The sequence below is a fragment of the Poromitra crassiceps genome (assembly GCF_964638095.1).
Source record: "Poromitra crassiceps genome assembly, chromosome: 6".
Taxonomy (NCBI): Eukaryota; Metazoa; Chordata; class Actinopteri; order Beryciformes; family Melamphaidae; genus Poromitra; species Poromitra crassiceps.
Window position 1 is genome coordinate 31,627,019 of NC_139627.1, and position 72,089 is coordinate 31,699,107.

The 72,089-nt window shown below is 44.5% G+C and overlaps 2 protein-coding genes across 2 annotated transcripts in view; both read right to left on the minus strand.

The window, feature by feature from the left end:
• Nucleotides 1-14,195: 14,195 nt before the first annotated feature.
• Nucleotides 14,196-37,412, minus strand: LOC310778420 (high-affinity choline transporter 1-like; the record flags this gene model as incomplete). Its single annotated transcript, XM_083638842.1, has 8 exons — nucleotides 14,196-14,849; nucleotides 16,453-16,670; nucleotides 20,995-21,148; nucleotides 23,697-23,840; nucleotides 25,449-25,597; nucleotides 30,979-31,134; nucleotides 36,448-36,561; nucleotides 37,229-37,412. The coding sequence occupies 8 exons, from the start codon at nucleotides 37,410-37,412 to the stop codon at nucleotides 14,196-14,198; spliced, it is 1,773 nt and encodes a 590-aa protein (XP_083494968.1).
• A 24,085-nt stretch (nucleotides 37,413-61,497) lies between these two features.
• LOC310777843 (ephrin type-A receptor 6-like) overlaps nucleotides 61,498-72,089 on the minus strand; it is a gene marked incomplete at both ends in the record, with an annotated part of 350,777 nt that continues 340,185 nt past the window's right edge. Inside the window, 6 exons of the mRNA XM_083638194.1 lie at nucleotides 61,498-61,612; nucleotides 61,979-62,128; nucleotides 63,573-63,766; nucleotides 63,915-64,064; nucleotides 70,535-70,744; nucleotides 72,044-72,089. The exon at nucleotides 72,044-72,089 is cut by the window's right edge and continues 16 nt beyond it. Coding sequence (XP_083494320.1) covers nucleotides 61,498-61,612; nucleotides 61,979-62,128; nucleotides 63,573-63,766; nucleotides 63,915-64,064; nucleotides 70,535-70,744; nucleotides 72,044-72,089 — 865 coding nt within the window. The remainder of the gene's footprint in view (nucleotides 61,613-61,978; nucleotides 62,129-63,572; nucleotides 63,767-63,914; nucleotides 64,065-70,534; nucleotides 70,745-72,043) is intronic.

Consider the following 72,089-nt stretch of genomic DNA (forward strand, 5'->3'; position numbering starts at 1 on the left):
GCGAAGGAGGAGCGAGGCGCCCTGCACTGGTGGAGGAGTGAAGGGAGCGGTGAGAGGTTTGGAACCTGACCATAGATTGCAGGTACAGGGGAGCTGACTGGTGTACTGCCCTGTAGGCCAGTACCAGTGTCTTGAATTTGATGCGAGCTGAGATGGGAAGCCAGTGGAGGTCCCGGAAGAGGGGAGTGACATGAGAGAATTTGGGTTGGTTGAATACCAGACGGGCAGCAGCGTTCTGAATGAGCTGAAGCGGTCGGATGTCGGTGGCAGGTAGGCCAGCCAGGAGCACGTTGCAGTAGTCCAGGCGAGGGATGATAAGTGACTGGACCAGGAGTTGAGTCGCTTCTCTTGTGAGGAAGGGACGGATTTTGCGGATGTTGTAGAGGGAGAACCTACAGGAGCGTGCTGTCGCAGCTATGTTGGCTGAGCAAGACAGCATGCCGAGATGGGAAGCCAGTGAAGGTCCCGGAAGAGGGGAGTGACATGAGAATTTGGGCTGGTTGAATACCAGATGAGCTGCAGCGTTCTGAATGAGCTGAAGCTGTTGGATGTCAGTGGCAGGTAGGCCGGCCAGGAGCATGTTGCAGTAGTCCAGGCGAGAGATAAGTGACTGGACCAGGAGTTGCGTGACACAGGGTGGGCGGAGCTAACACAATACTCACTCTGTAGTAGTGATGCGCGGGCTGCAGTTATAACCGTACTGACCGAGGATATCCCGGGCGGGCCGGATCATAAAAATAAACATTCTGATTAATAGCGGATGGGTTGCGGGCGGTTGAAACGATGTATCATTAATGAGGAAAAATAATATGAATTACGTTCTCTAGTCTATGAACGTATTTTAAGCTACATTTTTTGTCAGGCACATTCTTAGTCGCCTATTGTAGATCCCCCAAAGGACCCACGGCCGTAAACCAAACAATAGGCATGTGCCAGGTCGGTAGGCTCCACTTTTCGTCCATATATGGTCAATGATGTCACCCTCAAAAAGGAGTCTATGCTGAAGACGTGTTTGAAGAGAAGACGCGTTTGTATTTTCCGATACAATGAGGCAATCAAGTAAACTAAACTTAAAGCTATAGCGTTAGCCGAGTAAGCTACATGAGGGCAAGTGGTGGACTGGACATAATACAGCATGGACGTTTATTTGGAGTCTTGGACTGCAGCGATCGCACCAACGGCAGCAGAAACTGTAAGTTCGCTCCTTTTATAGCATTTATAGCATCGGGTGCATGACGGGCGCGGATCTATAAATAGTATGAAATAATTTGCGCGGATTTATGGCGGGCAGACGGTTCATGCATACACGCGGATTAGGATGGCATAAAAGCTCATCCGCGCATCTCTACTCACTGTAGGTTCCTGACAATTCTTGTGTGAAGTAGGACAAGCTATTTTTTCTTGGTCTCTACTAGCATTACGGATGGTTACTATGGCCGAACAAACTGACTAATGTCACATAACAGTTTGAATCTCACCTGCAATTAGCACTCATCGCCATATGTGTCACCCAAGAGGAAAAAAATTAAATCTTATTGATTATAACTTAAACATTAGAAAATTACATTCTATGTACATACTATCAAGTCATCCAGAGGCCCTATTAAATTGAATTCCTTTTTTCTTTTTGTTGACATTTATGTTCTCCTGATGGCCATGATTGATCAGAGTAAATTGGGGATAAATCAGAAGAGGTTGATGTAAAATAAATTTCAGCCATCATCTCGCTCTCTCTCTCCCCCTCATCCTTTGATTACTAATGAGGTCTGTTGCGAATGGTTTTATTCTAAAGCAGGGACCAATAAAAACATTTGAAGGGCGTCCAAGAGTGTAATTGGCTGTTTTCTCATCAGCACTTCCAACTAATTCTTGGTCATTTACAGAGAATAAGTCATGAGCTGCGCTGCAGGGCTGTGTGTGTGTGTGTGTGTGTGTGTGTGTGTGTGTGTGTGTGTGTGTGTGTGTGTGTGTGTGTGTGTGTGTGTGTGTGTGTGTGTGTGTGTGTGTGTGTGTGTGTGTGTGTGTGTGTGTGTGTGTGTGTGTGGGGTACATGCAACTGATGACGTTCAGGGAATTCTCCGTCACTTCAAACGCAGAGGAAACTTCAGTGAGGACAAATTGGGAGTCGTGAGGCCTCTGGCTTGGCTTAGGGTTACCGGAGAGAGAGAGAGAGAAAATGTTAACGTGAGCTGGGAGTTCAATCAGAGGATTGTGGTGCCGAGCACAAACACAGCAGGAGTGGTGTGTTTGTCTACGGGCCAGTGATGCATTAAACATTAAAAGCCTCTCTCTGGACCAATCAGAGCTTGTGCTATGTGACTCTACATCTGAGAAAATAAGATGAATTGATTACTTTGCCGATTGTCAACCCACTTTGTATCATTATAATCTCGGTAATATAAGCAGATGGGCAGTGTTTATCTTCTCTATATGTTTTCCACACAGAGAAATATCCTCCGTTTCTCCCGCTTGCAGAAACTCCGCCCCCGGCAGCCTGCAAGTCATTAAGGCTCATTAAAGCCCCAATCAGTAACTTAGAGCCATATAGAGTGGGTGGCCTCCTGCCCGGCCCAGCGCTTTCCATGTTTGCACACAACCAACCAAATGCTTTAAAGAACCAGACAGACTGGGCGGCCTCCGGCCCGGCCCTGCGCTTTCCATGTTTGCACACAACCAACCAAACGCTTTAAAGAGCCAGCTAGACCGTGCCGCCTAGGACAACAATGTGACAGTGTATGTGAAGGGCAGTTAAGGCAACAGTTAAATAGGAGAGGTAACAAAGTAGAAGTGATAAGGTATTAAATAGAATAAGATGAAAGTGTTCAGTGTCCACGAGTGTCCAAGAGTGTGCAAATGACAATAACACAGGTTTATTGCACTGTTGTGTGTGTGTGTGTGTGTGTGTGTGTGTGTGTGTGTGTGTGTGTGTGTGTGTGTGTGTGTGTGTGTGTGTGTGTGTGTGCCAAATTTCTTTAATCATCTGAGTCCGTGCAGTCGCTGTTGGGCCATTTTTTTTGTGATCAACTTTTTTATTGACATCAATAGTTCAGCATAGTTACACGACATTATGACAGACATTAGCCAGGATGCATGAGCCCTCATCCCACCTGCCCACTCATATCACCCCCCCAACACCCATCAGAACATGTGCTGAGTGACATCAATTTTGTATTTACCACAAAACAAAAAGTGTCACATCTCTCCAACATTCAAGAGTTGAGGACTTCGCTCTATTAACCCTCGCAGTGGAGAGTTCAAGCATTACTATATCACGAAAGTATGCCAGCCATTTGTGAATGTTAAGTGAGTGAGGGGGAAGCCATCTTTGGGCTATCATTTTCTTGACTGCGGTTAGGCCAGCAAGCCAAATTTTCCTCTGCTTCCCCGATAAATTAAGCTTAGAGTCATCATTAATTAATAGAAGTATTGGGTCCAGAGGAAGTGGGTGTTCAATTAAGTCTGATATTATTGAAGTTGTTTTATCCCAGACTTCTTGAACTAGTTCACATTCCCAAACCATGTGTAAGAAAGTTCCGACTTGTTCCGGTTGACAGAAGGAACAGAAAGGATTGGGAATGGCTTTGATCATGTGTTTTCTCTGAGGATATATGTCCTATGACAAAAGTTGAAGTGGATCAACTGGTGATTTGGGTTCTTGGAGCAGCTGAAGATATTTTCCCAGACTGTGTCCCACTCAATCATGTTTCCCTCTGAGGTCAAATCCTCCTCCCACTTTCTAATTATCGGCAGTTGTCCTATGAATACATCTGTTAAATTGGCATACAACCTCGACACCAATCCTTTAAAGGGGGAACCAGAAATCCAGTTAATGACTGGGTGTGCCTCAAGAAAGACCTCTCCCCCATGGAGCTCCGTAACCTTTCAGGGCAGAACGTAAACGTAAATAAACAAAAAAGGTATTTCTTGGAACATCAAAGTGAGTTCTTAGATCCTCAAAGCATAATAAACCATTCACTTATAATGGTGTGAGACAGATTGGTGGGTGGGAATGGCTTGAGGAGAAAATCCTAGAAGAACACAACAAGGTCTTAACCCTATCAATGTTATGGTACAATCCAAAGATCACTCTGAGAATGAATAACCCACTGTTTGAATTCTCATGTGAAATGGTGAAAATATTGCAGAAACGTTTGACTTTTAGTGGAAATTCTCTACCATCATGTCCATTATGGAATAACCCTTTATTCACTGCTGGTGGTGAAACCCTTAAAAACAGTGTATGGCAGCAGCACAACATTAAACATGTGGGGCAAGTGGTGAGTAATGGAAAAGTGGTCTCTTTTAGTCAATTGAAAACTGAATTTGGGCTGAAAGACTCTGAATTTTTATCATATTTGCAAATTAAATCTCTCACAAAGTCACTACTCTCTAAGAGTATGGACATTGGAAACAAGAGAGACCTGGAAGCTAAATTAATGAGAGCTGCTGTCGGGAAGGGCACAGTCTCAGCAGTATATAGGCTGCTGTGCTGCGCCATCCCTGACCGCAATCTTCTAAGTAAAACTCATTGGGAGCGTGACATGGGCTTCCCCATAACTACATCACAATGGGATGCAGCACTCAAAAATAGTACAAAAATATCTAACTGTGTTAGATATAAGATCATACAAATAAAGATAATACACAGGGCTTATATTACACCCTGTACATTAAAGAAAATCGATCATACATTATCTAAACTGTGCTGGCATGGATGTGGAGTAGAGGGGACGCTCATGCACTTGTTGTGGAACTGCCCTCTTGTCAAACAGTATTGGTCCGACATTACTGTAATCTTGTCTGGTCTCCTTGGCTTTGATATCAAACCTTGTCCTGTAACCTGCATATTGGGGGTGAAACTGTCTATTGAGCAACCAAAAATTGTCCATGATGTTACAACATCGGCCTTCCTTGCAGCTAAACGGATTATTCTAATGAATTGGAAACAACGGAAGCCAAACTGTTTCAATATGGAGACCTGGCGTAAAGACTTCATGGACTTGTTGTCAATGGAACAGGCAGCTCTACTCCTCCAAGAAGACAGGACTCAGGATCTTTATGGACCCTGGAGCTTTGTCAGAATCCTCACTGGAATTTCTTGAATAGACTTTGAATCGCTGAATCTTTGTTTATATTCTGTACACCCCCCCTCCCCCCTTCCTAACGTCTTTGTCATGTCCTGTTTGTATTATGGAAAATAAAAAATTATAAATTCAATAATAAACCATTCACATCATAAATGTGATTAAGATGATAGATGCCTTTCTCACTCCACTGCTTACAAACAAAAGGTTTATTCCCAGATAGTATATGCATATTGTTCCAAATTGGAGTTTGGAAATGCCATTTGTTAGTGTAACGTAAATGTTCCTCCACTCGTTTAAGATTGGCTATGGTATTGGCTATGATGGGACCAAAAGTTGACCTACACTTCTTTAACTTAACACCTGAGAAAGCCACATCCTGCAATCGTTGTGCTCCAATCACTTGTTGCTCTAAATCTCTCCATGGAACTGTAGACAAGGGGTCAATCCACACTTTAATGCATCGTAATTGATAAGCCATGTAATACGTTTTAAAATCAGGCAGAGCTAAACCACCATTGTGTTTTGTGCGTTGCAGGGTAGAATAGCTGTTGGGCCATTTTGATGACAGTGGTGGTGTGGCTGGCCCATGTCAGGTCCTGGTGGATGTTGACTCCCAGGTACTTGAAGCTGTCCACCCTTTCCACCACTGTGCCGTTGATGGTGACTGGGGGGTGAGTCTCCCTCCCCTTCCTGTAATCTACAATGACCTCTTTAGAGACGTTCAGAGAGAGGTGGTTGTCCTGCACCACTGTTCCAGGGCATCCACCTCTTTCCTGTAGGCCGTCTCATCGCCATTGGAGATCAGCCCCACAACCGCTGTGTCATCCACAAACTTCACAATGGTGTTTGAAGTCTGTGTCACCACGCAGTCGTGGGTGTAAAGGTTGTACCCTGAAGGGGCTGGAGACACAGCCCTGTGGCGCTCCTACTGTATGCTGATGGTCAGTGGGGAGGAGGTGCGGTTGTCCACTTTCACCACCTGGTGGCGGTCTGTCAAAATGTCCTGGATCGAGTCACACAGTGCTGTGTTCAGGCCCAGATCCTTGAGCTTGCTGACCAACCAGCTGACCATCAGTGATGATGTCACCAGATGATGTCATCATTGCGTGAGTGAGGTCACATCATTAAGTAATCAATTAATTACCTAATTAAAAGATCTGCCTCCGTTAGGGTCACCCACAGGGGTGCTCTTTACATTTCCTGAAAGATTTAGCCCGATCACACGTAAAAAGCTGTGGCTGCATGGGGGTCATCCCTATGTTCCCCGGGTCCTATGTTCCCCGGGTCCTATGTTCCCCGTTTTTAACACTCTCCGTAACATTTGGGGTGTCTATCCGCTATGCCGACCACCCGCAATGCCGACCTTAGGTTTAGGCGTGAGGGGTGGGAGAGGTTAGGTTTTGGGTTAGGGTCTGGGGGAGGTTAGGAAGGGTTCTATGTTCCCCGGTCCCACAAAAACGGGGAACATAGGACCCGGGGAATATAGGACCCGGGGAACATAGGTACGCTCCCGCTGCATGAACACAATTCTGCTCAGACACACACGCACACACGCACACACGCACGTACACACACACACACACACACACACACACACACACACACACACACACACACACACACACACACACACACACACACAGCTTTCTTATTATATGATTTGAAGACAGATTGCCTTTACAGTCTTCTTGTTGCCAGCTGTCTGACCACCTCTGCTTTGGATTATATCGTAGTGAGTGTGTTTTGGCCAGTTTATCACACAGCACTTTAATGTCATGCTTTATGATCTTGGTGACATCAAACTAATCTCACATCTGTGGCCTGCAGACAAATCCTCCTCACTGTGTGACAGTTGTTTGACACATACACTAATAACTCCATCTCCTTCCTCGTATAGGCCTATTTCAATCTCTCTTAATGCCAGGCTCAGACTGCAGGATATTTTTTTGTCTTTCACAATGTCACCATGTCAGAATAGAAAATCATACTGCCATCAATTTGTGACGTGTCTTGGCCGGGAGACACAAATCCATTTCCTCATGCAGTGAAAAACAAAATCCTAATTGATAACCTTACGGAGCGAAAAGACAGACAGTGCATGTGCAGGCAAAACAGACAGACAGCGCAACAGCACCGTATAGCAGCAGAAATCTATTATCTACAAAATTAATAGCCGGTATAATGTAGCCTACAATATAATAGATTGTGTAACCTATATTTCTATATACGGTATTAGGTGGGAGACAAAGCTACACAACAGCAGCAGACAAGAGTTCTGGGTAGCGATAGCATTGTTGCTAGAGCTAGCTGCTAGTGCTAGCCATTAGCTAAAGATTGCTGGCTGACTGGATTCTCCACACACACACACACACACACACACACACACACACACACACTTCACAGACAGAAATATTACACAGGATGGTGAAACGTGACAGTAAAACGATGTGGCTTTAGCTTTTTTGGGTTGCAGAGCAACATAAATGATTAGAGAAGTATAATAGTATAAAATAATAATATAAACACTTTGCACATCGTCTAGCTATAGGTTATACTGTACTAGGTTCCACCTAGTCTTGTTTGTTATTTTATTATTTCAGGGAGGTAGAATTAGTTTTGGGGTGGAAAAACAGGAAGGCTTCTTCCATCAGTCTGGGGTCACAGTTATATTGTGTGTGTGTGTGTGTGTGGGTGTGTGTGGGTGTGGGTGTGGGGGTGTGTGTGTGTGTGTGTGTGTGTGTGTGTGTGTGTGTGTGTGTGTGTGTGTGTGTGTGTGTGTGTGTGTGTGCGCGTGTGCTTTGAGTTGATTGACCAGCAGAGGATTTCCGCCTGCTTGGAGACATCAATCAAAAGACCTCAGAATCTTATGACTGCCGAGACTGTCAAGGCTGTCAATCACGCATGTGTGCGTGCGCGCGCGCGCGCGCACACACACACACACACACACTGAGATCGAAAGGCTGTTGTTGTCTCTGCCAAATGAGAAACCGGCCGGTATAGACCATTTAGATGGCAAACTGTTACGAATTGCTTCTACACATGTATCTGTTCCAATTTGTCACATCTTTAATCAATGCCTCATGTATGGGGTTTGCCCAAAGGTTTGGAAAGAGGCAAAGGTGATTCCAATACCAAAGGATAATAAATCAGCCTTCACAGGTACTAACAGTCGAGTCGTCCAATAAGCATACTTCCTGTCCTGAGCAAATTGTTGGAGAAAATAGTTTTCAAGCAAATTCAAGATTATTTTACCAGGAATAAATTGATCACTAATTCCCAGCACGCATACAGAGAAAATCACTCTACAGCCACTGCCCTAGCCCAGCTAACTGATGATTGGCTAAAGCAAATGGATAACAAGAAAATGGTAGGCACAGTGCTGCTTGACTTCAGCGCTGCATTTGATGTAATAGACCATGATATAATGATTGCTAAACTAAAGAAATATGGATTTAGTAGAACAGCACTCTCTTGGATGGTCAGCTATCTTTCTGAGAGATCTCAAGAGAGTCTTTTTTAATGGTAGTCTATCAGAGTGTATATACAACAGCTGTGGAGTTCCACAAGGAAGCTGCTTGGGCCCCTTACTCTTTTCTATTTTCACAAATGATCTGCCTCTTGCAATTGAGAATTCCAACATGGTAATGTATGCAGATGACACAACACTGTATAGCACTGCTTCAACTAAAAATGAACTTGTAACCATCCTGAATCAGGACCTAGAGAGCGTGGCTATTTGGGTGAAAAATAACAAGCTAGTCCTGAACATTGCTAAAACTAAAAGTATTGTTTCTGGCTCCAGAAGTATGCTTATTGGTGACCCAAAGCTGTATCTGTCTATGTCGGGGATGGCGATAGAACAGGTCAAGAAGACAAAACTACTAGGTGTTATGTTGGATGAACTATTGTCATGGTCTGATCATATTGACGGCATTGTAACCAAAATGGGGAGAGGCATAGCAATGATTAGAAAGTGCTCTGCTTACAACTCTATTATCTGTCAAGTAATACAGTCCTTGGTCTTTTGTCATCTGCAATACTGTCCAGTCATATGGTCAGCAGCAGCTAAGAAAGACATAAACAAATTACAATTAGTTCAAAATCGAGCTGCCAGATTGGCTTCATTGCTCAACACGCACAAATATAGCATATATGCACGATCGCCTGTCTTGGTTCCCCGTTGAAATTAAACTTTACTATAGCCTCATCATGTTTTTTAGAAATGTATTATTTAATCAGACACCTGAATATTTCTTCCATCAGATAGTCAACATAAGCAGCAGACACAACCATTACACCAGGAATGCCAGCTCAGGACACTTAATACCCCCAACCCCAAGAACAAACCTTCTCAAACGCACAGTTATCTACCGTTCAATAACATCCTGGAACTCACTACCTCCTCATATAACTCAGACACAAAATAAATCGTCATTTAAAAATCAACTCAAGACACACCTAATGCAGCTGACCATGTGACTGAACCAAATGTAGTTGATACTTTTCCTATTCTGTTCTAACTTCTATTGTATTGTTTGCACTGATACTGTGCACCTAAGAATTTGATTGCACAGTATCATTTTAATGTATGTTCTATGTTATGTATTGTATTGCATGTACTTTGTATGTCTTGTCGGTTTTTTTGTGGACCCCAGGAAGATTAGCTGTCGCCATGGCATCAGCTAATGGGGATCCTTTCAATAAACGATAAACACACACACACACACACACACACACACACACACACACACACACACACACACACACACACACACACCCTGTCAGTCCACTCCACTATCAATGTGGAGATAACATTGAGAGATTTGTCTGTCTTTCACAGCTCACTAAAATTAACCACCTCACGGTTGTATGCCTCTGCCAACAAGTCAAGTTTCAGTCTACATCCATGTCCAGACTCATAAAATATATGCAGTAAAGACTTCGAATGAATTTAATCAAAGGTATTACAGTAAGTTTTGTTCTAAATCACTATATTAAGGTGTATGATTCCAGTGGATTTCCAGTAAGAAACATGCCACCTTCACTCAGAGGACTGATAGACATAAACCAAGCTGGCTGCTATTTACATTATATACAATACAATAAGTATGATGTAAGGTGACCATTTTAAATATGTACAGTATATAGGAGAAATAATACCTACGTACAAACTAAGAAGTATATACAACACTGGATTGTAAACAGGCTATATAGGTTAGATATTGCATAGTTCATTGCATTTGTATTTTTGTTTCAAGGATGTTGGTTGTTAATACAAATGCAATGAAACATGTTTGAAGAGTGCGTATGGCGATTCCTTTGTTCTGCGTCATGGCTTTCTGACAGAAAGGCTTCAAGGTGCACATCGGCTTGAGCTGAGACAGAGACCGTGGGGAGCAAAACGCAGGTGCAAAGCACAAGGAAGCTGCAGAAGCACAACATGGCAGCCAGTGCAGCCACTTCAAATGTGGAAATAAAGGAGAATTTGGTTGTTTCCCTTTAAAAAAAAACATTCTCCAGGTGTCCTCTACAAGAACAGAAAAGGATAAATGAACACAATTTTGGAGCTGGCTTTCTACTCTCTTGGCTTTATTATTTTTGTTTCAAGTGCCCTGAACTGATGTGCCTACATTACTTTTGTACCAGTAAGGTTAATTCTAGGGTTTGTTTTCCCTTATATCCTCATGCTAAAATTGACTGTAAATCTACATTTTAAAGCTGATATTCAAAAAAATATCTTCCCAGGGGAGGATGCCTGCCAAAGGACCCCTTTGACCCCACTTTGAGAGCCACTGGCCTAGGGGTCTGAGGTCCCTCTAACCTGCCCCCCTCCCCCCAATTTTGGATCACCAGCTGCCACTGATGCCAACCGCCATAAAACACCAAAGAAGAAGAAGAATTTGCTTTTCTGCCAGGTTTTGTGCTTTTTGAGCTATATCCTGCTGACAGACAGACAGACAGACAGATAGACAGACAGACAGACAGACAGACAGACAGACAGATAGACAGACAGGGGTGAAACATGCAGATGGAAAGAGAATAACAAATCATCAATCTGCCAAATAATACAATTTATTCAACTGACCTCACATGTTTATTACTATACTCTTAATGTATGCACACTGCATAAATAAATAAATAGCTGTCATTTCACTGTCATCAAACAGATTATCATCTTCAATGTTGCATTTAAAAGTAGTCTAATTTGTTCCTATGCTATTTGGTCTATACATTTAACACACAAAAATACAGTATCATTTCAATTTACGACATAGCCACAAATATGTATCAGTCCAACAGCTGACATGGATTTTTCTGTATGTTTATAGTTGGTAAATGAACCTTAAGCTACGACACAGCCATGTCCGCCTTTACGGGGCTTAACTGATGAGGAAGGTTTATTTACATTCAAGTCCAATGAGTGGCTGATGCATTTTCTCCATATTGACCCGACACGGACACGTTGCATAGCATCAGACCAGCGGACGACCTAACTCAGCTTGAAAGGTCAACTTGTTGCCGTGTCGTCAGACCCACAACTGAGACACACTTACTTCAAGAGAGATAGTCACCTCACCTACTGTATAGAATAATTCAACGTCAGCTGCTGGTAATCAGGGTAAATCCCATAGGCCAGGGGTTCCCAACCTTTTTTGGCTTGTGACCCCACTTTGACTTTCCAAAAATCGTTTCAAATCTTGGTACATCGGTAATATAATCAGTGACCTCATCAATGACATCATAAATGATGTCACATGTAACACGGCATTCCTGAGATATCGCGTTAACAAGCTTGAAAATGGCGTTCGAGAGGTCACAATGACCTTGGCCTTTGACCTTTGTCCACCAAAATCTAATCAGTTCATGCTTGAGTCCAAGGTGATGTTTGAGGCAAATTTGATTAAATTCCGCCAAGGCGTTCCTCAGATATCGCCTTAACAAACATCGGACGGACGGATGGACGGACGGACGGACAACCCGGATCCATAATGCCTCCGGCCTGGCTATCACTGGCAGAGGCATAAAAAGGGGGGGGGGGGGGATTTCAGGTGACCCCACTTGGGGTCCAAGGCTGGGAACCACTGTGGCCTACTACATTGGAAATGTAGGGGGGAGAGATCGTCTTGACACAAAAGAGAACAGGTTTTTTAGTCAGTAGCAGCACTGTTGCTGTTGCTGTTATATCACTAGTTGGCTCTGCCCATCATCACAGCACAACACACTGTCAAACAAGCAGGTCGTGCTGCTAGCCTCTTTACAGAGCTAATCAAATGTCCTGCGGCCCATCGGCTCCATGATGACCAGCGAGATTGATACCGTCCCCGAGGAACAATCCTTTCACGTCTCCGCTAACCTGCTGTGGCTGGCCAGTCAATAAAGGTTTAGGATGAGGAAACGACCCATCACACACACACACACACACACACTTTAAAAATAGAAGAAGAACTTAGAAGAAGAAGAAGAAGAAGAAGAGGAACTTAAAATAAAATAAAAAATAGCTTCTGCGAGAACATTTTAACCTCATGATGGTAGTCCCATTTCTGCACAGTGGTTCCAAATAACTAAAGAGTGTTTATAACTAATTGAATCCTAAACATAGCTGATTTTTTAAAGTACCATGCTTCTGACTATGATAGATTTATGGTGATATTAAAAGTTTCCATGGAAAGCATCGCTTCTTTTCCTTACCATCAGAGGAGGTTTTTGGCACATGTTCAAAAGGTAATGTGATTTACATTTGGATATTTGACCCTGATTAGATCAGGTGGTACACAGTCCTTACTGTCCTGTGTCTAGCATCAGAGAGTATGAGAGTAACATAAGAACACACAAGATAAATATGGCAAGAAAATCGATTGGTCCTCAAGTTTAAAACAATGATTGAGAAGAACTGTCAATTCAGTATAATGTGTATATGTATATGAAAAAATATATTGCTCTATTGATAAATGTATTCTAAGCAAATGAAGATCAACTCAGGTTTCAGGACCATCCACTCAATGGCACTTTGTCAGTAGGCAGGCAGACACACACACACACACACACACATGCACACTGCTGTTTAGATGTTGGCGCTTTTCGACTCCACGGTATTGACTCAACTCTCCTAATCTATACTCTTTTGGTAGTACCTGTTCCACCCCCACAACTGGTCATCATAGTGATGCCACATGAAACTGTCACGCCTTGAAACTGTGTAAATAGTCACATCAAGGAGTTAGACTCAGAGGCTCCCTTTTATAACGAGCCTACTTGTCCATACAAGTGTAGCGTCAGGCCGGCTATCAACTTGGACCTCTGGCTTTCTCTCCTGACAATCGAATTCTGAAATTTATTTCAGAAGAGGCTGAAGGCAGCGAGACAAAATATTGATGACAAAACATGGAGAGCTTGGGAAATCCTACAAACAGGAGGGTAGCTAACGTTAATGTGTGCAATGATGACGATTCTCTCTGAATATCAATAGTTTTCACGTCACCTTTTGGTATGGCCTCAGCTCGCTTTGAACCTCGATGGTGGTGGTATTGCCTCAGCTCGGTACTTGCCCAATGGAAAACCAAAAAAGGCGAGTCAAGTCAAGTCGTGTTGAGTCTAGTTGAACCGGTTCCATGCAGTCAAAAAGCACAGATAATTCCTTGGTTTGATAATATTGCACTATTCTCATCTGACTCAGAGCAGTCCCTTGTCGACCTCGTGGTAGTGAGATAGATGTCCGCTGGCCTCTTTTAATCACTTTGCCTGTAAAATCCCTCCATTCACTGTAGCAGCACTTAAAACAATTTAAAATGGCGGAGGTGGGACTTTTTTCTTCGCAAAGAGAAAGAGTCTTCAGTATGATTAAAAACACAGAAGTGGGATCGGTATGCTCCGCCTCCGACTGACGCTCAACGTCCTGCTTCTAGGCAAGGAATGTCAAAAAAGAAGGAAGCACCACGTCATCAGCATAAAACACACTTGTGGAGCCACTTGGGAGCCAAAGCAGATTTGGTGTATTTTGGCTGCCAGTGCGGTAGTACACTCGCTAGTTTCCTGAAGGATGTTGATGTCTCTGGCTATTCCCTCTTCTTTTAAATTCCTGGGTTCTAGTTTGCTTTATGTCTTTGTACCCTAGTCTTCATTGTGAAAAGCCTCTGGACTGGACTCTCCGTCATCGCTGAGGACCTCAGTGTTGATGAAGGTCCCGGCCAATGAGGCGCCCATCGCCTGCTTGACTGGCGCCATCTCTGACAGGATGATGTTGTCATGGTTCCCCACCAGCGTGGTCTTGTCCATGATCTCCTTGCTGTGCTTGGATACCACGGCGTCCAGGAAGTCGTACTTGTGCGACAGCATCCCGCTCTCAAACAGGTACTTTGTCAGGTAGGAGAAGGTAACGTTTGCTAAGAAGGACACCACCATGGACACAGACTTGAATGGGAACCTCTGCTGGACAAAGTACTCCACATCCCCGGTGAGGTGGTGGACCTTCTCCTGGATCACCCAGCCGGGGTAGTAGATAAAGGGGGGAAGTTTGAGGTAGGGCTCCCCTCCACCGACACGGAGGAGCAAGCCAAAGACGTAAGCGGCCACCGAGCCATAGGTGTTGGTGCCTTTGACGAAGAGTACACTGAGGAGCTGGGGGAAGATGATGACGTAGACCAGGTCGGAGCTCAGATACCACAAGCCATACACGGTTCCCGTCAGCAGCGCCATAGCGGTGGCCAGAGCTCCGAATACAAAGATGGTGATGCGCATCACCCACACAATCTCACGGTCTGAAGCCTGGAGGAGAGGAGGGAGGGAGATGAGAGTGAAAAGGGGGGCAGGGAATGGATTGGGGGAGGGGTATGGTGAGAAAAGCCAAATTAATAAATAAACCCTGCCTATAATTATTATGAAATGGAAACTTTATATTTAGATGGTTTGTTTTGAGAAGGTTTTCTTAAACTTATAAGTCTCCCCTTGCATCTAGTCTTCAGACACTCAAGCACACACATCAAACCGACATCAAGGAACTAGCGGCATGCAATGAAGGCCGATCGTTGCGTAGTCACACTTCACCTTTGTCAGGGCCAAGAAGTTACACTTCAACACACCGTAAAGATTACAGCCAATGGTCAACTAGCACGTACGTTCTGCGTGCTTCTGTAAAAGCTGATGGTGAACTAGCACGTACGTTCTGCGTGCTTCTGGAAAAGACTACAGCCGATGGTCAACTAGTTGTGGGCGGGTTCAAGGTGTGCCAAGGAGGCGCTGAGGAAAAGAGAAGGCTTCTTGTGTGAACGGTTAAGCGTCAGCCTGCCTCAAACTTCAGTTCTGCCTATGCTCTGCCTATTGTGTGACCGTGCACTGACTCTGTAAAGCAGAACTGCTTCAGTCACTGACTCTGTAAAGCAGCACTGCTTCAGTCACTGACTCTCAGTCACTGACTGTAAAGCAGCACTGCTTCAGTCACTGACTCTAAAGCAGCACTGCTTCAGTCACTGACTCTAAAGCAGTACTGCTTCAGTCACTGACTCTAAAGCAGCACTGCTTCAGTCACTGACTCTAAAACAGCACTACTTCAGTCACTGACTGTAAAGCAGCACTGCTTCAGTCACTGACTCTAAAGCAGCACTGCTTCAGTCACTGACTCTAAAGCAGCACTGCTTCAGTCACTGACTGTAAAGCAGTACTGCTTCAGTCACTGACTCTGTAAAGCAGCACTGCTTCAGTCACTGACTCTCAGTCACTGACTGTAAAGCAGCACTGCTTCAGTCACTGACTGTAAAGCAGCACTGCTTCAGTCACTGACTGTAAAGCAGCACTGCTTCAGTCACTGACTGTAAAGCAGCACTGCTTCAGTCACTGACTCTGTAAAGCAGCACTGCTTCAGTCACTGACTGTAAAGCAGCACTGCTTCAGTCACTGACTCTGTAAAGCAGCACTGCTTCAGTCACTGACTCTGTAAAGCAGCACTGCTTCAGTCACTGACTCTCAGTCACTGACTCTGTAAAGCAGCACTGCTTCAGTCACTGACTCTGTAAAGCAGCACTGCTTCAGTCACTGACCGAAACACAAATTTCAATCCATTTCGCATGGATGTAACACGTGGCGGACGCTATGCAATACCCTCACTTGAGGCATTTGGAATAACAATATAGAAATCGCAGATCTCCGATGCTCTCATTTGCTGATGTAAGATGTGTGGCATCAGTATTACATTTAGACTGTTTCATAACCAATAGCTGCTTTAAGCAGATAAGTGCAGTCAGTTCTGTTTCCATTCTTCTTTGAGGAAAACGTCTGACACATTTCCACAGAGATGGCCCCCAATAGATTTCCTGCCTGGTTGACTGATGCTTGGCTGGAGCTGTGCTGACGTCTGTTAGTGTTGCTGTCTCACCGACTGCCTGAATGCCAGCTGATAGATGTTCCTGGCAAACATGGAGCTGGCTGAGAGAATGGAGGAGTCAGCCGATGACATCACAGCAGCAGACACCGCCCCCAGACCAAAGAAGGAGATGTAGGGCGGGCACAGGTGCTGCAGCACGATGGGAAGGATCATGTCAGATTGGTCCTTCTCTTTGGGAGGGAGGGACCCGTATGAGGTCTGGTTCCAGTCTGGTGAGGGACAAGGGGAAATACAATCAAAAATTAACTGGGTTGTCGTACTGTAATACATGGGAAATTTATTCTATTTATTGATTTAGTTAATTATCATTCCTCATGCACCAAATCCTCCTATAGACATTCGATTGACGCCACTCATGTACGGGCACGCCCACCGCTGCCATATTCTTGACATTCCGCAGCGCGCTGTTTAAAAGTGACTGACACCTGTCAAAGCTTAGGACGCTAGCCAACGTTACTTACTAGCCTATTTAATGCCGTTTTCACTGCGTCACTGTATAAAAATACACGGCTGGAGTAATAGCAGCAATAAAAGCCCGGGAGTTAGCAACTGTCCACAAACGTGAAGGGAAAGAGACTAGAGGCTAACGTTGGTAGCAAACATTGGGCTCATGCAAGCAAGCGTCAGATCATATCAAACAAGCATTTAACGTTAAGCTTATTTACCTTTGCTGAAATGACAATGTTTGATGATGATGATGTTGTTGATGATGGCACAAAAGTAAAAATGTCAGACCAATTCCCACAGATGAAATAGTTAATGCTAGGACTCAAGGGATTTGAAAGCCTTCAGCTCCTGAGATGTGTAGCCTATGCCAATACTGTATTCACAATGTCCGGTACGTTATACCTGGCAATATAATGAGTTATATTTACTCTAAGTCAGTTTTTTATAGGGGTCCACACCTCCGACCAAACTTACCGTATTTTTTCATCACTTCTCTTTGACGAAGCCATAACTGTTGCTATATGCTCAGCCAGACTACGTTACGGCTGCAGTTTGTCAACAATATGGCGCCGTCCAGGGTTATCGAATAAGGTCTATTGGTGTTGGAAGACCAAATAATTGACATTTAGTATAGAAATAGGCTATACAATATTCATAGGTCCTGTAGACAAGACTTGCTTCATAAGAAAAATAAGAATTTGAATAAGAAGAATGATAAATGATTAAGTATATTTTTAACAAGGTTTTAACAAAGTTCATGAACAAATGAATTAGAAAATACAGCATGCATGTAATGAGAACTTGCAGAATTTTGTGCAATTCGGCATAACGCCACCTACTGGCAACACAAAAAGTGGTTATCTCGAGAACCGTTCGTCCAATCGACTTCAAATTTGGGGGTGCAGTGCCGCATTTCGAACTTGGTGGGTGCGCTGCTTGGGACCCAAGAAAGTGCAGTGTTGAATTGTGTGCGATTCGACCAATCCGGGGGGGAAGGGAGGGGGGAGGGTGCACCACTGCACTAGTATACGGTACTCTAATAGTATAACGTTGTGACGTTAAATTTTGTCAGAGGAGGAAATGGGAGCTCTCTGTGAGCAAAACAGAGAGAGAGGGTAAACACTGCCCATGTGCTTATGTTACCAAGATTATAATGATACAAAGTGGGTTGATTATTGGTAAAGCCATCCTTTAAGTAAAGGATCTGAGTACTTCTTCCACCACTGCATTGTGACATGATTCATCTCCCCCCCCTCTCTCTCTCTCCTCTCGCTTCCTTCTTGTCATCCTCCAGAGGTAAATAATCTCTTTCTTTCTGTCTCTTACTCCTCTGGACGTTAACTCGCAGTGGTTAATTCATACCGACTCGCATGAAACACCTTCAAATTAATGAGTTTTCTTCAGATGTAATATTGACTGGTGGGCATGGTCTGATGGCTCTGTGCTCTGCACGCTGTGACAGCTGTTGCTGCTGTTGTTTATCCTCTGGATACTGTCTGCCTCTGACGGCAGCTGCTGTGTGTGCTGTAAACAAGCTCATACGCAGAGATGGGAAACTAAGTACAAACACCTCATTACTAGCCTGGTAAACCAGCCCGTCACGTGAACTCACATTTCATTTGGCTCTCCGTGACGGTCTGGCCCCGACGCCATGGGGAGGGTTTAGCAGAAGCTGCAGAGCGGAACAGCCAATCAGCGACTCCGCTGTGATTGACAGCGCAAGTTGGCCAATCAGGAACGCCACTAGCACTGCACTAACAAAACAGTAATGGCCGCCTCCTTGCCTGGTCGTCTCGAGGAGTCATGTCAGCGTTTGTCTAGTTTAAACAGCCATAAAGTGCAGTTATTGCAGAAATAGACTCAATAACAACAATTAAACAAGTACAGGAGTATCGCCGCAACCGCAGAGTTTCTCGGCGGAAATTATGTTTTTGCCATTCTCCCGAGTGGATTTGGGTTTGATTGGATCTGACGCTGATTGGCTGAAGGAGTTGTCTGTCAAGGCAACTACGCCCGCCCATGCTCCCGCCCCTTCTAAACCCCCCCCATGGCGCCGGGGCCAGACCGTCACGCAGAACCAAATGAAATGTGAGTTCACGTGACGGGCTGGTTTACCAGACTACCTCATTACTGTACTTAAGTAGGATTTTAAGTGATCTATCTACATATGAACTACATATGAACACCTAATTACATTGGTGTTCACGTCTAATTACAAATAGTTCATGTAGTTACATATGAACTATTTGTAATTACCGGTAGACATGAACACAATGTAATTACAGTCATTTTCCAAACACATTTTCAAACCAGGCATGGCAGACAAAAACAATGTGATGTTGTTAAGTCTCTTGTCTCGTGCTCTCCCAGCTTTCACGCATTAAGTGCACCTTTTTTGTGTGGAAAAACCATATCACACAAATTATTCATCAAAGTATAGTCTTTATACATCGTAAAATATATTTGTATGGGATTGTTTAAGTTATAGTTTTCAAATTATATTAGTATGACATGAGTCTCAGTTATCTTTGCAGAGAAACAGCCGGTGGAAATACCTTTTGCCTTTATACTTTATTATTAGGCTACATTTCAGAGCCTGTACTTTTTTAAACTTTGACTTGAGTAAAGCAAGTTAATCAGTACTTCTACTGTACTTTACCAGTCTCTCTCTTTTTTTTTTTTACACAAGTAACTGTAGCCTACTTATAATTAAGTAAAGACTTTCCCATCTCTGCTAAGGAGCCATGTTCCCTTTGATCAAACTTCCTCCTGTTTGAATAAAGGATCAGAATCCTGAAGGACCTGTGATGTTTCATTAGCTACTTCATCTGTGTGTGTGTGTGTGTGTGTGTGTGTGTGTGTGTGTGTGTGTGTGTGTGTGTGTGTGTGTGTGTGTGTGTGTGTGTGTGTGTGTGTATTAAGTCTTAGATCAGGGGTCCTCAGGGGGGTCAGGGGTCCCACAGGGATAAATAACACACTTTTGGCGAGGGAAAAAACATTTTCAAAAGGGTCCTTTTTTTCACAGCCTAATGTTGGCAGGTGTCAAGTCAACAGTCACTTTCCTGTCCCACAGGTTGGTATTTGCCTTGGGCTTATACCCATGCTGCGGCCATAAAAAGATTCACGTGTGTGTGTGTGTGTGTGTGTGTGTGTGTGTGTGTGTGTGTGTGTGTGTGTGTGTGTGTGTGTGTGTGTGTGTGAGTGTGTGTGTGTGTCCCATCAACACTGCAAAACAAGGGATTTGGGAAAATGATGAACGTGCTTGACAAGCGCTACTCAATGCCCTCTCGCAACTACTTTTCAAATGTTGCATTACTATACAATTATCAGCGAACAAAAGTTGAGACAGAATTGCAGCCAGGATAGATAATTCTGCGACGACGACAGATGGTCCAACCGAACTATGGAACCCTATATGAGCCTGACGGTCCATTTGATCGATAGTGACTTCAACATGAAAGCTCTGTGTCTACGGACTGCGTTTCTCCCTGAGGATCACACAGGCCAGCTACTGAAGGAGGCTTTTACCTCCTGCAGTTTGGAGGAGGAGAAAAAGCAGTCTCCCTCAAAAACTGGCCAAGGCTTCAATGTTTTGGGTACAAGCTATCTGGCTATCGGTGAGCTGTGTGTTATCGATCAATCAATTTTATATTTATATAGAGCCAAATCATAACAAGTTATCTCAATTTATAATTTTTATTTTTGTTAACCATGCCATTTAGCAAATTAGTATGATAATCTTAAAAACAACAATAACCGCAATAGTAATAACAGCAGTATCAATCATATTAATAATAATAACAATGTATATTTACATCAATATGTTTTTATTATGATGATGACAATAATTGAAAAAAAATCTTATCAGGTTTTCAGTGTTTACTGTACTCATTTAATGAGTACAGTAAACACTGAAAAAAATCGTGAGAGAGAATCGTGATGTCAATTCATAGAAACAAAATCGTGATTCTCATTTTATCCTGAATCATGCAGCCCTTGTGTGTGTGTGTGTGTGTGTGTGTGTGTGTGTGTGTGTGTGTGTGTGTGTGCGCGCGTCCGTGCATGTGTGTGTGTGTGTGTGTTTACCGGTGGAGGCCCCTATCGCTCCTATGAGGACCGAGGGCACGGCCATGACCAAGCAGCCGAAGGCGGCGAGGAAGGAGAGCACCTGGGCGTAGGTAGCTGAAGAGGCAGAAAGAACCCTTTGAAAATAGACCTGCCAGGGAATCCCCCCCAACATCTAGAAACAGAAACAGCATGGTAAATACAGAGGGAATCCCCCCAACATCTAGAGACAGAAAAAGCATGTTAAATACAGAGGGAATCCCCCCAACATCTAGAAACAGAAACAGCATGGTGAATACAGAGGGAATCCCCCCAGCATCTAGAAACAGAAACAGCATGGTGAATACAGATGGAATTGTAGAGGAAAAATCCAACTGAGTGTGACTGGAGAGCGGAGAGGAGGACAAAGACTTGAGACATGACTTGGACTTGTAAAATAGACTAGATTGACCATTTGCATCAAAATTGGGTCGTGAGCGCTGGGCTACATTCCTCCGCATGTCGACTCCTGCTCTCTTAGCATTAATCGAGCTTTCAGGTCCAACTTTGACAGGAGGTTATCAAATGTTTTTTTCTTCTTTTTTCGGGTTTCTTACTACAATTGTTGACGATTTCCAAACCTCTGGCAGACATAGGCTACACACCAAGTGCACTTTGGCATGCAGCCCACTCAGAGGCTGGGAAATTGAACCCACGACCCAATTTTTGAGACAATCAGATTGGACAATCACCATGGGACGATCTCCAATGCCAGATGCTGAGATCCAGCCCCCCCCATATCCTTCACCAGTGCAATATAAATTTCACAGCTACTCAATTTGACATAAAACCGATCAATCAACATTGCATTCAGTGTGTATTTGCCTCACCAGGTTCCGCAGATCACAGCGCTGGGCTACATTCCTCCGCAAAAATTTCCCTATGTGTTCACAATCACAATTAATAAGTCCTTCATTTCGGTTACTTACTTAATACTTAATCCATACTTATGTTTGTATTGATTGATTAATTATTAATTATGGCCCTTCTAAGATGTATTTTGTGAACTGTGTTTTATGATGTGAAGTAAACAATAATGCGGGGCTTTTGCATTGTCAAATGTAGACAAGAGGAGACCTCCGTGCACGGAGACATGATTGTGGAAATAAAGAAAACCTCCTATGAGCATTTAAAACGGCTGAATGCAATGTTGATTGATCGGTTTTATGTCAAATTGAGTAGCTGTGAAATTTAGACTTCGACTACCAGGATCCAACACCAGTGAACAGGAGCCAATTACCAGAAATGTGACATGCGGAGGAATGTAGCCCAGCGCTGTGATCTGCGGAACCTGGTGAGGCAAATACACCAGATCACATCTAGAAACAAACAGCATGGTAAATACACACACCAAACCAAGGCACAGCAGTCAGCCAGACCATCACTGAGACAACACTGGACCCTCAACCCAATCGCCAGCACAAAATGTAGGTATTATAGAATCCACAGAAATGTTCTATTATACATGTCCTTCCACGAACATGTTCAATATGGACATTTTGTTCCTCCAGCACAGACATCGTCTCTTGCTGGTTTCTATCCAGTCTCGGCGCTCTGAGCACCGGTTCTCTTCCTGGTTATTTGGCCGGGCGCGTATCGTGACTCACAGCTACCATGGCTACTGGCCCGGTTTGGCCCGGTATGATTTGGTGGGAGCCATGGCTCGAATCACCGGGTTTAGGCAACCACAACAACTTGGTTCGTTTTAGGCAAGTAAAATAACCTTAGGTCTAGACAACAAAAGCAACTTGGTTGGGTTTAGGGTTATGATTTGGGGCCGGATTTGAACCAGCTCTCTCACAACGAGAAAGTTAAAAGTCGGGAATGCTACAGGTCCACTAATCCCACCCCTCGTACCACGGCTTCGACCTACCTAAACCTACCTACCTAAACCTCAGACTGTCATTATGTCATCGAGTCTGGAGGTCCCCTTCTATAACGTTAATTATACATGTATAAATGTAAAAATGCTACGTATTTTTCTTCATAAATCTCCTATCTTACATTTCTTTGGATTCTAAAAATGTACAACGCTGACATTGTAATCTGGTGACTGGGCTGGGACCCTACACCTGTTACTTCCACTCAAATCTGTTACTCATGGCAGGGTTCCCACGGGTTCCCACGGAAATCCTTGAAAGTTTGTTAATTTGAGGGGGGAAACAAATACATTTTTTGGAAATAGACATACAATGGACATGGGTCATTGAAAGTGCTTAAATTTATGTATTTTGTGCAAGAATAGAAATTCAAAATCTTTTGAATTTTTTCACTTAACGTGTAACACAGCACAGTTCAAGCCTCTCTCTGTTTTTAATTGTTCTCTGTGTTGTAACAGTAAATAAACTTGATCCGTATCTCAAACTGTCGTGTTGGGTCCTTGAATTTGAGGGAATTGGGCCTGGAAAGCCCTCGAAAAGTCCTTGAATTTGATGGAGGAACCCTGTCATGGAGAGGTTGGGTTAGCTGTGTTTCTAGTCATTCTGATTCATGACAATCAATTGTTAACCATGTCCAGAGGAAACCTGTATCTCTAAGACAGTTGTACTGTAGTGTACCTACACTGTAAAAATATTACACATAGTATCCCCTATTTGCAATACGTGATCTGTCTTGGATGTGAAATCAAAATGTCTTTGCCCCTTGTGAATATGCTGTCAGAGGATAAAAGCATGCTGGCTTACCAGAAGACAGAAGTTGTCGGCCCAGAGCCATTTGTCATCAGGCTCAATCTTCCCCAGCCAGGGGGCCTGGTAGATCGCCTCTTTGGCCGTAACACCGATGTCTGCCACCGCTGGGTTGGACAGGGCAAATGGCACACTGATCCACTGATAGGGAGGGGAGGGGGGAGGGTGGGGATGTTAATAAATTGCAATTATTATTATTGTTTTTGTTGTTGTTATTGTTATTATTTTTATTCAAAAGAGCTCAACAGTCACGTGACTTTCCGTGATGTCATTGTCCCAGAAGAGTATTTCCCATTCATAACGGCCATTGAGATTTTCATTATTAGCCATAATGTCATAACCAAAACATGATCTGCCTACACTACCCTCAATCCTAAGGTGTAACAATGCTGTCTTTGATTGGTTGAGCTCGCTGTATGGTCGTCTGTGATTGATGGCCTACATTCATTTCTTTCTCTCGCTGTTCTCCCTCTGGCTAGGCTACTACCAATGTAAGTCATAAGTGCACATTCACATTACTGCACATAAATGTGTCTATCTACATAGCATTAGCCACATAGGCGAAGTTTGAACTTTAAGGTTAGGGGTAATTTATTTTATTTTATTCAGTTGAATTAAAATAAGCATAGTATAATAAATTATTAAAAACATAGGAAGGGGGGGGGGACATATTTGGTTACAAACATATTTGGTGATCTTTTTAATATAATTAAAATATCAGACTTGTTTACTAATCCCTGAGCTATTGTAATTGTTCACAAATAATTTAAGATTGTGAGTAGATTGGCAGAAATGATCAACTAATGAGAGCTTAAAGCAGCTACGAGCAAGATTTTCGATTGTTATTAAACAGTCTAAATTTAATATCGATGCCTCACATCTTACCTCTAATATTAGACGAGACCAACGCAGAGTAGTCTCGCTTGAAAGCAGAGTGAATCGGCGAGTGTTGTCTTGATGATTTTTGATGATTAGTCTGTCTGCGGGCCGATGTCATCAGGAAGGGAAATGAAACGGTTTGCGGCAGCCACTTCGGCCATAACCACTAAATTACTAAATTACTTAAAAAAAACTGGTAGAATATAACGAGAGATGTTCGCTAGAGCAGAAAGTAACGAGGGCAGCTGTTTTGGGTCTGTTGTTACGGCCGTAAACCGTTTCGCTCTGTCTAGCAACTGTATACAGCTGCCGTAAACCGTTTCGCTCTGCCTAGCAACAGACCCAAAACAAGGACGGCTTTCCCCTCCTGCTGCCCTCCTACTTTCTGCTCTCGCTAACATCTCTCGTTATATTCTAACAGTTTGTTTGAGAGTAATTTAGTCAGTAATCGATATTAAATTTAGATTGTTTAATAACAATCGAAAATCTTGCTCGTAGCTGCTTTAAACTTTTGAACTGGAAAAATATTGGTATCAGTGTTGACCTTCAAAGATATATATTAGTCAAACCCTACTTGATAGCATTACATTTTGAACATAATCTGAGAAAATATACATTTATATCAACCAACCATCCTCTCACTGACACCTCTGGATGTCAGTGTCTTTTGCACCTATTAAATTGCCTAACTTTGACCATGTGCTCCAGATTTCCTTTTTTCACTTGTGGTAGACTTTGAAGAAGACACCTTTGCGTGTCGAAACGTCAGTCTTTCTTTGTTTGCACCAAATTGCCTAGCGTTGACCGTGTGCTCCAGATTTCCTTTTCCTTTCACCTCTGGGTGGATGTTGATGGCACAGTGAAACTCACCAGGCCCAGAAAGATACAGAAGAGCTGGACCACATCTGTGTAGGCCACAGAGTAGAGTCCTCCCACCAGCGTGTAGAAGATGGCTATCATGGCTGAGATCACCACCGACATGTTGATGTTGATGTCCACGATCACACTGAGAGTGGCACCTGCACTCAAACAGAGACATGCTCCAGTCAGGCTAAAGGTCTCATTATGCTTTCCGCATCAGCGAGGAACGCGAGTGTCCGTGCGGAAAAGTGACGTCAAATCAGCAGACACGCCCCTCCGCAAGGCTCCGTGCGGACGGTTTTCGAGCGGCCGTGCGCACGCCGAAATTTGTAACTACGCGGACGCGGACGGGCGGACAAAGTGGAGTTTTCAAGACTCGCGCTCAATTCCGCCTGCAGAAACCCACACAGAGTATACAAGCTCCACACGTTTCCTCGTCGGATTCCGTGTCTCTCATTTCCGTGCGGCCGGCCAAAGCGTCAAGCATAATCCAGGCTTAAGAACGCTTTCACACAACATGGGGCTAACCCTGACTCTAGCCAGGGGCTAGCTGGCCCTGCTCTGGAGCAGGGCTGCTCGGCCACTGCAGCGGGATGCCCAGGCGGATTGAGTAGCTGCTGTATGCCCTATAGGGCTGGGCGATAATTAATGTCAGACTAATCGTTTGCTGTCTATTCAGTGGCTCATATCGCCTGGTAACTATAATACATTGATTGTTAAATTTTACTGTCCCCTGCGACTACTCATGACCGTATCGCCCAGCCCCAGTATATCCTGTCTGTTCTGCTCTCTCCCCTCTCCCCCCCCTTCCCCTGCTCTCCCTTTCCCTGTTCTCTCCTCCCACACTTTCTCTCCCTCTTTCTCCCCTTCCCTCTGTCTCTCTCTATCATAAGATTGTTCAACCATGTTATTATTATTATTACTGTAATAGTTATTGTTGTGTCAGCTAAATTTAGCTAGACATATTAACTGTGAAGCCCTCTGAGACATGTTTGTGAATTAGGGCTACACAAATAAACTTGCCTTGACACACAGGCCGTTGCATCAGTCAAATAGTAAAAGAAAGTAGGCGACTGTAGGTCTGAATCTGAACCTGGCAAATGAGCATCTCGCCACGGCTAAACGAAAAGCTCTACACTCTAAAATCTCATACATTATGGTATGAGTCATGGTCACTCCAGCAGACAGGTTACACAATGTTATGTGGTAGTTACTACACCTGGAACTTGTGCTATCCAGAGTCTTTTACAGAGTGCCCCCAATGTTTTACAGTATAATTATATCATATGAAACTAGTTCAATCATGAGAGGCCAGTTGGTAGGATTTAACAAACTTTATTTAGCAATCGGCATGCATGGCAAATGCTTTGGCGCATGACTCCATTGGCCAGTGGCGCTGCTCTTGAGGCAAGAGGAGGGCATCTGCATAGGCTAGGAGATCCCCCCCCCCCGTGGGGGATCAGGAGTCACGACTCGTTGGTGGCAGACTGGGGAGGTGGGTGGGGCAAAACAACGCTTCGGAGGACGGCTTCAGGGGAGATGGACTGCCGTGAAGCTAGCTGCTGCTATGATCGGCCAGAGAGAGAGAGGTGACGTAGAACCCTTGCTATATATATGAGAATTAACTGACGTCATATCTGACGTCATTACGGACGTCATACTAGGACTTTGACTGACCACGTCATGCTAGGGCTTGACTGACGTCAGGGGGTGATCGGATTATGCACGTGTGGCCTTCTGCTTGAAATATGGTCTGGAGACCTCACTTCAATCATGAGAGGCCAGTTGGTAGGATTTAACTAACTTTATTTAGCAATCGGCATGCATGGCAAATGCTTTGGCGCATGACTCCATTGGCCAGTGGCGCTGCTCTTGAGGCAAGAGGAGGGCATCTGCATAGGTTAGGAGATCCCCCAAAAGGAAGATCTGATTACCGGAGGTTAATTGAGATCCGCGGGCACCGGTGGTTGATTGCACTTTTCTGGCCTTCGACCTTTTAGCGACTTACAGCTATTTGCGGCTGGCGCTCCCAACTCGGTCGGGCCTTCGATCTTGGTACGTTAGTAGTTGATTGTACTTTTCTGGCCTTCGACCTTTAGCGACTTACAGCTATTTGTGGCTGGCGCTTCCCAACTCAGTCAGGCCTTCGATCTTGGTACATTAGTAGTGGATTGTACTTTTCTGGCCTTCGACCTTTAGCGACTTACGGCTATTTACGGCTGGCGCTACCCAACTCGGTCGGGCCTTCGATCTTGGTACTTTAACGTTTAACTTGGCGCTTCCCAGCTTGGCCTACTTGGCCGCCTTGGCACCTCGCGATTTAGCCTGGCGCTTCCCAGCTTGGCCTGACTCTCTCTGACTCTCTCTCTTTCCTCTCTTTCCCCCCAAGGGGATCTCCTAGCCTATGCAGGTGCCCTCTTCTTGCCTCAAGAGCAGCTCCACTGGCCAATGGAGTCATGCGCCAAAGCATTTGCCATGCATGCCGATTGCTAAATAAAGTCTGTCAAATCCTACCAACTGGCCTCTCATGATTGAAGTGAGGTCTCCAGACCATATTTCAAGCAGAAGGCCACTCATGCATAATCCGATCATCCCCTGACGTCAGTCAAGTTCTAGCATGACGTGGTCAGTCAAAGTCCTAGTATGACGTCTGCTATGACGTCAAATATGACGTCAGTTAATCCTCATATATATAGCAAGGGTCCTGTCACCTCTCTCTCTCTGGCCGATCATAGCAGCAGCTAGCTTCACGGCAGTCCATCTCCCTTGAAGCCGTCCTCCGAAGCGTTGTTTTGCCCCACCCACCTCCCCAGTCCGCCACCAACGAGTCTTGACTCCTGATCCCCCACGGGGGGGGGGGTCTCCTAGCCTATGCAGGTGCCCTCCTCTTGCCTCAAGAGCAGCGCCACTGGCTAATGGAGTCATGCGGCGGGATCGGCTGGGCTGAGGCGAACGTGGGGGAAATGGGGGGGGGGATTTCCAGCGCCCTCAGGCGAGCCTCCACTGATCTGTTAGCATCTAGCAGGGACAGCAGGATGGCTCTTAACGGCCCGGGCAGGATCGGCTGCTGAGCTAGCTGGGCTGAGGCGGACGTGGGGGGAACGGGGGGGGGGGTTTTCCAAAGCCCACAGACGAGCCTCCGCCGATCTGCTGGCATCTAGCAGGGACAGCAGAATGGCTCTTGACGACCCCTGTCGGCTCGGCGGAGCTGCGAATGGGGCCGTTTCCGCTTCCGGGGCGGCGGCCTGGAGGTCAGTGTGACCAGGAAGAACATGGCGTGGAACATGCGTCTCACGGCGGCCCCGCGGCCTGCATTACCCCGACGACTCCCAGCTCTCGGGGCAGCTTCCTCTTCTGCTCTTCGTCCGCGGCCTCTCGCGCATCCGCGCCGAGCGGCCTCTAGCTTCTGGCATACTCTTCGCGCACGCGCTGGAGGCGGGGCTCCGAGGAGGGCGCGCGCACTCGGCGCAGGCCAAAACAAAACATACTCAGTGCGCAGCTCCAGGCGCCAGGCAGTCTGAATGAAATTGAATGTAACGTTCCCAATTCTATGTATTAAATTCTAAAAAACGACCCTCAACATTTGGGAAGGCTCAGGCACACAACTAGTTCGTTATAATCGAACATCATGCTTTGAAGGCGGCTGTACGATGGTGAGGACTCAATCACAGCAGATGTCCGCTGATAGCCTACCACGGAGATCTACAGGCACAGGCAGCAAAACCCGACGCGCTGATAGAAAAATCTCCATGGACGCGCCGCGCTGCGCTCAGGCCTCGCCCCCCGACACGCCCCGTGCGATTACGTCATAATCGGCGCGCGCCCTATGCGCTTGGCTGGGCGCAAAGAGTATGCCAGAAGCTTCTCGCTCTGGCTCGCTCGCGCGCGTTCTTGGGCGTCCGCGCGCGCGCGGTGCTTCGTCTTCTGCTCTCCTCCCACGGCCGCCGGTGTTGTCAGACGTCTCGGACGGCAGACGCGCTCCGTGGCCGATGCGGAACAGGGTATCGTTGTCTAGGCTGTCGTCGCTGTCCAAGGGCTGCTCTGGCTCGGGATCCGACCTACCCGGAGTGGAGTGGGAAACGTTGCGAGATCCGCGGGGATTATCCATGGTTAAAGAGGACTTGGGGGTGCTGGATCGGTCTGCAGATGTGGTGCAAAGCAGAGCAAAACAACGCTTCGGAGGACGGCTTCAGGGGAGATGGACTGCCGTGAAGCTAGCTGCTGCTATGATCGGCCAGAGAGAGAGAGGTGACGTAGAACCCTTGCTATATATATGAGAATTAACTGACGTCATATCTGACGTCATTACGGACGTCATACTAGGACTTTGACTGACCACGTCATGCTAGGGCTTGACTGACGTCAGGGGGTGATCGGATTATGCACGTGTGGCCTTCTGCTTGAAATATGGTCTGGAGACCTCACAAGACTTAAGGAATCGCTGAAATGACGCCACGGGGTGGATACTTCATGGGGCAACTGTAATATGATTGTTATCTGATTGTTATATTTTAAGAAAACTTTAAATTTGATTATGCATGCTGTTTGCTGTCTTCCAGTCCTTATAAAGTGAGTGAATGGAAGATAAATAGGTGACATTCACTGCAGGTGTCGGTGCAATTTCGGCTCGGCTACAAGATCGGCTCGGGTACGCATCGTGATTGGCTGTACATCGGGCACGTGGTGGGATTAACGTGGGCAAAATGGCCGACAGCTTTAGATTACCTAACAAGCTAATGCTAAGCTACTGATGTTATCATACATGATAGACATTAAAAATATGAATCAGGGTTAGGGTTAGGGTTAGACCCCATTGTGGACCCTGAGCCGAGCACTTCCGGCAGGGTGAGCTGAATCTGTAGGCTGAGTAGATCATAGGTATTGTTTGTTTGTATTATTTTTGTAGGCTTACCCAGAAGTCCCTGCACTTCCTGGTTCCTATGTGTAATTTGTATGGGAATTTCGGTTAAATGCATGAAAAAAGGTTTGTGGTTAACAAAAGTTTATGAAACAGCGAATTTTGTGTTCCGCAAGATAATCTTCACAAATGAGGAGCACTTTTGTGATTTTCGGAGCGTAAATGGGTTCGCTGTTTGATCAATTTGTTAACCGTAGACCTTATTTCAAGCATTTATCCCAAATCCCCATACAAAAATCTCATTGACTTTAGGAACCGGAAGTGCTAACATTCAGGTTTTCCGGATTCATTCCTGCGGTATAGTGATACCTGGGGCAGATAAAATAATCACTTACCTGGGGCAGATAAAATAATCACTTACCCAGGACAGATAAAATAATCACTTACCAAGGACAGATAAAATAATCACTTACCCAGGGCAGATAAAATAATCACTTACCCAGGGCAGATAAAATGATCACTTACCCAGGGCAGATAAAATAATCTCTTACCCAGGACAGATAAAATAATCACTTACCCAGGACAGATAAAATAATCACTTACCCAGGACAGATAAAATAATCACTTACCCAGGACAGATAAAATAATCACTTAACCAGGACAGATAAAATAATCACTTACCCAAGGCAGATAATATGGCTGCAGACCAGAAGATTTCCCCCATGAGTGCGGGGATGAAGAGCAGGCCACCCATCCTCTTCCCATATATCTGCTGGAAGGGGTCGAGCATGGTGACGTAGCCACGCGAACGCATGGGCTTGGCAAAGAAAAGACCGCCTAAATCATGCCAAAGATAAATAGACAAGCAATCGCAAGCAGCCATTTTAGCAAGCAAAGTCAGTTTTTTAAAGGGGTAGTTCTAGTTCAGATCAGTGTTAATATTGTTGACGAAAACTTTGACTTTGTCGTCGGCCTACCTACCTATTTTCACTGATGAAAACTAAAAGTTAACTAAATAAATACAAAGTTGTGATGACAAAAACTATGAGGAAATCTATTGACATTTTCATCAACAAATAAAAACTAGACGAATTGGGAAGAGGTCCAATGAGAAGAGAAAAAGTTCAATCTGCCTGTATTGCACGTTCAAACCATAATACATTCCATAATAACTTTCCAATGAGTTTGGAAACATTTCAATAATGCATTACACTTTTTTTCCTCTCTCTGAAAAAAAGTCTGGCAATCAATATATCATTAAAATATCCAATGTTATTACCTATGAAATAAAAAAGGGGGATGATTCCGGTTTCATTTATTTTGCCCATGGCTGTTGTACCGAAGAGGCCCTTGATGCCCCCCCCCCCCCCCCCCCCCGCTCACACACACTTCATTCACTGTGCGCCCTTACAAAATGTCAATGTGTTCTCCAACAGCATTTGTCCTGGCCGTCTGAACCTACAGCGCAGATTTTTTTATGAATAGCCTCAGATCTCAAAATGAATTTTCGGTGTCGTCCTAAGTGCTTTTTCAATGTCTTCCTGGAAGAGCCGGAAGCAGCAAAACATGTCAACACTTGTTGGATGTCTGGATCAGTGGGTGACATAGACATGATGATGCTTATTATGCTTTTAACCTGCCCGTAAGCCTCCTGCCACCTTTTTGCTTGAATGGTTGGCCAGTGGGCACGTTTGTAAAGGGGAGACTCATGGGTACTCATAGAATCTATTCTCATTCAGATATCTTGAGGTGAGAGTGGTCAAGGGTCCCCTTTGAAATTGACCATGCTGGTTTTTAGAAATTCATTATTTAGCCCCTTTCTCGACAAGGTAGCATGGCATTGTTGGTCCCAATGGATGCTGTAGGTCTTACAGTTTCATGCTCTAGAAGTATCTTCACTCTAGATTTAAGAATGAGCCCACTAGAGCTAGAGTCATATCGGCCGCAGACGCCAGTAGAAAATCGGGGACATTTTTGGGGACAGCTCCAGCCGGGGACAGGTCACCAAAAATGGGGACTGTCCCTGAAAATCGGGGACATCTGGTCACCTTACCCCAATTGCACTTGGCCAATTTCCACCCCTGTTGCCCCGGTCGCTGCTCCACCCTCTGCCGATCTGGGGAGGGCCGAGACGAGCACCATGCTTCGTCCAATGTGCAGTTTCCAGCCGCTTCTTTTAACCTGACAGGGAGCTTGTAGCACGTGGCAGGATCACGCTATTCCCACCAGTTCACTTCCACCCCGACCAGGCGCCCCCGACCGACCAGAGGAGGCACTAGTACACATACCCCCAATCTGGCTTCCCACCCGCAGACACCAGCCAATCATGCCTGTATGGATGCCCGACCAAGCCGGAGGTAACACGTGGATGCGAACCTGCGACCCTCGTGTTGGTAGAATAATGCATTACACCAGGGGTACTCAACTTGCTTTGCCCAGGGGCCACTTTTGCAAAGTGACAGGAGGCCAGGGGCCAGTTAATAAACAAACCTTAATAATATACATTTTTCTTTAGTGGATTGTAGGTTTTTGGGGTGCCAACCGGAATGAAACCACATAGCATAAATCTGAACCACCAAGCAGAATGTAAACAAGCAATAATCAAAGTGAGAAAGCAAACACAATATCCAGTGTATTGCAGGTGACTTTATAATGAAAACAATAAATAACAACAGTTAGAAATTCAGGCTCTTCACTTCAATTCAGTTCAGTTTTCAAATGATGTTCAGAGTAAACCCTCTTGCCAAACAAATCAATAAAGGATCTCTCTCAAAAAGAAAATTAACCAAACAGGTCTACTTTGTGCATACAGGATACTTACATTAGTTGTGTTAAGTTAGTTAAGTAGAACCTATAAGTGCCTGGGTGGCAAGCAGGCTGCGATATTTGAAAATTTAGCTGGAGCCGAGTCAGACTTTATTAGTTCTCATTGTGAATTAGAAAATGGTCGGAGGTCCACTCTACACCCTATCGAGGGCCGCATCTGGCCCCGGGGCCGCAAGTTGAGTATCACTGCATTACACTTTAACTAAGCCTGTTAGGTTTTAGTCAACTAAAATCTTATATTTAGTCAAGTAATATGAGACTAAAACATTTCAGATGACTGAAAGACTTAACAAAATTTTAGTCAAAAGACTGTGAAAGAATTGCTGTCAAAATTAACATTGGGTCAGATGTTTTGAACCCTAGCCCTATTTGAGCTTACCAATGATGATGTTGATTGTTGGTAGATTCCTTTCTCAGCACAATCCATCCTCCTCCACAAACCAGTGCAAGGTCAATGGGATCAGGTGCCTGTCTGTGCAAGCTGACTGAGGCTCACTGAAATGTACTTTGTGTGTACTGTAGAGGAAATCTACCAATCAACACCATCACTGGTAAGTAGCAAATAGGTCTAGGGTTCCAAAAATCTGAACTAAACCTTTAACGACGAACTGAAGCTAAAAATGTGTTTTCTTTTTATTTTATTTTAGTATTCAGTGCACTTATTTGCAAAGAAATCACAAAAATCAAATGTCTTTAGTTTTTCACATCAATAGTTCATTTTTCAAGATTTCATTCATAACTGTAATCTACAGTATGGTGAAGTAAGGAAGAACCAATTTCCAATTTCTACCCCATTTCAACCAATAATATCACGACATGGCAGCTGTCAATCAATCTTCATTTTGAAGAAACATTCTGCAGGCAAGATGGCCGCCTAGTGCCTGTAACCTGGCAGAATTTCTAGCCCATAAACTAACTAATAACTTGGCCAATTAAGGATGTAACATACAAAATAAACAAACGGTAATGTATTAATTTGAGGTAGAATGCAAAGGACATGTACTGTAACTGGTTTGTTAAACTCGCATTCCAGGAATATTGTATTTACCGTGGCTCTTTACCGTGGCTAGTCGACGCTCCAAGCCGGCAGGCAGCGCTGTTGCTTGGCATGTCCGCACCGGTCTGCACGGAAGCAGCCAGCTGCCCGGTTCTCCTGGAGCCCACTCGCTTTTATTTTAGAGGCAGAACATGTTCGATTTGGGGGCGGAACACACCAGGATTGGCCAACGCCAACTCCAGTCCCCAGAACTGTCACATCAAATCATCGACACACTACGGCCCGCCTCTCAACCCTCTTTCATCTCAGGCATCTGTTTTCAGTCTGATACCTCACCGACCCTCTCTGAGACCCCGTTCATGTCTTTAAATCTGGATCATTGTACTTCACCAGTATACTATTCCTATAGTGACTTAAAGTGTGTCTGGCTACTCAAGAGTGAGTTTATACTTTATAGTGACCTTGTACTTCAGATAGGCTACTTTGTTTTATCTTGTGTGGTATCACTACCATTTATATTAGGGACTCACAGTTGGTGTAATATCAGTTCATTATCCATCCAGTATTTATTATAGGATCAGTTCTGCTTTGTAAGGGATAAATCAATGAAAAGGTTGGGGCTGACATTTTTAGCAACATTTCATGGTGGAGTGAACCCATTTGCCAATTACCTTTGCTTATGAGATAATGAAGAAAAAAGCAGACACACGGGTAAATCAGAATAAAGAAAGAGCCCAGTGTGGTTCTTAAAAAGGTTTTAATGCTGAAGATTTAAGAACATACAAAATGCTCTAAATTTTAGGCAAAAATTGTAGACATTTTTTATTTTAGACAAATTATTTTAGAAAAAAAATTATACTTTTTTTTTACAAAATGCTCTAAATTTTAGAGCATTTTAGAGCTTCGCCTCCCTCCGAGTTCAAATCGCTGTAAAAACATATTGCCTGAGTCCTAAATTCAAACACAACCACTGGCCCTCATATCAGTTTTGACAGACAACGGCTCACTCCTCTTTTCAGAGAATCTCTCCAGACCTCCACTCCACCCACACCGAGCCCTGACTCCGCCCACACCGAGACTTGACTCCACCCACACCAGCCCTGTCTGTTTTGCCCGGAGGAGGAAGCTGCTGGCCGGGCAGGCTGGCTGTCAGACACCGCTACACTGACGGAACTCTCTCTAGCCAATCACCGTGTGCGACGAAATATGATGTCCACAACATAGCAACAGGTTATAGCAAAGAAAAGTGTGACGAGACACTTTTTTCTGTCGCTAAAGACGTCACATCTGTCGAGAGGCAGTTTCAAAAGTGTCGAGCGACGAAGCATAAATTACCCTTAACACATTCACTGCCAACAGTTTTTTTTTTACTGTAGGTAGCTTCTGCCAAGGTTTTTTTTGAGGATTCTGGCTCATCTTTCAAGAGCCGAGGATTATTTTCTGCTAGGACTTTGTGAACACAAAATATCTCAAAAGAACTAATAGAATGTGTGCTTTCTCTGTCTAAAAGAGTTAGTTTGTAGAGTTAGTAGTTATGTAGGCATTAGCAGTTGAATACAGCATGGTTTCAGCGTCTGAGAATGAAAGCTGAGATAATTGCATTTTTGTGAAATTCGATAGAACAGGCAGAACAGTCACTTTAACCATTTATTTTTGGCATCAGTAAGACATCAGACATCTAAACAATAGTTCTGAACAGTAATTTCCTCCATAACAGCACCCCCACCCCCCTCTCCTTCAAACTCCTCCCTCTGTGGGTGTTCTCCTCCTCCCTCCGTGGCTCTGCAGCGGGTGTGTCACAAGCGAGTTTCTGCTGCCTGTCTGTGCTGCCTGGCGGCTGCTCGTCGGGCAAGTCTGGATCGGGAACAGTAATTTCCTCCATAACAGCACCCCCATCCCCCTGGGATGAAGCTGCATGCGATTCTGGCCTTTATGCTGTGTGTTTCAAAGTGTGTTGCACCCAGTCTATTTTTGGAACCCCCCACCGTTGTGCGCCACCGTTGTGCGCCAGCGCGAAAGCGTTTTCGCCAAACCATTCTACAGTATGAGAATGGTTTCCTCACGCTTTTCCCTGCAGTTTTGGCTCGGCTTTCTCTAGTCTGGAGAGCACTGTCGCCACTTAGTGGGTCGGTGGAATGGGTTGTACACGTTCGGTGGCTACCATATTTTTATAGGAGATGTAAAAGGGTTTGATCCACGTCCCACCGTCAAATTTTTTTTTCTTTTTTTGACGAGATAACTCGTCCACGGCAGTCAACCGTTGGATTTTTTTTTGACGAGATAACTCGTCCACGGCAGTGAACGTGTTAAGAATGATGGGTTCTTACCTACAACCAGGCTGAGGGCGTAGCCGAAGGGCGCCTGGGCCCAGGCCAGGCCGTAGTCTGGCAGGTAGACGTACTCCGCTGTCCCGTTGATGTAGCCCCCGCCCACCCAGGTGGCTGAAAAACAAAAAAAAAGAAGAATCACATGGAGGCCTAAAACACAGGTTATAAAGAAAGGTTGTGGGCTTTTATGAATGAAAACGTAATCTCTCGCTTGACAATAAACCCTGTGATGGGGTTGGTGACTGGTGACTGAGGTTGGGGGTGACGGATGGCTTGCCCGGCTGGTGTCTTGTGGACCCCTTGCGTGAGATCCCATGCACCTTACAGTAGCTATTGTAGGTATGACATAATCTAACAATACTGTACATAAGCGCCTTGAGCAGCTGGTATAGCACCACATTGCAATGTTGAATATCGATGATCTATGTATCTTTTTTGTTCCTTGTGTCTGTTTGTCTTGTATTGTCTGTATTGTGTATTGTTCCATAATTTTTTTGGGGAAAAAAATAAATAATAATAACTTGCTGTTAAAATAAGTTACATAAGAATGAAAGGGATAGCCATTTCACCCCAAGACCTTAAGCTTCACTCCAATGTAGGAATGACTATTGTAAGATGTGTAGATGATAAGCAATTCACGTGAGTGTAACCAACCCCGATCTCCCCTGCTAAATCAACCCCGGTCTAGCTGCCCTGCTAAGCCAACTCCATTCTCCGTACTGAACGAACCCTGGTCTCCCCTACCAAACAAACCCCGGTCTCCCCTACTAACTGAACTCACCGGTCATTGTGAATCCACCGACGAACAACCCAATGTCCCTCCCACCCACCATGATGCGCTCGCTACGGTCCGTGCCCTCGCTGACCCCGGAGTCTTTGTTCTTCCAGGCGGCCCAGATCCCCACAAACAGGATCAGCACGTAGAACAGCACAATGGCCACCAGACCCTCTGCGTGGATGGCCATCTTCAAGACTTACTGCGTGCGGAGCAGGACTGGAATCTCATGGAGAGACCCTGGGGAGAGAGAGAGAGAGAGAGAAAGGGAGGGGGGGGGGGGGGGGGGGGGGCGTCAATTCACTAAACACTACATTTTCAGGGACAAAGTAGATCAATGACTGATGGCTGACCAGATATCTGTCAGTGATACATTTATTAGATGTAGCCTACGTCACCACCAGACAGTTTACCATCAGTTTAGAGGGAACATTAGTCCTGAATGCTTCCCTTCTGTAGTCTGTTGAGTTTAGTAGGTTATTCTAGGGCAAGGGTGGGCAATTATTTTTCCTGGGGGCCACATGAGAAATCCAGAGCCAAGAAAATGTTGTCATGCTGCAACCTTTAATTTGATCATAGATTAAAGTATAGAAAACATACTGTGCACTTATTCTTCTGCATTTATTATATTGAAAATCACAACAAACAGCCAATTTAGGTAATTCGATTTGATGGTTTAGCCTCATAAGTAAAATGGTGTAGTTTGTCTTAGACCTCCTGGGCCAGGCAGAACCATCGTGAGGGCCGTTTCTGGCCCCCGGGCTGCATAATGCCCACGTCTGATCTAGGGGACTTACAGGGACCATTAAAGGAAATATTTTGAAAAAGAATACAAACCCTTTTACATTTTAAAGGAATAGCTATCAAAGTCTAAGTTTATTTATATTGCACATTTACACAACCATCATTGACCAAGTGCCGGTTCCCCCCTTTTTTTTAAATTGCAATGCAGTGGAGAGCAGAGCAGTGGAGGGGGGACAGCATGAAAGGAGCAGAGAATATTAGGAGAACATGTATTTGGAATCTGGATAAGCAGTGTCAATATCAATGTGTCATCAAGTAAAAGTAAAATCAAGGGGAAATAATCGGTAGAGCTCAGCAATCTTATTTAAGTAACTTTTGTAAGAGATTTCTACGTAGCTGTAATGGTATAATGAGTAAAACCAACAGAAAATTTGGTGGGGGAGGGGGGTGGGGGGGATTGCGTAAGTAGGGTTCTCAGAGTCAAACCTGGCCATTTCCACCACTGGAAAAGGTATATTGTGCTTCTCTAAAATGGACCCCAGGGGCAACATATATAATAAACAGAGGACCGGGCCCAAAATGGAGCCTTGAGGGAGCCCACAAGTAAATGGGGCTGCGGTCGAGGAAAATTAACCTATGAACCGAGAAAATCAGTCAAATATGACTGAAGCCATTTGAGGGTCGTGCCTTTGATGCCTACACACTGCTTGAGGCGAGATAAAATAATCCTGTGATCCACAGTGTCAAAGGCAGCTGTCAAATCTAAAAGCACCAGGACAGCATAATTCCCAGGATCAACAGTTAGGAGAAGGTCATTAAGAACTCTTACAAGAGCCGTTTCAGTACTATGGCATGCCTTAAAACCAGACTATCATTAGAACATTTCCATTATGTCACATTTTGGTCTTAGTAAAAGACTAGCAATGTACCCGGCGTTGCCTAGGCACAAAGCAATACAACTGTGCCTTTTGCTTGGCCGGAGATGATGGTGGTGTCCAGGTGGTTCCAGGACCTTCCCGGTGGTTCCAGGACTTTCCAGAAAGTTTCCAGGATTTTACAACCTGTCCATGACCTTCCCTGGATCATAACACACCGCCATGCATATTTTCAGCCCAATCCGACCTGGGGAGGTGGTTTCCAGGACTTTCCAGTTGGTGCTGGGACTTTCCAGGTAGTTCCAGGACTTGACAACGTGCCCATGACCTTCCCCGGATCATGACCCACTGCCATGCAAATTTGCAGCCCAATCCGTTTCCAGGACTTTCCACGCAGTTCCAGGGTTTTCCAGGTGGTGTAATGGAAAATAAATAAAATGCTTTGTTGATTCATCAATAAATGGGAAAAATCTGTGTCTGCACAGGAGAGCTTTCACAGTTAGGAATTCCGAAGGTAAAATCGGATTGGCTGGGTTGTTACAGAAGTCCAGCTCTCTGCATACATTGGTGCATCACGCCGTCCGTGGTTGGTCAATTCATGTCTGTCACACATTTTGTTTTGATCTTGGGGGGGGGGGGGGGGGGGGGGGGGGGGTTCCTATCCGGGGGTGCATGGGGAGAACATGCAAACTCCACACAGAAAGGCCCTTTTTGACAACCCCACCTGGGCCGTAGGCACTGAGGACATGGGAATGGGGACACGCCCTCAGCGCCCAGGCAGGAATCAAACCCAAGACCTTGCTGTGAGGCAACAGTGCTACCACTGCGCCACCGTGCCCCCTTAACCACTTTTCAAGAGTTGTGCACCAGACGTAGATATCTATCTACGGCTGGCTACTGCGAGACTACACCTGCTTTACTTCCTGCTTTATCACTTCAAACCGGTTGCTGTGAAAATGGTCTATTGAAGCCCAATGCTTCAGGTGAAGTCAGAGAATGTAAATAATTAATTAACTCTAAATTCACACAGATAACCGAGAGATCCAAAAGCATCAGGTTATGGGCAAGCAACATTAACACACATATTATGTATACACACAAAGAATGGAACTATGCACACACACAGTTCTGAAAACTTGAAGCTTATGTATCAACAGCATGACTCCAAACTTATCAACTCTAACCACAATAGCATTGTTCTCACTCAAATATCATTCCAAATCCCATTTTTGCAAAACTCTAAACACAAATTGCATCATTTAGCACACTTTGTTCACCTGGAAAACACTGGCTTTCAAAATGCAACACCCTGATTACCAATTGGTCTCACTCATAGCTCAACTCAACTGGGAAAAAACACTTAAATCATGTGTCAGAGGCCTCAGGTGACATACAGTCAGCTGAACATTTTGTATTGCAGTAACAAATACAGTAAATATTTCCTTTGTTTCCTTTTTGTATCGGTGCACTGATTTATCATTACATCCCCAGAAAGACAGCCTAAACATTTTCTTTGTAGTGTTTCTCATTGTAATTAGTTTTGCTAAAATACAACATTTGTGTTGCACCAAATAAAGTAAAATAAGTAAATGCCATTTGGGACACTTGACCAAAATGAGGAGAAGGTAACTATTGATGTACGATATATATCGGCAATCATATCGGTATCAGTAGTCCTTTTTTTTTCATATCAGCATCGGTCGGATGTTGCAATGTTAATATCGTATCAGACCAAATTTTCATTTTGAGATAAAACAATGTCGTAAAACTATGATTTATGGGCTTTTCAAAATGTTTTGAAATAAAGAAATGCATTATTTATATCAGTTATCGGCCATAACAGCAATGTTTATATCGGTAAATTTTGATATCGGTGCATATAGAATTTATTTCCACACAATGTTTGGGAAAAACATAGCTTTAGCTTTAGAACCCAAAGCTTCGCCCAGCTCAATGACACTATTTTCATTTCAAACCCCACCATAGTCGCTGTGAAAACCATCAATTATTCCTTGCAAATTGCCTGTATTTTACATTAGGCACGTTTTAGTCATGTATACCAGTGGTTGCAATTTACTAAAGCGCAGGCTACAATAAGGCACCCATATTACACCACTACAACTTCCCAAAAAACCTGGTAGGTAAATTTTTTACTGATAATCAATCAATGTTAAATTGATTGATTGATTAATTGATTGATTGATTGATTGATTGATTGATTGATTGATTGATTGACTATTACAATAATAAACAAGAACACATCTGGACTCACTCCAGATGTGTTCACACCTTGCCAAACCCGATTGACGGAAAGGGAGGAACCATCAAACAAATTATCAGAATCTGCCAGATACAAAAATAGATACAACACCTACAGTGTTGAATATACCAGCTACTATTGGACTAGTAGCCTATTAATGTTATAATAGTGTTTCAGATTTTTTTTTCTTCAGCTTTGAAGTACCAAAATAAGCTTTACAGCTCTCGCCGGCCTAGAAAGCAGCATTGTTCATAAACAGTCATTCTACAAATTAGAGCAGGTATGAGATAGGCTGAAGTCTGATCCATCCCAAGCTTAATTTAAAACCAAATCAACATTTCACCATTCAACAATTCAGACCGTCAGGCAGCTTTTGCCTGTGCTGTTGCCGTGCGTAAAAGTCGTTTTATGCACCATAAGGAAACTCCCAATCATAAACCAAAAGAGACCTAAAAGGGATATGGCATTTTTCTTCTTTTGTTTTCTTTCCCCTCCGCGATGCTGCATCACCGGAATCCTTAATTGTTCCGCTGACACCATGGGTCCCGGTGGCCAGTGTTGCAGTAGGCTATCACTTCTCTTTAAATCAACTGTCGTCAAATTCAATTAGACTCAGTCGACACAATTGGTTAAGGAAGATAATATAACTAGCATGCTCTTCAGCTCTTACTTTCCTCTGGAGATATGGATCTATACAGGAACTCCAACAGGGGGATTCCAAAAAAGTATGAAAAATGTTGTTTTTCGGTTGGTTAATTATGGAACACCACGACGTAATCCTCTACGACGACCTAACCCAATTCCTATGTTGTTTTTAAGTCATCAAATGTTCGTCAAGCAGAGAGAGAGAGAGAGTGAGAGAGAGAGAGAGAGAGAGAGAGAGAGAGAGAGAGAGAGAGAGAGAGAGAGAGAGAGAGAGAGAGAGACAGAGAGAGAGAGAGAGAGAGAGAGAGAGAGAGAGAGAGAGAGAGAGATGAAGGGAGCGTCAGGGTGGGTTGGTGGTGGATGGATGAATGCAGGCTGAAAATAGCAGCTAATAGAAAATGGCATGACGCACAGCCACTCCGGGAAAGCTTTCCAATATCATATCGGCAATGAATGAAACCTTTACGTTTCTGGCCTGATTTACGGGCTTGCGGGCCGCGCCTGCCAGAGCAGTTAAAGCACTGCTTATTCTGCAAACGCTACATGGTGAAACTACTGAGGGAGCCAGAGCTCTGCTCATATTATTAGGCTATATCTCTGATTCGCTTCATGTTGGGCTCTGGATGGCAATTTGTCTTTTGCCATCAACACTTCCAAACCGGTTTAGCCTATAATAGCTACATTTCTGGGGACAAAGTGTAGGAATCACTGATGACTGGTGTGATACATTATTAGACTGTTATTAGACTTATTTTTTATAGGCTAGGCCTACTCCTAGGAGCTAAGTATGGGAGCACTGGTCTTGAAGGATGTAGCTATTTTATTTAGATATGGCTTGCATCCCCCCCCCCCCCACACACTTTATATAATGAAAAAAAAAAAAAAAAAACGTTCATGTTTGCAATTGCTACGGCTAATGTGTGTATTCTATAGGCCTACCAGTTGATGCCCATGTTTTCACCTGTTTGGTATTTGCCACTTTGGCAAACTTTGACGACTCTCTTACTAGACCCTTCTGAAAACTACACTAATCATATTGGAGGAATAATATAATGCAAATATAATGGCTGACTGAAAACCATATAATACTGTATAGAACACTAGTTCTCAACGTGGGGTCCAGGGATCACCTGGTGACATTGAGGGCGTTCCAGGGGGTCCCCAGCAAATTATGAATTGTTAAACTTAAGCATTATTTAATTTACAAGAATTAACACACTTAGAGAATGTAGAAGAATGACTGTTCTGATCGTTTCCCTGTTATCTCTACAGATAGTCATGGAATTCTGGACAAAACCATATGACAATAACTATATTCTCAATGTGGATCAGAAAGACAAAATCCCATCAAGTGGATGTCTGTGGCTTTAACCCTGTAAAACCCAGACATAGTAAAACATACAAAAAATGTTTTTCAACCTTTCAGATGGTGTTGTAGGAGGCCTTTTGGAGATGATAATGAAGTGTTTGCAAAATGTTTATGTTTTTGTAAGGTTTTACGAAAATAATAATATTAATACAATATTTATATTATATATAATATGGACTAAATTAGGGTCCTATATATGAAAAAGGTTGAGACTCTGTTACAGACCATGCAGTAGTATTGGTTTTGGGGAGCAGAAGTGCAGCCACTGTCCGTGGTGCTGAAATGTGGAAAGCTCTCCTGCCTGAAACCCAAAGCCTTGAGAACTTTTCTTTTTTCTTTTGAGAAACTTGGTTTGCATTTGTGTCTTACATGGCTTTCTCTCACCATTCCTAATGAAACATCATTATAATGTCCCAGAGAGTGTCTGTTGTACTCAACAGTCTATACTATATATATATATATATATATATATATATATATATATATATATATATATATATATATATATATATATATATATATATATATATATATATATATATATATATATATGTGTGTGTGTGTGTGTGTGTGTGTGTGTTTGTGTGTGTGTGTGTGTATTTGACTCACTATAATATTCCGCTTATATTCCTATAGGGGCTTCTAGTGTAGCTCGAATATTTGTTTTTCTAAAAAGTAAAAGTCAATTAAAAGTAAATTACAAATTCTGTTCCATGAAGTGTTATGCAACTTAAACGTATTATGTAAATTTGTCTACTGAATTCCAAATGACATGAAATGCATTATTCCATTGTTCCTCCACTAACAATCAACTACTGACAAGTGAATATGTGTCAGTAAAAAGTCTATATATGTACATGAGTGGTGAAGTGTTGATGATAAATATGAATTTACGTTGGATTTACATGAGATTTACAGACTGAGTTAAATATACGTTAAATAGGCAGTGGATTTACATGAATTTACAGTCAGAGTTAGATAAGAGTTTACATTGAATGTACATGAAATTTACAGGCTAAGTTAAATAGGCATTAATGTGCAGGGAATTTATATCAATTTACCAGTCCCAGTTAGACAGGCATTAAATTAGATACAGTATGAGTTCCAGTTTGCCAAGGGCCTGCCTGCCCCTTTGTCCCTTTGTCCTTGCCTGCCAAGGGACAAATTAAGATTGAGATTAAGATTAAAAATCAGGTAAAATGCAGTGTTATTGGGATTAGGCTAAAGTCAGTATTAAGGTTACACACTCTATAGAGATGCAACATATAGGCAAATTACACTTTGTTGAACATCTACTTTCTGTCACTTGAAGCGGATAGTTGAAAATCAACAGTCATTGCACTAGCCAAATAAAGTGTTACTATTCCTTCTTTACCAGCAACATTTAGCCTACTTTGTTAATCTAAGTGGGAGTATTGACCAGTCGAACAACAGCAAATAAAGGACAGAAACCTCCCCGCATGTCTATTAGTTAGGCATGTAGCCCAGCCTGCAATATCAGCATTTGTGGAGACAAGTAGGCTAATGATATACCATGGATCAAAGATGGCATTGTAACCAGCAGTAGTCATGAAGCTTCCTAAGTGATGATTAATTTCATTCCACACATATACTTATTAAGACTCAGCCGGTCATTCCTAATTCCATCCACAGTTTGTGACATAGCTTCTTGATAGACTGTTGCTGCCATCCAGTGGCATTCTCAAGCTTTACGTCACATTCATCAGTGGAGGCTTGGCCATACAGAAGGTGTAATGGTTTTCACAGTAATATAACATAGATAGGTCATAATTCCCTATCTGATAGGGAATTATGACCTGTTTTACTTCCCAACACTAGTGCTAAGCAGCCTATAGGTAATTAAAACTGCTACTCTAATTATAAGATGTTTTCTTTTAAATCAAAGCATAGGGACATGGAGAAAGAGAAGGGTTGGTGAGGAAGAGAGGGATAGATGAAGAGATGGAGAGTGAGTGGGAGAATGTTCATATCATGCAGCCCTAAAAAGTGTTTCATTTTAGGCTAAGAAAAATGTAGCCTAAATAAATAGCTAATTAAGATGAATATATCATCTTGAAAAGTTTAAATGTATGTTCATTGGTTCAACCCTGTTAAAACAGTTCATAGTGACTTAAAAGCATGCTATAAGCAGATAAATATATCTTTGTCATTATTTGGGTGATGGTCCTTTAAGATTCATGTAGTTTGTTTGCTGTGCACAAGAAGCAGCGTGGTTGACGTTCAACCTAGCCTAGAAAACGTAACTTTGTCAAGCATTCCCCTTTTGTAAATGTCATTGGTTGTTACTAATATGTTTATCTAATCAGAGAGGTGAAGGGGCGGGATGTAGAGGAGACCTAGCCTGGGTAAACCCATCCCCCACGTGACCTGCTCTCAGACCTGTTCTCAGTCACTATGCTAGTGACTGGGAACTGAGAGAGCAGGTCACGTGGTGGCTGGGTTTACCTAGGCTAGAGGAGACCCTGTTTGTCAGATGAGAGGAAAGCAGAACATTATGAACATTGTATAAGTTGCCGGAGAGTTTTATGTCCGTTAATGAGGTGGATGCAGAGTTTACGAAGGTTAATGGATATATTGCAACTTGCAGAAGGTAAATAGCCTCTGTGTGTGTATTGTTTGTGGCACTTCATCATTATTTAGTGTGTAAAGTAAAATGCTATTAGCGATTAGCATGCTAGTGATATTAGCTCACACTTAACTGTAGTAGCAGGCTGATGTTACTGTGTGCGTTGGTAGTGTGTGTTGATGCTTTTCACTGGTTTGAAGCTCGACATGAGTTTTAATATGAGTTCAAGTGACTGAGAAACACTGTCATGTACATGTTAGACTGAGGACCAGGAAGCTCTCCTTGGACTCTTTTGGAAGAGAGAAGACATCTCCAGGCTCAGCTATCATACTTCAGGACTGGGTCCCGTCGGTGGTCGGCGTCGATCTCACTCATCGTTCCCCCTCGCGATATTTTCTTTCGGATGATGGCGAAGGCTGGAGGCACCCTCTCTGCCTGTGATTGGCGTAGCGTCAAACGTTCATCCAATCACATTCGCTTGGCTATCCTGCGTCTCTTTCTACAGTCTGTGGTCAGACAGACAGCAGTTTCGCTTGCTAGCATGCATGAAAGACGCCACTGTGTGTTTATGTTTTTGATATAGTCTGGTGTCTGGTTTATAATGCTGCCGCTACTCTTCACCCAGTGGGGGACTGCTCCCTAGTCCGATACCTCACGAGTCCGACGACACCTCATGGTTTTGGGTTAGGGTCTGGGGGAGGTTAGGTTTAGGCGTGGGGGTGGGAGAGGTTAGGTTTTGGGTTAGGGTCTGGGGGAGGTTAGGTTTAGGCGTGGGGGTGGGAGAGGTTAGGTTTTGGGTTAGGGTCTGGGGGAGGTTAGGTTTAGGGTTAGTGAAAAACGGGGAATATAGAAGCCGGGGAACATAGACATGATCCCCTGTCCAATGCCTCTTTTTTCGGACTCGTGAGGTGTCGGACTCGTGAGGGATCGGACTAGGGACCATGCACCTGGCAGTGCACGTATGTGTAGCCTACAGACAAATAAAAAAGAAAAGATAAAAGATGAATGAGAATTGATCAAGGGTTATATAAAAACAGTGTCAATGCTCATTTACTCATTCTAACACAAGAGTGACATGTATTTGAATTTAAATATGTATCAGTATGGGGTGTTTGCCCAGCCCTTCATTGGGAAATGCAGCTTTATGGAGTCGGATCACGTGGAGATGGTCTTCAGAAACTTTGATGAGATTGACAGTAAGTAAACATTGTTTCAGATAGCCTACATGGTGTAGTTGTGGAAAAGTGTGTGAGTTTGGAAGAGGAGTGCACCACTAGGTGGAGTGTTGATTTTGTAGACGAAAACTATGAGGAAAAATGTTAGTCGACTACCTATTTTCACTGGTGAAAACTAGACTAAAAATGTTAAAGTGGGACGAATTGGGAAGAGATCCAATCAGAAGAGAAGATGTAGTTAAACAGTGTCTGTATTGCACATTCAAACCTTAAAACAATTCCAGAATAACAGATTAATAAATTAATTAAATTCTAATGAATAGTTACGGTTTTCTTTGACTAAGATGAGATGAAAATACTTAGACACTTAGTCGACGAAAACTTGACTAAATAAAATCAGGATGAGGTTGACTAAATATGATAAGAGCTTAAGAGAAAGTGGATTATAGCTCACTCAGATAAACATGTGAATGTTGTGTGATATGCAAAGGTTGTTGGTTCAGGCAATTTCTTAAAAAGTACTCACATTATAAGTTGCAGCAGTGATCCTTCTTTATCATCACCAGTAGTTTGAACACTGATAGAACTAAGCTGAGGAAGGAGACTATTCAGTCCCTGACTCTAGCTCAACTCACTGGTACACATCTCACCTGTCTCACTCTTTATGCTGTGTTATTGTCTGTGAATACAGTGTGTAGAAATCAGAAGCATAACTCCCAACTGCTCATAGCTCAGTCGGCTGAGCGGCTCTGTCACTGTCTCTGTCTGACAGGTAGACTGTTGGTTCGATTCCCGATGGAGGAGACATTACAGCACTGCCCTGTCTTTAACATCACCAGTGTAGCGCCTCCTACAGGCAGATACACAGAGCGACACAGCGCCTCCTACAGATCCACAGAAATGGACTGTGGACAGACATGTCATATACTCAGTCTAGAGCAGTTTTTCAAAAAGTTATTTTTACGCCTAGCGCAGCAATGCACGACTCCGACGTCAGTAAAAATTCAGCTCTCTGTGGTCTTCTGTCTCATAACCCTCAGCTCATGTCTCTACAGAGGTCAGGGGGGGAGAACAGCCCCCCCCCCCTTAGCGCCAGGTAGTGGCAGCGGAGCGGGAATCGAACCCACAACCTGTGGCCCTGGTGTCTCTGTGTGTATTATTCCTTCACACCACCAGCTGCCCTTCACACTCACAGCTCTTGTCTCTTGCCTCTGCCTGTCACCATTCAAAAGTGACTGAGGCTCGAACCCACGACCGCAAAAGTGGCTGAGGTCTCAATATTGCCAGGCAGCAACCCTACTCTCTGAGCCACCAAGTCAGACTGATTGAATCAGGTTTTCTCAGGGCTTTAAATGACTCTTTCCTCTGGCTGTCGACAGTCAAAACTGACTGAGGATCGAACCCACAAACTCAAAAGTCACTGAGGCTCAAACCCACAAGCTCCAAACTGCTAGAGAGCAATCCAACTCTCTGAGCTAGAGGATCATAGTGATTAAGACTAGAAGATTAAAGTATAGTCTTTATGCATCTTAAAATATGTTTTGAAGGGGCTTTTAAGTTGAATAGTATTTGAATTATATTAATATGACGTGAGTTTCTATTCGCCTTGCACAGAAAACCTTTTACTTTTATACTTGAGTACATTTCAGAGCCTGTACTTTCTCCTTTTACTTGAGTAATTAAATTGAATCAGTACTTCTATTTTACCAGTCTTTTTTACACAAATAACTGTACTTCTACTTAAGTAAAGAAAGTGTGTACTTTTCCGATCTCTGCATGAATCCATAGTGTATTTTCGATCCCCTCTCTACTGTATCTCAGAGCAACAATGTGATTAAATTTGGAATGACAAGAAAAAATTACACGTCTGTGCAATAGGCTAAGTAGGCCTAAATAACTCAGATATAGGGTTTGCAATTGTAATGTTCCATATAATGAAGTATCTCATGCTTGTTGATTTAATGATTGTTTTGCACCTGCTGCTCACGTTTGAGATACTTCTGGCTCGCCTGGAAAGAAGGTGGGAGCAGCCGAGTACAGTCAGCCAATCAGAGGCAGAGAGGGGCGGGTCATGCCTTCACCTAGCCTTCGCCATCATGGGAAAAAAAATATTGCTTCCCCCTCACCTTACATCGCCAGGTTACCCCATCTTTTGCCCTGTTTCACCAAAGGACTTGTGAGTAACAACCATGGATGTATTAAAAGAACTGGATAGGGGACGAGCCACGCCCACCCATGCACCCATGCAACAGTTGCCGGGCTCCCCATGCAAGTGGATGGGAATTTTCCTTTCTGGGCTGCATGGCGTCACGTGACTTGCAATACAGAGCTTCCCCACCATGTTCAAATGGCTTCACAGCCCAGCGCTATTCCTGGGGGCTTGGTAACAACAGTGCACGTCATGGATGTATTAAAATAATTGATAGGGGACGAGCCACGCCCACCCATGCATTCGGACAGAGGTTGCTCACTGGCGCATGAAGCCATCATGGGCTGGTTTTCTTCTTGGTTTTATTTCCTGACCATGCGGCCCAAGGCGAAGTGCGCATGTGCGCCATGACGTATTCCATGACGTCTCCCACCCATGGATGTATTAAAAGAAGAAAACACACCCATATACGGCTCTTAGTGGCTTCTGAAGAAAAAATGACCCCATACAAAATTATTTGATAATTAAAAGAGTCGTTTTATACTTTGAGTGACACCCGGAAAAAATTCCCCTGGGTTTAACAGCTGCCGGGGTCCCCATGCAAGTGGATGGGAATTTTCCTTTCTGGGCTGCATGGCGTCACGTGACTTGCAATACAGAGCTTCGCCACCATGTTCAAATGGCTTCACAGCCCAGCGCTATTCCTGGGGGCTTGGTGCACGTGCTACATTTTTTTTTCAGCTTGCTTGGCAAGTGAAGCGGCCATTTGTTTTAGGTCTCACAGCATACTTTGTATTAGCGTAATTTGTTTTGTATCTGTTGTATGTTTATTTTTTTACTAAATTCAGTATTTATATTTAAAATACTGTGTGTGTCATATTTACAGTTCATTAAGGTGTATTTAAAGGGAAAAGGAGTTAAAAAATGTAATTCTTAGTAGGTTCAAAAAGAGATCTATATATCATGTTTTCCTGCTAAGTGGAGGCACCATCCTTTAGTTGTAAACCATTATTAATGCAAGAGGTTTTACACCAGTACATTTATTTTGTTATACAGGTCACACGGACATCCACAGATAAAAGTACCCAGGGCCCCGCCCATAGTACTACAACACCCTTTATTCATTCAGTAACTTTAATAGCTACATGGGTCGGGTGCTACCAGGGGCGTCATGCAAGCCAAAAATCTGAGGGGGCGAACTCTGGTGCCGCCCATAGGGCGGCGGCGAATTTTTGGCGGCGCACAAAGTGCGGCGCCAAAAAAAAATTGGGGGGTTGGAAGCCAGATTTAGATCTCATTTTAAATTAACAGAGTGAGCAGGTGTAACCATAAGGCTATTTTCCAAACTGCTCTCAGCCTCCTGGAAAGATCCATAATCACCAGACTAAGTACATTGCCACTGCCCAGGCTCAATGGACTTGACAAAAAATGGGAGACCACACGTTTCAAAGCAATGTAACACAATGTTTATTTTGGCTGGTATTGCCTTTTCAGAAGGTAGACATCTTTTCTCTTCCATTAGTCTCATCTAGTGTCCTCTAGAGCAGGGCTTCCCAACCATTTTTGTGCCAAGGACTGGTAGATACATGGGAAAAAAAGTCGCGGACCGGTTGTCAATTTTAATGGTTTTAGTTATATATATTTACTCACCAGGTGGTGACAAAGGGTAAATAACAGCCTTTTGTGTTGTACTGTATGTAGCCTATACAGTATTTATGTTTTTGTTTTAACTACAAACATAAATAAACATCAACTTGAAACTATGTTTCAACTACCACACACAGCCTATAATATTATAGCCTATGTTTATTTAAAAAAAAAAAAAAAAAAAATTACCTCTCAAAAATCTGAGGGGGCAATTGCCCCCTCAGTTACAATGGGCATGACACCACTGGGTGCTACACTTAGAACTGTGGCACTTGGTACTTTTATGTCTGTCTGCTGCCTATTGTCTGTCTTACATTTGTGTGACTCTCCCTGCAACCAAATCTACCTATGGGTACAAATAAAGTAACCTTGCCCGTGACCATGATTATTCTGTTTAAGCCTTGCTTTAGTCTTACAGCTAAGCTAACTAGCTAGTTAACATGTAAACAGCAAGAAGAGAGAGGATTTCTGAAAATGAAATTCCACAATATTTTTTTTGCATTGATGAAGTACCTATTTACACATTTTCAAATGAACAGATTTGAAAAATAATCTTACAACTATAACAATTAAAAGAATGAAAGAAAACATAACAAAAAACCCTAAAGTACTCTGATTAGGATTATTTAAAATGTTACTGGTTATACTATACATGCCCTGCTCTGGATTGTGTGTTGTTGCATCTTGTTGGAACACACAAGGACACCCCAGAACACACTTTATGTCCATAAACCATGTCAGACACTTGAACCAATTTGCCTGATGAAGACCCACTGCGGGGGTTGAAACGTTGTTGTAGTCATCATTAAATATTTGGAGCTGCTCCAGTGTGCGGATATTCACTTTTTCAACCCTTATGTATATCTGTATCCAGCACCTGGCCTCAAAGCAGTTTGGATGTGCACACATAATCTTTATTGAACACTTGAACTAATAGGCTACATACACTTAGACACATACTCACGAAAACAAAGACTGTCACAAAGTTTGTATATCAGAAAAATTCCTGCGTACAAATAGTTACCTGACATGTTCGTGTCAGTCTAAATCAGTTCAGCCTTCCCCTCTGTCTGTCATGAGTTAGGGTCGAACCCAAAAGCAGACGGACAACCAGGTGAGGAAAAAATTACAAAGTATTTATTTTTGAAATGTTCAGGTTGAGCTCTGGGTGGCAAGTCCGCAGGTTGATGATCCTGAGGACACACAAGGAAAAGACGTCAGGCTAACAGGCAGACAGGCAGCAGATCAAAAAGGGAATCAAAAATAGGCTATCGCAACAACTCTGATTAACACTGGCTGGAGTCAGGATCACAAACCGTGCAATGGCAATGTTCCAGCGAAGACTGATGACTGAGGATGGTTCTTATAGTGGGTGAGATGAGTGCTGATTGCTGGCAGGAGTGCTGATTGGTGATGAGAAGCAGGTTTGTAGGTTCAGGTGGGAGCAGCAGAATGGTGTTGTGACACTGTCAGTCTTCCTCCGACCACTTGCCTTACTGTGTCCCCACGTTTCTCTATTGCCCCCTCCACAGCCCAGGAGGAGACAGACACAAGCACAGAGGAGGAGCAGCCGAGAGGAAGCAGTACTGTGGGATGCCTTTCTAGCCAGGAGGATTCAGCTGATCTTCCATTCCAAAATGTAATGCATGTACATAATGTTACTATACCACATTTGCACTAACTGATCATCATCATAACTAAAACTGAACTTATGTGTGTCTGTATCTGTCTTTTATTTTATATCATTTCAGTGAGCCAAGACCGACAGAATAACAGTGGACGAGCAGTGATTGGATGCCTCTCTGGCCAAGAGGAGGATCCAGCTAGTCTTCCATTCCAAAAGGTAATGCATGTATATATTACTATATTACCGTATATACAATATTACTATACCAATATTTCCCTGCCACACTTCCATTAATAACACACATTTAAATTATTTATTTATGTCCACATAAATACAGAGTACAAAGGACATAAACACTAATAATGCAGTCAGATGCTGGGAGACAGTTACAAAAGTGCCTAGTTGGCAACCACAATAATGCGTACAACAACAAAAAAGGAACACCACACACAGGGTGATGGCAGTGGCAAGTTGACAAATACAGTTACACTGTAATACAAGATATATCCACTTCAAGGATACAAAAAGCAGCGCCTTCTCCATATTGAGCGGCTACCAATAATAGCAGAGACTGAGCAATACCTTGCTAGCTGTTTGGCACTTCTCTTAGGTAGTCCAGCCATCTGGAGGCCTCTCACAACCAGTTTGTGAACATGACCCAGGCTACCGAATATGAAAACGAAAAGTTTACAACTGTAGCCCAGCTGTGAAATGGTCTGCATCAGCTGTTGATACTTTAACATCTTGGTCAGAAAGACCTCCTCTAGGCTGTGGTCAAAGGTACAGCCAACCTCTAGGATAAATACCTCTCTGTGCTTTTCATTGACAACAACAACATCAGGAGTGTTAGCTAGAATATTAGAGAACACATCAGAATTGTCACTACACAGACTGAACATGCTCGGCTTCACACTGGAATGTTTATAGAGCGAGATAGATCTAAAAATAGATGTGATATCCTTTGGTATCAAATCCACTATTCTATCATGCCTACAGATGTAGAGCCCTTTGTATGCATGGCAACCATTTAAGATGTGGGAAATGGTTTCAGTTAACTGTTCGTGACCATGATGTATACAGTGAGGAGCATGATTGTCAGGGAACCAGATGGAAAGGTTAAGCTTGGTTGGTAAAACCTGTAGTCTCGGCTTTATAGTGAAGATGACAATGCTCTCGTCTACAGCTGGATTTTTAAATACTGCATGAGAGACAGAGTGATCTGCTACAGGAAGGCATGCAAGCTTCCCTTGAAGTTTAAACTCAGTCCAGTGTTGTTGCTGTCTGCGTTGTTGCGCCCTCAAGAGGTGACCTCGGGCATTTGTTAGTGGAAGCTGATGTTCTGATCCACAAATGTACACGGTCACTCTCACAGTGATGCTGGGGTCAGATATAATCTCCTCCGAGACATTCACTGCCTCAGAGTTGGACCCCACCCACTCCAGTGTGACTTTGGCCCAGCCACATACTGTAGATCGTTCAAGTCCGGCCAGTCAGACCACACACCAAAGCCAGGAGAGCGACTGTCCAGCTTTCCGCTGGGTTTCCTCCTGAAGCCCAGGAAGCTAGGATCCGACCCACGTGCCAGCGGGACTTTGCGTCTTTTTAGGTCCAGGAACAAAGAACCTCTTGCGAGCTCCCTGACATGTTGGTCACCGCTGCATATTTAAAAGATGGCCGAGCCTCATAGCAAAATAAGTGGTTGTACTGGGCAGCTTCCAGGTATGAATGTGTGTGTGAATGTGAACAGGGTGCTCCTGAAAAAGAGAGCATTGCTCTCAGTGAGACTCCCCCTGTATAAATAAAAAAAGGTAAGTCCATTCAAGATTTGGGACCACCAGACCACCCTCCTGTTTACTATGGAACAAAATATGTGTAGTGAGTATTCAGCCCAGCCCACTGTCTTACCAAACGTACGGTTTTATCATTCAATACACGCAAGAACTTACCTGGAATATGGACATTGGAAAACAAGTGCTGGACCTTGGAAAGTGCTATTTGCCTGACTGCTTCCAATTTCATGATGAGTGGCAGGGGCGATGCATCTATTAGATCGACTCTGGTGGAATACTCAGATATGATGTCATCGACTTGATCTTTCTACTCTCCTGCCACATTAAATTTATGCCCCAGGTATGTATATGTCTCATGTCGTGAGTAAACTCTGAGTGGCTTATTGTTGATTATGAATTCAGGTACACACACACACACACACACACACAGAGACACACACAGAAGAGTTAAACTGATTGATGAAGAGTTAAGAGTATTTTTTCCAAAATGTCCCTCAGTATGTATATTTAATTATAATTTAGATGAGTTTGTGTGTAGTGTATAGTTTGGATTGTGTTTGTAGGCATCATTTTGGCATGAATTTTTGGCCTGAAACCTGCTCGGCGGTAGTTTCAGAACCCTGGCTACGGCCCTGGACACGTGTGAAACTCATGAGGACACATGTGAAACTCATGTGTTTTTTCTTTAAGGGACCTGAAACGTGAAAGTCTAAACTCTACCTTCTAATGATGCACCCTCACTCGATAAAGATGTGTATAGTTATCATGCAGTTCAAAAACGTGAATAAAACAAAACCAACAGTCAACCACCAGAACTGTTCACCTTTATTTGCAAATAAATATCCGCTGTACTGCCTCTTACAGTGTGCAAGATCTACATCTCTTTGGAAATTATAGAAAAATAAAATACAAGAATTATAAGTATACTTGTACTTTGTACAAAAGAACATTCTACCATTGCTCAGCAGTAGGACATGCTAAACAAACAGCATCTCATATTCTCCATAAGGGTGGTGAAGATGTGTGCGAGTATGTGTGTTTGCATGTATACTTATGTATTTACGTGTGTGTGTGTGTGTGTGTGTGTGTGTGTGTGTGTGTGTGTGTGTGTGTGTACTGTACTGTACTGTACGTACGCACGCATCCTTCCTACTCCTGAAGCCCTGGGTAAGTATCTACGCTGCGACCGGAAATCCCACAGCTATAGTAGGCAAGCTGTTTTAACAGTGAATAGCTAGCCAGGATATATGTATATTGCAGATATCCATAATTCAGTTCTTCCTAGTAAAAAAACAAATTACGTCACTTTTTCCATTAATGTGTATGGGGTTTCTCATTACTATCTTCATGCCTACCATCTTTCATGCCTATCTACGATTCAGTTGCCGATATCTGCAATTATGTGAATTGAGGATATCTGCAACTGCTACCTAGTCATAATTCCATTTCAAAATATCTGCATTGTCTAAATTATGTTTTAACTAGTCAGAAGAACGAGTTGTAGATATCTTGAACTGGTTGCAGATATCCGCAATGTGCATTGTAGATATCTGCAACTGAATTGTAGATATCTGTAGAAACCCCATGAATGGCAAAAGTGATGTCATTTGTTCTACTGTAGGAAGAATGTCATTGTGGATATCTGAACTGTTCTTATTGACTGGGAGAATGACGTTATAGATCTCTTGAATGAAAGTTTTGACTAGTCACAATGCATAGTGCATTCACAACTACTGTATTTTAGTAGTCATCGACTACTCCCAAAAGCTAGTTGATAAGGCTAATAGTCACGGGCGATATATCATAATTTTTTCGCCCAATAAAAATGATCAATTGTGGTCAAAAAGGTCTCAAAAACATCCAGTAAAGGGTTAAATAATGTAGGCGGGAACAACCTGGGGGGATGTGAAATAGCAGAGTCCTGATTGGCTCTTTACAAATGAGCCGCTAAACCCCAACAACTTGTCTGAGCTGGAGATAGCAACTGTTTGAATGCAGGAACAACATAAGACATAAATACCTTCAATTCTGTTTATTTAACCTGGCATCATGTAGAAAATGATTGTTCAAACTAATCTATGTTAAATTTATTTATTTTGTTTATTCCTAAACCACAAATGAATGATTAGGCGATTACGAGGCACAGTGTCGACTAGGTTTTGATAGTCGATTATCTGAGAAACACCTAAATTACGACTAGTCAAAATTACATTGTTGATATCTGTAATGTTAATTCCAGATAGTCAAACTTAGCTATTAAATGTTAAAATGGCTTGCCATAGCTCTACAGGGGCTTCCATGTGGAATATGAATACAACTCAAACTAATGGCAAATGATTCAAGGTCCATCGGATTATTACACCTCCGAACCCTTAAGTGTTTCTTTCTGGGCTAATTTGACTGTAAGGCTGTGTGTGTGTGTGTGTGTGTGTGTGTGTGTGTGTGTGTGTGTGTGTGTGTGTGTGTGTGTGTGTGTGTGTGTGTGTGTGTGTGTGTGTGTGTGTGTGTGTGTGTGTGTGTGTGTGTGTGTGTGTGTGTGTGTGTGTGTGTGTGTGTGTGTGTGTGTGTTACTGCTGAGGTTATGACGACTCATGATGAGCAGCCTGGTTGCCAGAATAAAATGTCTGCATTGTATGTTTCTGCAATCCATGGGTACATAGAATATGTATGTAACGTAACGTTTCTGAACCAAAAATATGCAAAATAGCACGGTGGCCAGTAAGGGTGTTGTGGTCGGTGTGGATGGAGGGCAGAAACACTTGCCTTTCATACCGGACAACCATTTTCGATCCTCAGAGTTTCCAAAGTATACTGTACATTTCAACCGTGAATGTCTTTTGTTATTTAAGCCTAACCCAAATTCTAACCTTAACCAAGTTGCTTTACTTGCCTAAACATAACCAACGTTGTTTTGCTTGCCTAAACATAGTCTCGCTGGCCAGCCTCCTCTCCCTTCCGTCCGAGGAGTCTGGCGCCGCAGGTCTCCATAACTGGGATAAACCCTCCCCTGCTCTACTCTGCTCTCCCATTGGAGGCGTCGGTTTCAGACGCTGCCGGATTTCCGCTCCCCGCTTAAGAAGCTCTGTCATTGGCTCCGACCATGTCAATCAGTGGCTTCCGCTCCCTCCTCCCTGTGTGTTGCTGTAAATAGTCCCCTGCCGCCTCAGGGAAAACAACGCTAACTAGCTAGTAAGCTAACGGCAGAAACCTACACGCTAGCTCGTTGCTACACGCTGAAAACTGCAAGTTGGATTGTTTGAAACTATTTTCCAAGGGCACTGCCGCTAAGCGCCGCCCATCGCTGACCAGCGAGACTAGCCTAAACATAGCCAACGTTGTTTTACTTGCCCAAACATAACCAAAGTTGTTTTATTCGCATTTAACGTTTGGAAAGGCAGTAAGGTTTTCAAATGAATCGTCGTTTAAAATTTACATTGAGATTGTAGGTTTGCAGAAACTTAAAAGGCAGAAATTTTGTTTCAAATTTACATTGAGATTGTACAATGCAGACATTTTATTCTGGTGATTGGATTGCGGTGAGCTATAATGTTGCAGGATGTGTTAGTTATCTCTCTCTCTGCCTTCTTTTCCTTGAGCTCTTTCTTATTGCACACACACCAATAAGACCTAGTGCCTTGCCAGTATTCATCCGCCAGGTTCTAGCTACTGTTGCTGTCTGCAACTCAATCAACTAGTTACATGGTATATTAACTAGTTACACATGGAATATTAACTAGTTACATAGTATATTCTGTCTCCATGGCAAACATCTGACATCAACTACTGTTAGATCCAACACTTCATTTCAGACCACATTTATGTACACTGGTTTCCCATATTGCCACACATGCCCAACATATTGACATGAATCACACTGTAAATTCAGATTGGGGTAAGATGACTCCTTGAAATCCATTCAATACCTCTGCGTCTGGGATGTGCTGACCCCCTCAAGTTGGATCAGCTGGTCGTCCCAGGTCCAATGACGATTTTTGACTATCATTATCTAACAGATGAGGTTTTGTGAACGTTCATAGTTAAGACAGTGGAGGTTGTGTATGTTTAGGCAGTAACATTCATGCTCCAAATAATCCAGGCTGATGTTGAGTATAGAATTATAGGTGCAGTGTCTACAGAGTTTTTTTTTTCATAGCGGAGGGCTTGGGATATCATGCCCAGAGTGCTTCTAATGTGCACAGACACACGCAGCTGACTTTGACAGTTAGTAGCTAACGTTAGCTAGCTAGCATACAAGGTAAATGGCAAGCTAACATCCACCCAACAAGATGATATAATAGAGAGCCAAAGTGAATGTCACTTCCTGCCTTTCTCTCGGTACCAGCGTCTGAAAAAATATGAATGGGCGTGAACAGCGAGAGACGATACTTGTTTGATCCTGTTTGAATTGTGCCACGGGGTACACGTCATGTTTGTCAATGTAAAAGATAACTTTGCAAGTCAAGAAAGTCGCAGTTTGTGGTAAAACTGTGGCACTATGTTATAAATCAGAAAGACTACGCACAACCAGTCACATAAGTGACGTCTATCCCGCCAGTCCACGTTGTTGATGGTGTGACGTATATTGTGCGACACCAGAGTATTTGATTGACAAAACTAAACCTTACGTTTCAGAACAATCTGCGACCTTCTTGACATACATAGTTATCCAAATTTCCTTGACCCCGCCGGAAGTAAAACATTTGTCTCCCTGGAGCTTGAGGTTGCTCGCCAACCCGCTTCCTAACTGCAGACCGAATGTGGGCACTTGGCAACGGCTGAGTCGCGCTGGAATGCCAAAGGGGGGTAGGGGGTGGGGGGGAATTGAGCCCAAGAGTGAGTCACAGTCCCTGCGCTGGCAAATGCCGAATGACACAGCGCATGTGCGAGTATCGTCTCAGGCTGGGGAGGGGGGTCGGTCTCAGGTTTAATAATAATAATAATAATGAATTGTATTTGTATAGCACACTTTCAAATCAAAACTGACATCCCAAGGTGCTTCACAAGAGAAAATACACAGAATAAAAATAAAATAAAAATAAAAACACTTGACAGACAACTGAGAGCTTCTTTAACATCGATTAATATGGCGTGATCAGATTTAAACATAGTGAGCCGGGCTGAGCCCTAAGTACGGCCCACTCCAACCCAAGCAAACAGTAAAAATAAGGAAATTGCAATATTTAGGATTTGAGTTGAAACTAATGTCTGCAAAAAAAAAATGCTTACAATTAGGCACATACGACCCAAAATGACATAGTTGGAAGGTTTTGATGCATTTTGCTTGCCAGGGTCTTCAATGTAGCCTACGTAAAAAAAAAAAAAAAAAGTGTTTTACTTCCGGCGAGGTCAAGGAAAAGGAAGGAAAAAGGAGTTAGGAGTGACTATTGGGATGCAATGGGTCTCCAAGTCTTTGCATGTGACGATACAAATAGAGGTGGATAGAGTTGTGTGATCTTTTAATGTCTAGATGCCCCTAAGAGTTTTTCTCCTTTCACAATTGGCAATCCTTCTTTGAGATACTGAGGTGACTGCATATTACTGTATTGCTTATTTGGATTAAAATTTATAAATGAATGAAAACATTTGAAATAAGATCCAGATTTACTAGGGCTTCACATACAGGACTGCACACAGATAGATATTAGGTTATGATAATATTTATCGATAAATCATCTATACACTTTTAAAACATTCAAGAAATCCTCAAGACTGGCTTCGTAGTTCTTTCTTCAAGTATTAGCATACCAGAATCTCTGGAGAGAGACTATATAAAGCGACGTGAACAATACCTTCATTAGAAGTTGTAGTTGTCAAACACTAAAATAAAAAGGTTGGAGGATATTTTTCCAGAAAGGGCAAACATTTGCGATTGCACACCTGATAGCAGCTACATGAGCACAAAACATGGAGATAAAAGAAAAAGAAAAAAACCTCAAAAACAATCGGTAGATTATGTTCGCAAATCTACATCTCTAGATATTGTTGCTCCATATAGAAAGTACTGCTGCTGCAACAAGGCATTACATTCCCCGTTATTGACGGTTGGGGCCAGTCTTAAAAGAGTCTACTGGGCTGTCTCATAATTGTCTGGCAGAAGCAGGTCTATGGGGCAAAGGGGAAGGGAGGGGGTGGTGTATAGTAGAAAACAGTCTGTGTTGCTATAGAGAGCCAAAGTCACGCCCCCTTCCAGGTTAGGCGTGTGAACCAAGGGATTTCATCTGCCATTCTTTTTTCCATCTACATTTCATAAAATGCTTATGAAAAGTTTTACTTGGTCAAACCAAGCGATTCATCTATACTTAGAAGGAGCGACCATAGAATATTTCATTCAGACAAAAAAAAGGAAGATATAATTCTGTCAAATTTCTGATGGATCAGCCTAACTCCCACCACTTATATTCACCTTATGTTCCAACACAGGGCTCAGCCAGTTAATTCCTATTGTGTTGACACTTCCTGTGACAGTACAGTACTAGTGACCAGGTAAAACAGGTGGTGTTTTGAACAGGAAGTCATAACACAACTGGGTGAAGTGGGCGGGGCTACGTATGGTCACTGGTGACATCACTGATGCATCACAATTGCTCAAGTGACATCACTGTGACATCACTAATGACATCACAATCATGACACACACCACCGCCACAGACACCACTTGGTTTTCACTATGGGGGACCAGACCTCTCTGGGCCCTGACAGAAGCACTATTTTAGTATTTTATTTCTACACCAAATATCCTGGAGGAATAACATGATTTTACCCCCTCGCCGCTAGGGGCGCTAGCCCCACACTATATACAGGGGCGGCAGTAGGGCTGGGTATTGGCAAGGATCTCACGATACGATACGTATCACGATACTTGGGTCACGATACGATTGTATCACGATATATTGCGATGCGATACATATTGCGATATATTGCGATATTCTACAGAATTTACTCAAAATTAACTGTTCAGTGTGAAATGTTATATGGTCCCTCCTGATTCTAAATATAGCTGAATTGCTTGGTTTGACAGTAAAACTATTTTTTATAAGCATTTTACGAAATGTATATGGAAAAAAGAATGGCGGATGAAATCTCTTGGTTCGTATGCCTGACCCAGAAGCGGACATGACTTTGGCTTTCCATTGGTTAGGAGGGACACCAGAGGGCAGTCTGCTGCAGTAGGCCATCCATCCGATGACCCCCAGGCTTCAACAGACCGTATGTGGTGTCTGTGTGAGGAGGGTCCAGACAGACAGAGGCTGTAGACTTGTCTCTGTGTGAGGGGGGTGCAGACAGACAGGCTGTAGACTTGCAGACAGACAGACTGTAGACTTGTCTCTGTGTGAGGGGGTTGGTCTCTGGTCTAGACTTGGCTCCCATCTGCTCCGTCTGTCCACGCAGCTTCCCAGACAGCGTCTCTCATACATGGAAGCCCTTCTCCTGCTGGTGCAGCAGCTGCAGGCGGAGCGTCTGGACACTGCTGGAGATCCGCCTCTGGTGACCGATCAACTCCACCCCGATATGCCTGACATCTCTAGGCCGAGAGGGGGAACACACACACACACACACACACACACACACACACACACACACACACACACACACACACACACACACACACACACACACACACACACACACACACACACACACACACACACTTATAATATATGTATGTGAGGACCTTCCATTAGCTATTTCTTCCTTAAAATTACATGCTTCCACTGTCATATATAGATAGGGCCATATGATAAAACAGAAGATCAACTGTAATCAACTGTAAAACATGAAATATTGCAGAATTTTCCGTAAATTGGCTGCAATTGATAGTACAGCTAAGGGTTTCAGTATGTTTGACGACATTGACGATATAACTTTATGTTTTGGTTGTTCAACTCACTCAATACTCATCCTGGCGACGGAATCCAACGTGTTGAAGCCTGCTGCCACAAAGTTGCTCTTGTACTGGCTCATCTTAATGGAGTCCAACCAGTCGCTGATGGAGATGAACATTGGATAGTCCATCACCTCCCCTGGAGACTCTGGTAGACTGATGCAATCAAAAGCCCAGTTAAGTTCAAATCTGATCAGATCAGCTCACACATTTTAGGCATTTAGTTGATGCTTTTATTCAGAGTGGCTTGCAATGAGAGCTAAGATACTAGCCTAACAAGCCTAAAAAATTATAAGCAACAAAGAGTGGAAAGCTTAGAGCCTTTGTGCCCTTATGTTACTCCTATGACCATATAATAAAACACAGAATAAGACCTAAGGAGAGAGATGCAAGGCATTTTAGGAGCAAGTAGAGTGAGTGTAGAGGTCAAATTAAGCAATAAAAAAAACCTTGAGGCTGTGCTTTACACTGATTTTACAATGGCTAATGGCTGATCTAAGGCACGACACAGAACGGAGTGCCTTAAACACGACACGGAGCGGAGTGCCTTAAACACGGCACGGAGCACGACACGGAGCGGAGTGTTTTATGTTTCTTTTCAATTGTTTTAAGTGTTTTGTTTTTTATGCCTCGTCTTACTATATGTTTTATGTGAGGACCACAATGGAAATAAGCCCTCGGACCTTTTTGTGTTTTTATCCTCGGTGATTGATATATTGTCTGTTCTTTCATTACTATAATGTACTGTTGTGTTATTTTATTTTATCACCAAATAAATTCATTCATTCATTCATTCATTCATTCATTCATTCATTCATTCATTCATTCATGCCTTAAACAGCCATTAGCCATTGTAAAATCAGTGTAGAGCACAGCCTCAAGGGGTTTATTACTTTTATAAAATGGTTACTACATATAGCTGGTGAGGTTTCATAAAATAATCAGACAGCAACACATTTCAATAATTTATTGACAGCAAAAAGCCAAGTCAGTCCTCAGCCAAAAAATTGTTCTTCACAGTATGCTACAGCTAGTGTTAGCCTCTGGCGTTATTTACGTGGGTGTAAAACGCCACTGAATGACCAATTTGATATAGCTGTTAACCAGTTCGAGTCAAGCTCTTTCCATAAAGCCCACCAGCTTTGATATTTGTTGGCTAGTTGTTGATATAACAATATTGTGGCTCTAAACAAATGTTTTTTACGATGCGGGCAACTGTCATGGCGGAATAACTGTTTCCGGTATCTCTGCTCTGGACCAGACAAAGAGTTGAACAAGCGAGAACAGCGAGAGAGAACAGCGCTGCAGTCATTATACTGCAGTGGACTAATGAGTGGAACAAGCAGTTCTTATCAATCTAAGTTCTTTGGCAGATATGACGACGTGCGTTGATACACCGATCAATATTGTGGCTTATGAAACAGTTTGGCGGGGTAATACTGTGCTGCTGTCACAGGTGTGTGGGTATGGAGTATTTTACAATGGCTCCCAGCCAATCACAATCAAGACATGGAACTATCCGTTTTATAATCTTTAATTAAGCTCAGTGCAGTTCAACTCATTACACGTGTCCGTCCTCAGCTAGGACTCCACAATCTACCTCTGGATGTCCTCTACCAGTGGAAGCAGGCTGCTGGGGTTGCGGATGAGTTTGTCCAGGAAAGAAACCACATCGGTGAACTTGGGCCGGTGACTCCTCTCCTTCTGCCAGCAGTGCAGCATAAGCTGGTGCAGGGCCACAGGGCAGCCCATGGGCGCCGGCAGCCGGTAGCCCTCCTCGATGGACAGAATCACCTGCGGACATGGAGGAGTGGGATGAAGGGCTCGGGAGAAGAAATTGTTCATCGACTTGTTGTGGATTCACACATGTATTGTAGGCAGAGATGACAGCGGTGACAAAGGGCACTGCACAAGTCAAATGAAGGAGGATTCAATTACTCACATCCTGATTGGACATCTCCCAATATGGCCGCTCTCCGTACGACATCACTTCCCACATGACGATGCCGTAACTCCACGCATCGCTGGCTGAGGAGAACTTCCTGTAGGAGATGGCCTCAGGAGCCGTCCACCGGATAGGGATCTTACCGCCCTGTACATGCACGCGTGCACGCACGCGGCACGCACGCACGCGCGCACACACACACACGCGCACACACACACACACACGCACACGCACACACACACACACACACACACACACACACACACACACACACACACACACACACACACACACACAGTAATACTACATAAACCAGCCTGGTCGCCAGAATAAAATGTCCGCATTGTATGTTTCTGCAATCCACAGATGAGAATATGAACATGGACACTGTGAACAATTTCACTGCACCTTGTCTGTAACGGAGCCCACAGCATAAGAATTTCACACGTGTGTGACAATACAAATCTTGAATCTTGAATCTTGAACATTTCTGAACCAAAATACATGGCTCGTTTCTAGATATCAACGTTATACACGTCATAGTACACGTCATAGCTTTATACTTATATAAAGCACCTTGAATTGCCTTTGTGTATGAAAGGTGCTATATAAATAAAATTTGACTTGACTTGACTTGACATAGAGTCTGCTATTGAAATAGCACAATGGCCAGTAAGGGTGTTGTGGTCGGGTGGATGGAGGGCGTAAACACTTGCCTTTCACACTGGAGAGCCATGTTTATTAGCCAGTCAGCCTTTTCTGTTAGAGCCTCACGAGAGTGGAACAATATTCCAACACTCATCAGAGAACTCAACACATACCGCTCACTTAGAATTTAAAACAGTGGCTCATTGATAGTCAAATCTGTCAGCACTAAAACCACTTCATTTCTGTTGCTGCCACCTTGTGTCTGTCTATTAATTTGTCACGTGTGTTAGGGCTGTGTACATATTAGGTATTACATACTACAGTATGCGACACCTGCAGTGAGAGGTGGAAAGAGTACTGACAAATCCTACTCAAGTACAAGTACTTATACTTATACTCATATCACTCCAGTTCTTAAGTCCTTACACTGGTTGCCAGTGTGTCATAGAATAGATTTTAAAATACTGTTCTGTTTCATTCCTTCCTGACTGCCAGTGGCAGTTTAACTGTGAATAATGATCTCGCGCTCCGCGACAGACGAGTGTTTTTATACCAACGTAGTCACATACGTGACGTGGGGCACCTGCGCATCTATAAAGGTGCGCCATGACCCACCATACGTCATCTTTGATCTTCTCGCAACCTGCGTGGTTCGACAGGTGTGCGGCTCCGGAGCTCCGTGATTCGGATTCTCCACTTTGATCAGAGACAGACGCAAAGGAGAGGTAGGTACACGGCCTGAAGGTGTGTAAGTCAGCCATTCCGATCAGCCTGGGACTTGAGAGTCAGAGTGCAACGGGGTTGTCCTCTAAGGCTGTGGGTGGCTGCCTACCACCTCTCCCCTGGTCGGGAGGTAGCTCCGTTACAGGGCTGCCTCCGGCCTAGGCGGCCGGCCCTAGCCGTGGGTTTGCGTGGCACGCTACCCCCGTCTAGGTTGCCTGGTCGGGCTTGTATATTGCCTATTGCTACTAAAGAAATAGGCAAGTATTATATGGTAGCGATTATATTGCATAATTGTGTATATATTATTATGATAATATTGTATTATACTATACTATATTATACTATACTATATTATATTACGAGATTCTAAGCTGTATAGCCTATAGCCTTTTGTACAATTAGATTGTATAATTGTAGAGGATTATATATAATATTGTATTATATCATACTGTATTATATTATATTGTAAAGCTAGCTTGTTGGGCGCGGACGTGTCCTGGACGGTGTCCCAGGGCCCGCTCCGATCTCCCAGCCCGGCCCTTTCGCCGCAGTGCGGACGTGTCCTGGACTGTGTCCCAGGGCCCGCTCCGATCTCCCAGCCCGGCCCTTGTCGCCGCAGTGCGGACGTGTCCTGGACTGGGTCCCAGGGCCCGCTCCGATCTCCCAGCCGGGCCCTCGTCGCCGCAGTGCGGACGTGTCCTGGACTGTGTCCCAGGTCCCGCTCCGAGTTACGGGCTTGACCCCCTGTGCTCGTTTGACGATGCTGGCCTGTTCCTCCTGTGGCGTCGAGCTGCACGTGGAGGATGGCCATGAGATGTGCCCCAGCTGCCTCGGGGTGGGTCACCTCCGGGAGGCCCTGACGGACCCCTGCGTTAATTGTGGTATCCTGCCCCTCCGCGTAAGGGAGGAGCGGTTGTGTGAGGGGACCACGGAGGGGAGAGGGTCTTACCGGCCTTGGCTGAGGTGACCCTCCCACCATCGGGGGTCTGCACTAGGTCTGCCGCTGCCGCTAAGAAGCGCAAGAGCAGGACGCAGACGAAGAACCGTAGTCCGCGGAAGAAGGCGAAGAAGGAGACTTCCTCTCGCCAGGACATGGTGGCCTTGCGAGCAGAGTTGGAGCAACTCAAGGCTCTGATGGTGCCTCCTGCGCACCCAGGTTCCTGGGCGGGCGTGGCCAGGGAGGACGCGCTGTCAATGGCAGCGTCGAACACCATGTTCCAGGACCGCGGGGAGTACCGCGAGGAGGCCAGGGACGGCTCAGAGACTTCCCTCAGGAGTTCGGCGTGCACCGAGCGGGGGGTCGGTGCCCAGCCACTGCAGGCAATACTGCGGGCAGCCCTGGCTAGGGTCGGCCTGGACGACGTGACGGCAGTTCAGCCGAGCAACCCACTATTTAGGCGGGCTCCGTCAGAGCCGCCCTTTGAGGTCCCGCCCTCTCCCGCCTTTCTGGAGGCACTTAAGAGCTGCTGGGCAGACACGGAGACGCGGGGTCGCCATGCGAAGGATGGCAGGACCCTGGCCTCCATGCGGGATGCGGCGATACATGGTCTGGCCCGCATGCCCCCAGTGGACCATTGCATAGCGTCGCTGGTCCTCTCGCCGGACGCCGCGCTGGGGGACAAGGCCAAGTGTCCTAGCGCACAGTGCCGGGTCACAGATGACCTGCTAGTGAAGGCGTATGAGGCGGCGGCTCGGGTGGCTCGGATGGGAAACTCCCTCTCCGTGCTCCTCCTCGCCCAGTCCCAGATGATGCAGGCGACGCATCAGGGGGCGGAGTTGGGACACACACATGAGGCGGCCCTGCAGGCCTTCGGGTTCATGTCGAGGGAGCTGGGCCGTGTTATGTCCACCCTGGTCGTGGCACGTCGGCAGGTGTGGCTTGCGCAGGCGCCTATGTCTGATGACTGCAGGCGGGCGTTGAGGACGCTCCCGGTGGTGCCCGGTCAGTTGTTCGGGCCAGAGGCAGAAAGGGCCCTGGAACGGAGGAAACAGTCTAACCAGGCCTCAGAGGCCTGGGGTCGGCGCAGCAGAGGTGCAGGGGCGGCCTCGGCCTACGTCTCAGGGAGACGGAGCGAGAGGCGGGAGCCACGGCACTTGCGATACTGGGACTCGCCTGGGCAGGCAAGAGAGCATGTCCAGGAGGCGACTGACAGTGGACGTCAGCCCAGGGGGGTGCACCCCGGGGGCGTGGGCGTGGGCGCGGCTACGACCGGCGCCCCCCCAGAGCCGCGGGAGGTCCTCCAGGCACAGCCTGAGAGGTCAGGGCCGGCGGTGGGCAGATTCACACATCAGCACCTGGCCTGTTGGGCGGCCCATTCACAGGACCCATGGGTCCTGGACACCAGGTCCAAAGGCTACAGGCGGCAGTTCCACCGCCGGCCCCCACCACCTTCCGGGGTCAGGATGACCTTCGTCACGGACCCCGCAAGGGTGCAAGCTTTGTCACAGGAGAGAGTCAAACTCCTGGACAAAGGGGCTATCACACCACTGAACCCACGTATACAAAGCGATGGGTTCTACTCCAACTATTTCCTAAGGATGCGGACAGCAGCTGCAGCAATCACGCCCCTGGGGCGGCGGCATCTGCGCCCTCTACAGATGTGGTTCAGCAGCCTCCATAGGGATCCTCGACTTCACAGGTGGGTCAAAGTCAGGGTCACACACAAACCTCTTATCCATCTCCGCCGCTGGCGGGACAGACAGCACGTTCCTGCTGCACGGGGTGCCTCTCGGCTCGGGCACAGCACGGTGGGAGGTCGTGACAACGGGATGCCTCGCCCCAGGGTTGGGGGGCGGTATGGCAAAGGAGGTCAGTCCAGGGGGTGTGGTGCCCTCGGTGGAGGGGGCAGCACATCAATGTCGTCGAACTGCAGACGATTTACTTGGTGCTGAAGCACTTCTTGCCTTCTCTAAAAAGCTGGGTATGGACGTTCTCGCCAACACTTGGCCGAGCAATCTGCTATATGCGTTCCCTCCGATCCCCCTGATAGGGCTCACGCTTCACGGAGTGAGGTCGTCGGGTCGCAGGGTTCTCCTGGTGGCCCCCAAGTGGCCAGCCAGGCTGTGGTTCCCGGCACTCCTCGGACGGTTGGACGGGGAACCATGACAGCTCCCAGCGAGAGTTGACCTCCTGTCCCAGCTGGACGGGGAGGTTTGGCATCGGTGTCCGGCCCACCTTCAGCTGGGTGTGGCCGTTAAAGGGGACCGGGCGCTCCTGACGGGCCTCGGACCCTCTGTGTGCGAGACGCTGCGTAATAGTGTCGATAAAAACTGCGTTTTTACTGGCAGTTACAACGGCCAAGCGGGTGGGGGAGCTCCACGCTCTTTCCATTAGCCCGACATGCCTTCGGTGGAAGGCGGATGGCTCGGGGGCGACTCTGTGGCCGAAGGTGGCGTTCCTGCCCAAGGTCTTGTCCCCGACGCATATTAACCAGGCCATAGAGCTGGAGGCATACCATCCTTCCCCGGCTGGCTCTCAGCCAGGGGAGAGCGACACTTCGTTATGTCCCGGGCGGTGCGGCTTTATATCAAGGCGACGCAGACCATCAGACGCTCAGAGCAGCTTTTGTCTGCTACGGCGGGAAGAACAGGGGACAGGCTCTGTCCAAACAGAGGCTGTCCCACTGGATTGTGGACACAATGAAGCAGGGAAGCCTGCGCCCTCTGACATTGTTTGTCATTCGACCAGGAGTGTGGCCACATCCTGGGCTGCGATGAGGGGAGTGTCCCTGGCGGAGATCTGTGCGGCGGCTTCATGACAGCACCCGGCACATTCTCCAGATTCTACCGCATCAACGTGGCCTCAGGGTCCACGCTGGCGGCGGCAGTCCTGCCATTGGCGGCGATGGACCAGTAGGTGAGTGGGTTCCTCGTGACGCCGCAGGTATAAGTCATCCACAGTTAAACTGCCACTGGCAGTCAGGAAGGAATGAAACAGAACGTAAGTTACGGAGGTAACTATGGTTCTGTGAATTCCTGGATGACTGCCAGTCATGCAGGTCACTCGGAACCTTCGGTGCGAGAAGATTCTGAGATGACGTATGGTGGGTCACGGCGCACCTTTATAGATGCGCAGGTGCCCCACGTCACGTATGTGACTACGTTGGTATAAAAACACTCGTCTGTCGCGGAGCGCGAGATCATTATTCACAGTTAAACTGCCACTGGCAGTCATCCAGGAATTCACAGAACCATAGTTACCTCCGTAACTTACGTTATTAGACTATAAATCACTTAATGGCCTAGGCCCAAAATACATAGCTGAATAGCTACGAACCGTCTAGACCTCTTAGGTCAGCAGGGTCCAGCTTATTAACTGTCCCTAGGATAAAATCAAATCATGGGAAGGCCGCATTTACCCACTATGTTTCTGCTAGCTGGAACAAATTGCCTGAAGACCTCAGATCTGCCCCAACCTTACTTACTTTTAAAAATAGACTAAAGACTTTTATGTTTACCGTCGCTTTTAACTGCTGACAGCTGTTTCTCAATCACTATTATACAATTGGTTTTAAAACATAGATGATTGCAATTACTGCTAAAAGCTGCAGGTCTGGGGCATGGTTCTGTCAGGAGCGACGCACGCGTAAGGGGAGTTTAAAAGAGGACACCGTACCCAGACCTGAGTTTTATGTGTGTGTAGTCATGCTTCTTATATAGTATGTCGGGGGACTAAATATAGATAAATTGATTTATTCTATTATGCAAACCCAATGAGTCCTCTTTAAGTTTTTAGCTCTTTTTGCAACTGCTGCGCCTGTTGCTTAATGCACTTTTTATACTCTTTTTTAAAGTTTTGTTGTGATGCTTTTAAATGTCCATTTTATTCTTTTATTTTCCTGTCAACCATTTTATGTGAAGCACTTTGAATTGCCTCTGTGTATGAAATGTGCTATACAAATAAACTTGACTTGACTTGACTTGAGTACTTGCCACCTCTGACAGTGACCCACCTAAAAGTATTTCATTAGTCCCACTTTCCAGGGAGACTTCTAGTGTCTCATGATGTCTAAATTCAGTTTCAGAGTATCAGTTGGATCCTGTCTCCAGTCTCAGCACTGAGTGTGGTGTGGGGGAGGAGCTTTAGGGCGTGTGTCTTTTCCACGTAAAAAAAGAAATCTGCAGAAAGATGCTACATGGACACACGTCCAAATCCAATTTTGGTAAAACCCATATGAGTTTACACTACAGAATGAGCTGTTGGTATTGGTGCAATGGTGGATGATCCATTGATACGTGTGGTGTACCGTGGTGGTATAAGCAGCCTCGGGGTCGTCCTCTAGGACTCGGGACAGGCCGAAGTCGGACACCTTGCAGACCAGGTTGGAGTTGACCAGGATGTTGCGAGCAGCCAGGTCTCTGTGGACGTAGCCCATGTCTGACAGGTACCTCATGCCCGAGGAGATCCCACGCAGCATGCCTACCAGCTGGATGACGGTGAAGTGACCATCATGTTGCTGACAGAGAGAGGGGGGGGGGGGGGGGGGGAGAAAATCAACTAATAGTAGGCATGCAAGATATTGTATTTTTTATTTATTTATTATTTTGCTGCTGTCCAATATACCGATATTTTCCAACTCTTTTGGCCGACTGCGATATACAGTATGCACACATTTCCCCCCACATTTCCCTCCACCAGATATGTGGAGTAGCCACTTGGATATTAATCCTATAATGAACATGTACACTTCACAATAACAAATTGTTTCCCCACAAAAACAGTAGCCTGGTAAAAAAAAACCATCCTGATCAAGTGACCTCACATTTTGTTTCGCTCTACGTATCAGTCTGGGCTTTTCCTGAAATTACATTTCCTGAAATTACAATGTAAACAGGCCAATCAGGGACTGTGTCGTAGTTGACTACGGCAGCGGGCCAATCAGGGACACCATTGGCAAAACAGTAATGGGATACCCCATTACTGAAGGAACAAGCAGTAGCATTAACGTTAGTAGAGTGAACACAGCCATAAGTGCAGTTATTGCAGAAATAGACTCAATTATAGCTGCTGCGCAGCAATGAGTTGTGGCCGGGCACTGATAACATCATCAGTGAGCTCACAACACTGATGACATCATCAGTGATGTCACAATGCACAATTGCTCAAGTGACATCACTTATGACATCATAAGTGTCTGTGTGTGTGTGTGTTTTCCCAGGATGGCGAAGGCATCAATGCTCTTTACATGGGGGCAGAATTAAAAATAGTGTCAAAAATTAAGTTTCTGAGATACAATTCTGAAATTTTGCACACTTCAACTACTGTGACAGCAAAATCTTGTCAATCTTGTCACTTGGACCCACATTTCAGTGAAAGTTGCAAAGCCGTTTTGTAATGCCTGATTTGTTATGAATTTTCAAAGTTTGAAACTTTAGACGGTTGCTGTAGCGCCACCATCAGGACTATTGGCGCCAAATTCGTCAACAAAGTTTGGCATGGGACTGGACCTTTGTGAAAAGTTTGGTTTTCATGCATGGGAAGTCCAACTTGCCCCCTGCCGCTTCGCTGGCCCGGGCACTAAGTAAACAAGAACAAGAGTATGCACTATCGGAGTTTCGTTTTCAGAGTGGATTTGGATTGGATTTGGCGGCACTAATTGGCTGAAGAAGTTCTCTGTCAAGGCAAGTAGTCCCGCCCACTGAAATTGCTGGAAGTGCAGACTGATAGGTAGAGCCAAACAGGATGTGAGGTCACGTGATCAGGATGATTTGAACCAGGTGGCAGAAAGCGTTCCTCTGATCCGTGCAGCACTCACCCTCAAGAAGGAGTCCAGTGAGCCGTTCTCCATGTACTCCACTACA